The sequence below is a fragment of the Lichenostomus cassidix genome, chromosome Z, assembly GCF_008360975.1.
Source record: "Lichenostomus cassidix isolate B80296 chromosome Z, HeHo_3.0, whole genome shotgun sequence".
NCBI classification, from domain to species: Eukaryota; Metazoa; Chordata; class Aves; order Passeriformes; family Meliphagidae; genus Lichenostomus; species Lichenostomus cassidix.
This window is the reverse complement of record NC_139511.1, coordinates 70,289,328-70,361,416: the sequence shown is the minus strand read 5'-3', so window position 1 is coordinate 70,361,416 and position 72,089 is coordinate 70,289,328. Positions and strand designations below refer to the sequence as shown.

Sequence of the window (72,089 nt, the reverse complement as noted above, 5' to 3'; positions counted from 1 at the left end):
GAACTGTGTGGTCTGCTTTGATTTTCTCACTCAACAGGAAGGGACATCTGGATCTACAATGGGGGAAAAAAGCCAAGCAACCACTTTTTGGAACATCAAGGACAGATGTGATTTTAGCAGTTGGCATTTCATTCCCAAACTAGCTATTTTTGCCCCAGGTATGACCTTCAGTGACTCTATCAAGCTTGTGTTGTTGTACACCCAAACCACAATGCATTTGGAGAGGGAGGTATTTATTTTCCATCCCCAAAATGAGCAGTGGAAGTGCAGCTTGCTGGATGCCAGAAGGAACTTGGGAGCATTTGAGCCCAAGATTCAGGAGTGTATCTGTCTCTCTGTAGTGGGTAGGATATAATTTGATCTGTACGGTCAATTCACTGTAACAGAGCATGGATTGCAATTTTTTCCACCTACAAAAGCAAGATTTAATACTGCTAGGTCCTGGCACGCCTGAGCATTTCAAAACACGTGTTAAAGGTCCATAGGAGTCAAGCAGATGCCCACCTAACAGTATGGGTATTTTCCACAAAGCTCAAGGTCTTTCATTTGTGGAATAGTACAGGTATGCTGATAGCAAACTTTGATTATCCCTAATCCTCTTTTGTCTGCAGGGGAATAAATCAGAAGGAACGTGAAGCACACAGTAAAGGATTTTTTTTCCTGAGGAACATTATGCTATATATTCCTTACCCAGCAAAGTCAGGGATAAGCAGATTTTACCTTGGTTTGCATCTTCACCTGGAAAGCTGTGGATAAACTGCCAGGTCTCACTGCCCCTGATGAGAAGAAGGAAAAATGTCTCTTCCTGGTATTAGATTTTCTAATATTGCTTGTCTAACAAAAGTTATTTTGTCCTGGCTTTGTGCCAGTGAAATGAAGCTTGTGTTCATTATGGACTCTTTCCCTATGTCCCTTATTCTTTGGCAGTGATATTAACAGATACAAAATACTGTGGTTTGGATTTAAAAATAACCTTCTGTTTTCATCCACCTTTCATGCTTGAAAGGAAATTTGTAAATTGTCAAGTTGACTTAATTTTTCCTGTGGACTTGCACCTATTTGCTGTAATAAGAATTTCCCCCTTGGGTTTCACTCATCTCCAGTGTGTGGCAGGAAAAAGGGATTAGGATTGTATTTGTCTTCTTTCTGAAGCCAATACCCTTTCAGCAAGCCTGCTATTAGTTCTGGCTGCCAAAACAGGATCTTAATGCCTTACCTGAGAGTCAAGTATTTTATATTAAGTTAACTTTTGCCTCTGCTGACTTTCAGTATTCTATTTACTTTGGAATCCTCATTCCTTATGGAGCTTACTATTGTTTTATGTGCACTCAAACCTGTATTATGCTCTTTGGTTCCTCCTGCTAACCTGGCAAAGAAATGGGGAAGGAGTCTTGGGGCTTCTTCTTTCTCCAGTAATGGCCCATTTTAATGAGTTTATCCTCTGATTTGGAGAGACTCTTAACCCTTTGGCACCAAGAGATGGGCTTTCTTGACACTAAGTGCTCTGCAAATGCATTTTTCTCAGAGCTGTGGGCCACTGGTACCTGGGGGGATTTAGACAGCACTTAGCAGACCCATTTATTTGCAATACAAAATAATGTTTTGTTTATAGCATCCTCCTCACAGGACATTAATCATAAACCACCTCATTCCAGCTGCAAATTCTCAGCCATCCATGGGGGCATTTTTAGCACTTTTTTGTCATGATATAAAAGATCTCTTATGTCTTGTGTTAGGAAGAGAGGTGTACCTGTGTGAAGTTCTGTGTGCAGATTTTTCTGAGGTGCCTTGTAGTTTTGGGAGGCTTTTGTAAGTTCAAGCTTACAGACAGCAACATCCATTGCATAAACTGGATGGGCACTCTTACCCAGCTCTGACCATCACAGATTGTCAATGAAATGTCTGTCACAGCAATTTAGAACTTGACCATCAAAAGGGAAAGAATTTCTATCTTCAAACGACTGACATCTATTGTTTTACATGAAAAAATCATCTATAAGCTATTACCTACTTAGCCATTATCTGTTTTGGTAAAGGACATAAGTCAAAGTTGAACAGTCATGATTTCTTCCAGGGGAACGATTAGTTTTACATTCCTTCTGGCCAGTTGGTTGAAATACTTTTCTGGTATATAGCATCACTGCATCCACTGATCGAAAATGTATCAATACATTAGATAGATAGGTCCATGTATTTTAATATGTTATGTCTATAATTTTGTCAGTGGATTAAATAGAATTTTTGAAGTGGTCACAAGACATATTAGTTTCCTTTTATTGAAGGTGAAGGAACTGACAAAAGGAAAATTGATATAATTTAACCTAAGGGGATACACTTTGAGTAGTATAAATGTAGGTATCATTTTATACTGTCTATGGCACTGAAACATCCACATGTGAGTGTTGTGGATGTGTCTGGATGTGACACAAATGGACACAATGGGGCCCTGAACAACTCACTGGATGAACCAAACCCATCCATCTTTCTTTTCTTTTATGACAAAAAAATAAATGAATTTGTTACTGGCTATAGGATTTTTCCAGTAAATCCACTTAAGTAAGAATTTGTTTTTTAATTTGTCTTTCCAAAACAGATTAATATTTTCTTCTCTGAGGTTTTTTTTTTTGTGAAAATTTTGTTTAAAGTGTTAATCTGTAACTCTGTTTTCCTAATTTTTTCTCTTCTTTCATTATGGAAAAAATGGGATAGTAAGAGGTTGGAAACAGAAAGAAAGGGATATAAAGGAAGAATGGTGAAGGGAGGAAATGTCCACTTAAAAATGGGAGACTTTTCAGACTTAACAAATCATTGGGGGGCAAAATAGTTTTCATAGAATCACGCAATAGTTTGGGTTGGAATGAATGTTAAAGCTCATCTTGTTCCACCCCCTGCCATGGGCAGGGACACCTTCCTCTATCCCAGGTTGCTCCAAGTCCTGTCCAACCTGTCCTTGGACACTTCTAGGGATCCAGGCGCAGCCACAGCTTCTCTGGGCACCCTGTGCCAGTGCATCACCATCCTCACAGCCAAGAATTTCTTCTAGTCTAAACCTACTTTCTCTCACTCCCTAATTTTGAAATTTAGTCAGTTTTGTTTAAAGCTTCTTTTTCTTTTTTCTGGTTTCTTTTTTCTTTTTTCTGGTTTCTTTTTTCTTTTTTCTGGTTTCTTTTTTCTTTTTTTTTCTTTTTTCTCTTTTCTTTTTTCTTTTTTCTTTTTTCTTTTTTCTTTTTTCTTTTTTCTTTTTCTCTTTTCTTTGTTTTTCTTTCCTTTTTTTTTTTCTTTTGTTTCCTTTTTTCTTTTCTTTTTTTTTTTTTTAAGGTTTCTGTTTTATTTTACTTTCTTTCTACTTTCTTTTGCTGTTGATTTCAGCTATATTTCCAAACCTCCCCCTTGTGCTACCCCCTGATGCAGTCATGCTGCACTGTTGAAGGCAGCTGGGCTTAGGTAAACACTGACTGGTCTTGCTCATTGCATCTTGTCTGCAGTGTTTTGGTGGAGTTGGTCCTTGCACAGCCTGGAGTCTTGCAGGCAGCTCTTTGCTGCAGGAGGATCTAAATGGCAGCTTTCTGTACTGGACAATAACAAAACCAGTGATAATCCTTGTCCAAACCAGTAGTGTTTCTAAGAGACAGCCTGAGATATACGACTTTGGAGAACTTTTGTGCCTGGGTTTAGCAGCTACTTCTTGTGTGTTTGGAAAGGCCAACAGCCCCCAGTTCTGGGGCTTCCTGCTTTGTGCACCATCTTCAAGCAGGATCAGTCCTTGTGTGTCAGCATTTCTGCAACCTGACAGTAATCAATGTACACTTTAATTGGATCAGATGCTCTCCCTTTTGTTTTTTTTTGCTCCCACCCCCCCAATTTATGAGTGACAATGCCTCTTTCTACAAGATTGAGTTTTACATTCACCTGCTCGGGAAGCACGATATCTGCTCCCCGGCATGTCATACAGCATCAGGACTGTCTACTGTCTTGCAGGAGGTTATTATGACAGGCTCCTGTGTTTTTGTGGCCTGGCTCCATGAAGCATGTCACATTTGATGAATGTCTGACAAACGTGAGTTGCTATTTGTAGACTTGATTTAGATGAGAAGGAAGTTTTGCTTGGAGAGCTGTTCCCCCTGGATGTGATCTGATTCCAAGCTTTTCAGTTCAGGACAGTCAGTCTGCAGCCCTGACTGAATGATGGGTCGATATCCAATAACTCATGATCAAAAGCTGAAGTCTTCTTAATCAGCAGAGCTTGGGTTTCCTTCAGGGGATGAGAACACTGTGCAACCACTCTGACAGAGATGCTATTTCCAATTTCTTTAATCTGAGGACATTACAGGTGAAGTTAACTTGGCATGAAACATTTCTTACATTAATTACCACAGCAAGATAAAAACTAATAGAATATACACTTTGGTGCTCAGTCAGTTAAGACCAAAACTGATTCATTTTAGGTCAAAGCTCTGCAATTAAGGTTGGCTTTCTTTAGGATGTGTGGTTTCCACTTTATTGAGCTATACTATCTGCAAGTTAACTTTTTTCCTCCAAGTACGAGCAAGAATCTTAATAATGACAAATGGATCTAATCCATTGCCTTTCATCATGGTATCCAGGTACAGAGCATGAAAATTTATGACAGTCAAAAGATTTTGCCATAAAAAACCCTGCTGTCTCCTGCCTAGTTGAGCCAGCATTGGAGATTTCTCTGTCTCCCCTGTTGGCAAGAGTCAGGTGTCAGACTTGGCTTCAGCTTTTCTTTGGGGACAGCATCTGTCAAAAGTGCATGACACACAGAGTGTCTTCACATTTGGCCAAGATCTTCCTGAGCAGTTCAGACCTTATGAATATTAAATTTTGCAAGTTTGCCTTCTCTTTTCATGGTTTATTTATTTTACAGAAGGCATCTTCTCTTGCTTAATGATCAAGTGATTTTTCAGGCATATCATTTGCAGTATTCAGCATTATTTATAGAAATTTGTCATTTCTCTGATACTGCTTTGTTAAGTTTGTCTTGGAGAATTAGCCCATGTGTCTGCCAGTTGAGGAGAGGAGAAAAAGATTTGGCAGAACTTTTATTCTTCTAAGTCCTGAGCCCTAAAAGGAGAGACAGCACCATGTAGATATTACATGTTGCAACAGGGTGACAAGGCAAAAATCCTTAAGGGACGAAAAGTGAAAGACAGGCAGCTCCAGTCAGAGCTAGGCATGATGTGGGGAAATATTTAATGACCAGTGTTCCTGCTAAGTCTGAGAGAAGTGCCTAATCTCATCCTTAGTTAGCCAAATATTGAACCTACCCTTTAAACATCCCTGTTGACCAAAGCCATTGCCTCTTTTTAACAGATGGAAAGGGACCCTGCTAATAGTCAAGTTTTTGATCACCAAGTTCCCAGGGTACGTTTGGGATAAAGGCAGCTCTCCCATGAGAAGGAGAGCTCATTTTGTTTGTACCTGTAAACAGACCATGGCCTGACACTGTTGAACAGCTCATGCCAAAAGCCATCTAGCTTTGCACCTTGTCCTTTACATTTCTTCCTGGTTTTAACTGTTACTCATTTTTACAGCACCTCAGGTGTGTAAGGTTTTCTGAGCTATCATAAAAGCCAAGCGGTCCCAGTCCATTAGTGACGCGTAAAAGCTGTTTGCAGTTTTATGTCTGCTAGTTTAATCGACTTTTCTGCAGACTACCACATGGTGTTCCTTCCATTATATCACACTGAGGTATAGCAAGAGAGCATTCAGCGTCAATAGGATCAGAGCACAATGAGCAAGAACCATTTGAAAACTGAAGAGCTGCTGTGTGAAAAGCATTTCCCTTTTAAGCTGGTTTTAAGGGGCTTAAGACACTTTCCTGCCTCTTGTTGTTAAAGGTGGGTCCAAGTGGGACAGTATCTCACAAAAATCAGAAAAACTCACATAGAACAACATGTATCATGTTAGAAAGAAACCTACGGCTTGCTTGATAGCAAAAAATGGCACTGGATAGCTAAAAGAGATGTGCTATATCTGAAGTCCACGGTAGAAAATTGGGCCACTGATGTTATTGTCTTGAATCAGAGCACCTCTCTGGCTGAGAAAAGAGGAGACAACAAAAAGCTTTTAAGAGGGGAGGGGAGGATGACACAACATAATGACTGCAGCACAAGACTGTAGGTGCTCCAGTTGTCTTTTACTGAGAGGAAGCTGAAGTAAATCTTTTCAATAACAAGCATTAATTCCTCTGACTTGGAGGCCTAATGTGTCTGAGAAGTCTCAGAGCTCATATATGGATTCCTAGTGGTGTGTGGTCCACTTAGAGGGATCTAAATATACCTGTTAAACACAGGGAAAACCACCCTATCCTATAAAAAACTTTAAGGAAATATTTAACAATCAGGAAGACAGTCTTCAAATAGTTTTTCCTCTGCAAACATCAGCTCGATTCTTAGCAGAGGCTGAAATGGTTAATAGCATGTTACCAATGAACAGGAAAGGAAATGGTCACTGAATGGAAAAATCCTGAGCTTGCAGGATAATAGATCTCCCTGACATGGGCAGGAGGGGAAATTGTAGGCTACAAGTCTAAAATACTGCATGCTGTTATGCTGTTTTGCTTAATGCACTTAACGGAGAGTACACTCTACCTTTCTAGTTCAGCAGCACAGTCTTGGGAGTAAAGATTTACCTGATCAAACTCAGTTCACCGACAGCCTTGGACATAAAGACTGCCCACCAATATCAGCAAAGTAATAAAAAACCCAAAAAAAAAAACAAGCCAAGAGAGAGGAATCATTTGGGTCAAGTCTTGCATAACTGAATTAGCAAAATGGGAGTCAACTGTGGAAAATGTAAGATGAATATTTTGCATTTCAGCGCCACTAAAAGAGCCTAGTAGGCGTTCAAAAGAGAAATATCAAGAAATATGCCTTGAAATAGAGATGATGAAGATTTTTCCTATCATGTAGGTAGATAGTAGGAACTCTGAGTCTGGTTCTCAATCTGTTATGACAGTTTGCATCACTGTTGCTCCATTTACTCCAGATTTACGCTTCAGTTACCCTAGACAAGCATGAGGATTCCCAAAGTCCTATCTGTGTTACTAAATGTTCTCAGCATTTCAGCATTCACCCATGTGTGTCTGGTGCACATCCTGTGGTTCTGTAGGCTGAGATGCTTTAGTGTTATTTCCCATTCAGTCGTTTCATTATTTATCTGTCCCTGGAGGAGGATTTGTGGAAATGGCATTGGAGAACTGTCAGCACTTATATGTTCTTGTTTGCATCCTCTTGGCAAAGTGAGTTCCAGATCAAGCAAAGCACATGCCCAAACTTGAATTCATATTCCAGGTAAACATATTTACAAAGAGCAAAGACTACACACTTTTGAGTTTTATATGCATTTGGAGGGTGGGAGGGAGAGAAAGATTTTTGCTTAAGAGCACAGTGCAGAGCTATAGTGTAGCCTTCCACAGAAAATCATCCGATGACACATGTTTCCTGCGCATATCATGGCAGAAATGATAAAGCAAATGGGTTTTCCTTCTCATGATTAATTTTATTTTGCATCTTATTCTGACTTCCGAGAGTCCAGATGAAACCTCAAGAATTTTAAAACTGTATAATAAGTCTGGAAAACAGGTAGGAGAGTCTCATGTGGTGATGGGTACTGAAATAGAAAGGCTAAATTAACAAGTGCTTTTCACCTTGTGAGGAGAACCCTCAGCAGAAGACGAGAGCTTTGTGATCCATGCTTCATTCTCCCCTTGACCTGTCCTATAACTTTGGCCAGATGCCTCTGTGGACATTTCCTTACTCATCCTTTGTCTCACTTGCCTGTTCAGTGCTTCAGGGATGCTCTGACTCATGCCATGTTCAGCTCTTACCACAGTGGCTGTGCTGGAGTTGGGGGAACTGATGTCTCACATCCCTAAAACTCAAACTCCCTAAATATCCTCACTACATCTCTCAAACTAAAAGCTGCTGAAAAAAGTAAAGACATGGTGCATAAGCTGCAATTTTGGCATTTATTATGAAGTCTACTTGGTAACAAGGGTGAACAAAGACTGACTTTTGTAATGGTTATGAAGCAAAGCAAAAATTGGAAATTTCCTCCTGAGTACTGTCTGAAAAGAAATACTTCTTAATTGTTCAGGTGTCTAAGAAATGACTTCTTAGTTTATGTATTTCTGGGTGAATATATAATATCTGTAATCTCCTAAAAATCTACATGTTGTATTAAAAAGAGAAAAGGCAGCAAAGTTGAAAGATAAGCAATACAGCTATTCAGCAATGCAGCAATTCAGCGATATAGCAAGGCTTCCCTGTGCCAGTGGCTGTGTCAAAGTAGAGCTGTGTGATTTTCGAATGGAGACAACCAGACTCTGGAGACAGCCACAGAGACATTTCACAGAAGACTTTATCTGGAAAATAAGCTAACTCTTGGTGGAAAACACGTCTTCCACATGTGGAGGCGATGGCTGGTGATCTGGGGGCAGAAGATACAGATTATTTGGATTCAGTTTCTGTGCTGATGACCCCAGGTAAGTAGTTGGGCCTCTCTAGGTCTGTTGTCCAGGAAACTTTGTAAAAAATACTGTTAATAAAACAAAAGCAGGAGTCAAATTGTCACACAGACTACAGACACTCAGGGAAAGACTGAGAGCCAGTTCTGGCATCTCAGTATCTGAAAAAATGGATGCCTGACAGCAGCAGTGTAAAACAGGGTGGAATTCAGCTCTACATTCAGATTGCAGTACTCACTTTTGGGTGGGTTGAATAGTGCTCCATATGCTGCTGACTGAATCACTGCTGAATATAACAAAAGCTCAGGCTGCCAAGCTCAGCTCTAGGCTTCTCCAGATAGACAAGAGTGAAAGCCTGAATCTGTCCCAGGTAATATTCACTCTTCAGTGACTGGAGGGAGGCTAGCTCTGATCTGTGATCCAGAGCTCAGCTAAATGGTCATCACCAAGAGCTCTCCAGGAGGAAAACAGATGCAGCATCCTGCCAGCCCTGGCTTTGCTGCTCAGCCCTTTTCACTCAGGATGTCCCCCTTTCTGAGGAGTTGAGGGCGGCTCCCCACTTCCAATCTGTGGCAAGCTCTTCTAAGAGACAATCATACTCCTTTGCAGGCAATGGGAGATCCCAGACTCCATCAGTTCATCCCTGGCTTGAGAGAAGGTGGTGATGTGCACTTTTGATTTCTGTAGTACAGCTTCTCCTCCCAATGAATTAACTTATTGTCAATACTAACAACAGTCAGTCAGTTGGTGTTAGGAGCCTGATCTATCCAGCATTGTTGTCAGCATGTTATATATCATGTAATCTGTCTTGGCTCAGAACAATCAATATATTGCTCCTGAATTTGCTTAAAACTGATGGAGTTGAACCAGTCATAGCAAGAGTGGAAAACATTTGTAAATCTTACCCTTAAGGTACACAAACATTAGGATATCCTCCCTACTCTTCCTCTTCATGGAAAGTGGTGAAGATAATGGCTAAATTCCTCTATCACAGGTGTTTAATGAGGTTAATGACTCCTTTATAACCGTTTGAGATCTTAGCGAGGAAAACCTTACTGCAGAGCTAGGCATTGCATTATTATTCTTCCTTATCCTTTTTGAAAGGGGAACATACCCTTCAGAGTGTTCTGTTTTGAAACTGCATTGTTATGGTTGTTGGTGTATAAAATTGGTGCTCGGTGTGTATAATTTATAGCCTCTAAAAATGATAAATAGCCTGAGAAAGAGGAGGGATCTCTGTGTTCAAGTACTAGAAGTTTCAAGATGAAAGGATATTTTTGGGAAATGGTTTATAACTTCCCACAAACTATATTTTTGCCTGCTTTTTAGCACTGCTGTTTCTGCATGCACTGATGGAATTTTTGGAGGTATCCTAGCCCTGATCTTGCTGGTGGACTCTTTTCAGGCCTGCTGCAGTCAGTAGGAATGGAGGGTCCTGAACATCTTCCAGAAAAATACTTAAAATCCCTATAGGTTCAGATTACATAGGCATTAATGGTATCATCAAGATATTTTTATAGGGATAAACTAGACATTAATGTATGTAGCATGGAAAAGATGATAAAAATTGTATCTGTTAGAGGAATATGGCTGTGGATCTTGCTGCCTGTAAGAGTCAACTGGAATCAACAAGGTTTGCAACAGTGTTCAGTGTATTTATATGTGTAATTAAATTATAAACTTGCCTGAAAAAACCCAGGGAACTAGACTTGATTATTTTTAGGCTAGATTTCTGGTCTAATTCATCTACACTGGCTACTGGCCTTTACATTTACACTTAATGTGCTGACTGTGGTTTGTTGTACTCATTAAAAGCTAAAACTGCCCAGGTAATTATTAACAAATTAATATAGTTGGTGATTGGTTGAAGAACAGTGTCCAAAAATATATTAAGTCATGAATTAGATTAGCTTTACTATGCATTCTAGGAGGTGTTCCTGATTAAAGAGGAAGGAAGGTACGGCATGGCAAGGCAAAAGAAAGCAAAGATTTAACTAGAAACTGTCATCAGTAATGAGTAAACATGCCATGAGTTTTGTTTCTTTTATTTTGGAAATGCCTTCAAATTCCTATGCACTTCCACTGCTATTAGAGTAACTAAAACATTATCTTAAGATTTTAGATTTCATTGATATTGATCTCATAAAATGCTGAGCATGTCTGTGACGTTAATGGAAGCTGAGACTATTCAGCTGCTCACAGGTTCAGGCCCAAAATGGTTGCATTTGGTTATATAAAATGCATCAACCTCCTAACCTCATTTTACAAAAGTTTCACATTGTTACAGAATCAGCTTAAATGATTCCATCCTAATGGAGCTCTTGAGTAGTGGTTACCAGAAGCTCTTTCACAGGTCAGCAAAACACTGTTATGTTGATGGTTCCTGCTGACAGAGACTAGCAAGAAACAAGTCTGCATGGAAGATAAAATGCATATTTCATTGGAGGAAGTAGAAGTGTTGCTTTGTATTTCAACTTGCTTAGACCTGTACTGCAACATTTAACCTCATGGTAATTCTGTTCTTTTCCCTATAAAAACGTGAATTATTCACACAAAAAACCCTCTTTTTCTGTCATAAAAATGGGATGAATATATGAATCCAAAAGAAATTCAGTTAAGAAAACTTCTAAACTTGCCAACATCATTATTTGCAGAACTCAGACCATGCCGATTACAAGAAAAAATGTGTAAGAGCAGTTTCATCTGCCTGTCAGTTGCAACTGGTATAAACAGATTTCTGAATTATCTTGTTAGACCTTCTACATCAAAATTATGTATAAAATGAACTGTTGATGTCAAAACCTGTTAGGAATTTTTGGTGAAAAGTTACGCTTTATGTAGATTAAGACTTTTGCAGGATCCTGACAGGTTTATACATCCAGGTAATAAAGGGAGGAGAATGAGCAGATGCACCTGGCCTGTGAGGTCTGTGGGTGGAAGGGGATTGCATGATGTTCCTTGTCCAGGAGACATTCAAGTGCTGATGGAGGTGGGGGAAAGTTTCTCCATGAGACTTTACAGGTCCACAAGGTAACTCCTTTCCATCTCACAGACACCTCAGGGCATTAACAGCTCCCATCACCCTTCCAAAATGACAAACTGTGTCCAAGGGCTATGAAAACTAATCTGCTACCTCAGCCTTTGACTGTGTCCAAAGGAGTCTGGGCTCCATTTACAGTGGCATAGAGGAATTCAGTCTTGCAGGCAGCGATTTAAATACAGCAAACTCATACAATGCCAAATGAAAGCTAAGGTGGGTAATGGATCACCAAGATTTACTCAACTGGTCAGGAGCAAAACCCAACCCCCAGGTTGCAGAGCAATGTTATGAACTCCAGACAGAGGTACCCCAGGGAAAAAATCCTGTAGTCAGCTGAGCAGGAGCATTTAGGGGCCAAATGTCATTTGAAGCCCCCAGAAGTCAATAGTCAATGAGATGCCTGACCCAGAGGCAGATGTCTGCTTGTCTCAGAAGGTTTAGCTCTCCAAGTTAATTCCAGTTTCTTTCCCCCAGGTATTTTGAATCATCTGAGACAATCTTGGATGTTTAAGAGATCCACATCACCATGTCAGAAATGGTCTGGGATTTATGGGGACCTGCAGTTTTTTGGAATGACAGTGAGGGGCCATGGGCATGTCCTGGAGCATTTTGAATGAACTCAGGTTTCCACATGAACAAGTGAGCAATTAAAATAAAGAGTGCTTGCTTTGCTCTCTGCTCTGTCATTAATAAAGCATAATGAATATGTTCTGTTGCTTTAGCAAGGACAGTATTTTAAATATCACTCTCCATCACTCTCTTATTTTCTCTTTTTCTTTGTTTGTTTGTTTTATTGTTTTTTTGTTTGGTTGGTTTGGTTTCATTTTGTTTTTGTTTTTTTAAAAACTCCTGGAGATCTAAAAGGTAAAACAAAGCTTTCCTATTCAATGGTTTGGTTCAATATTTGCTTGCCAGCACAGGGTATGATTCTTTTCTTTCTGGCTACGGGCTTACTCATGCCAGTGTACAAGCTACAGCTTAGCTGCTCATACTGTTGTTTATGTGTATATATGTATGTATTTAAAGGGGGGAAAGAAACACAGTCTCCTGTTTCTGGATTTGTTTGCATTCATTACTTGGTCTCTTCTTCCTTTGTAGAAAACATTAAAAAGCAGTAACTCATCTGTTCTTAAATTTTAGGTGACCATGAGCAGAGTAACAAAAGGAAACTTTCATAAAATTACTGTATTTAGGAATCTGCAAGGAGAGGGAATTAATGCTCTTATGCCACTGACCCATTTATATTAATGGTTGGATATACCAAACAACAAAAAGTCAACAAAATCTCAGGAAACAAAAAGGGATAAAAAACCAATTTGTTCCTCATTAAGGTGCTGGAAAAGTCCAAGATAAACCTGTTTAAAATTGATCTGATAAGCTGGGGAGCTCTGATTCACTGATGTGTTTTTCCCTGCTAATGGTCCTTTACTAATATTTATCCATTGCTTTCGGTAACTATTAATCTGCTAAGTTAAGAAACTCTACAAATGCAATCTCTAGAGCATTTAACCTTTCATGTTTGCTGGCTCCAGAGTTTGGGTTGAGTTGGATACCAAGCACTACATTTTACTTAGTTTCTATGAGCTCTAAATTACGGAAATATTGGCACAAAGACTATTTAAAACTGGATTTTCTTTTTTTTAAATCCCACAGATAAATATGATATTTTTCCCATAGTGTAATGAAGTTGAATTCACTTTTGCTTTTCCACTTGCTTGCTTCTGCCTGTTACTGAAACTCCTTCAAATTGCCATGTGCTTGCAAGTGTCATTTTTTTCTTCTGTAATTTGACATCAGAAATGACCAGAGAGGTAACAGCTCAGCAGCATGAATGTCTTTCTAATGATCTCTTGGAGAAAAAAGGAAAAAAAAAAGAAGAAGTATCTCACTACCAGCCTAATAATTCTAATATCTGGCAATAAATCTTGATTTTTAAAAAATGAAAAATTTCCATAAATTTCCTCATCTATGCAGCCACTCAAGTTTATCTTTTCACATCAGAGCTTTTGATCCTTTTCTTTTTCTCTTTCTCATTCTTTCTTTTTTTCTTTTTTCCATTTTTCTCTTTTCTTTTTTTTTTTTTCCCCTATCCTATTCTGGCCATGACAACTAAAGGCTTTTGAAAAAATGGCCAGGGCTCTGAACAAAGCCTGTTGTTGCAGGTAATTGTTGAAATATCAAGGGTATTCCGTCCTCCATTACTTAAGCTTTCATTTGTGGCTTTCATGGTTTTGAGGAATGTTTATGGCTGACAATCCTTTCTTTACGGCTCTATCCTTCAAGCTCTGGCTGATACCGCTGAGAATGACCGCATGAGTGACTGATAAAATGTCAAGATGCCATTGTTTCCAGGAGAGTGTTTGGGAGCAATAAGATCCGTTTCAATTTATCTCACCCACCTGACTTTAAGGCTCCAGGTTTTACTTCTTGAACTGCTACGAGGGATAACAAAACAAAACTCCCCCCCCATCCCCTGCAGCAAACGCAAAACTTGGGGCCTTTAAGCACTCTGAGATAATGTTATGCAGATGGGTCATAACAGCAGCAGTGCTCTGACGTTGGAGGCATATTTCACAAAGCACGTCGGCACAATATTTGGGACTTAATTAATAATCTCTGTGAAAGCTGGTTTATGGTTCATAATAACCATATTTTTAAACCTGTGAAATACAGCAACAAAAAATCTAATTCGCGAGGCAGATGGTGTAGCAGGGTCTGTGGAGCAACAGAACTGGAGAGCTTTGCAGTGAGTTTCAGAGAGTCTTCTGCTAGGATTTAGCTCTTGCCAGGGCTGTACCACTTCTCACATGGTCTTTAAGGGTCGCCAGACTACTGATGAATCCGGGTGAGGAGAAGGCAGCAAAACCAACTGCCAAATGAAATAAATAAAAATATGAATTAATATTTTGCATAGATGGTTTTGCAGTGCAATTACTCTAAAGCCATTACACTCAAATTAAATAGCAATCACTTGATGTAATTCAACTGTAAAGTTTAAATGGCAGTTTTCTAGGGTGTGGATTTGAGCTTAAGCAAGGACTAGGACAACTTGGGGTTTCTTCCTGTCTGGTACTTGTGAGAAGAACTGACATCATCATATCAGTGTTAATAAAGCAGCAAAAACCCCCACCTCCTAAATGTGATCATTCTATTTTAACAGGCTTTTAGGCTCCAATCCACTAGAATCATAGAACAGTTTGAGTTAGAATTGAACACCTCTGTAATGACTAGTGACACCTTCAACTAGACCAGGTTGCTCAGAGCCCCATCCAACCTGATCTTGAGTGTTTCCAGGGATGTGGCCTCCACCACCTCCTTTGGGATCCTGTTCCAGTGTTTCTCCATTCTTTTTTTTCCCATGTGAGCCATGAGACTGTTCTCAGTCTTTTCCCTGAGGAGGCAATGACCAGCCCAGCTGAGCCACCTCCTGTGCCTGAGGATGGCCCTGGAGAGCTGATGGGTGCTCAGGTGTGCCCTTGATGGGGCAGAAAGATGGTTTCACACTGAAGGGAAAACTGCTGCTCTGACTCAGCTCTTCTGGAGACATTTCAGATACATCCTGTCCAATGTGTAAGCTAGTCATATGCTAAAGCGATTAATCTGAGCTAAAAGGATGTAATTAACTGTCATTTAACTAACAACTCGCAGTTAAACTAGCATTTAAATTTGCTGAGGCATAGATTTGATAAAAGGTCCTGAGGTGTGGCAGAACTGCTGAGGATGGCAAAAGGCTGGTCCCAGTCAGGTTTAAATTAACCAATTTGTTTTTAAAATCTCAGTCTGGTTTAGAAAAATCTTATTGTAGGTAGACTCCTGGAAGACTGTTCTTCAGATCAGCTTCTAACTCAGAACATTTTATTGAGAACTTTAAAAACTGGGCTGAAGTCTGACAGCTGGGCATATTTTCCAGGAAATTTAAAACAAGGCATGTTTCCCTGAAATTGTGGAAGAGTCATGAAGTATCTCTAACTTTTCTCTTTTTCCAGAGAGATTATCGTCCTTGCCAGATTTTAAGTTCATCTGCTGTGATTGTTGATACTTCTTCGTGTCTCTGAAGACCCTCTCAGTCTTCCTGAACTTGACTTTGTACTGTGTTAAGTAAAACTTCTGTGAGAATGAGTAACAATCCAGGCAAGTTCAACCTTGCTGTAATTCTCAAAAATATTTTTCTTCCTGTGAGAACCTCAAGTGCTCTAAAACAGTTTTTATTTCATCCTCTTTAGAGCACTAAACATGCATTCTGGGGCTCAGAAGGACATACAAGGGGATCAAGTTCACTTACTACATACCGTTTTTACCTTCCAGTGACATTATGGACAGCAAGTTGAAAACCTATCAATATTCTTAGAGAATCTGCTCATAGATTTCTTGTCTGATTTTACAAACTGAAGCAAGTGGATACTTTCAGCCAGGAGACTCCCCTGAACCTAAGACAGAGTCCTCATATTATTTCTCCTAATTGCATCAATTAGTAAGTCAGGGGCTCTCCTGCTTTAACAGACAGATCAGATGAAAGCTGGAAGGGGAAGTGAAGCTGGCGACAAAGCAGATTAATGGCAGAAGCAACATTCCTGACTTCCACTCCTATAATATGGCCACTGGAGCATTTCTTACCTTGCAAGACCTAAAGCCTGTGCTTATGATAGCTTCTACGTTGGTGATACAAAATTTTCACTTAGGCTTGACCTATACTGGGGTTAATAATGAAAACAAAGGTATAGATTAATCAGGAAAAAGGAGCTTCAAACTGTCTAAAGATCATCTGTGGCTGCTGCTGGGTTTGATTCTGCCCTGTATGCCCATTCAAGTCTTCCTGGTTAGTTAGGGTGGCAGAATCAGATGCAGGAATGTTTAGCCTTTTGCCAGACTATAACTTACTTCCTGGGCATGTGTCATCTCTCTAACCAGATGCACTTAAAAATAGAGCAGTCCCTTATCCTACAAAAAGGTTTTTTTTTCCTTTTCTTATGTGAATAAAAAAAATAATTGAAAACCACTTACCTGGTCAACATTATTTCATAGGGTGCTGAAGTATAAATCAGACACAGTGCGACCTTCATAGAAATTTCAGATTTATTTACAGTGGTTTGCACTGATCGCTTTATCTACAAGGAGCTCAGTTTCCCCTTGGTGACTCATAAGTAATGTGGTCCACGCAAACCCGTGTAAATAGATCCAATATTTCAAGGAAGGTCATGCTATATACTCTCTTTGTTTCTCAAGAATAGATGATGGCTTACTGCAGGGCTGATACGACATTTATCTTCATGAGTGAGGAGGTTGATTGTGTGGCCCAAAGGGCAGTAGTCATGGCTGGTGGGCACCCAACGGGAATGAAACACACCCCATAAAACTCTCTCTATTTTTGTGTCTATGTGATGAAAGCTCCTTACTCACCAGATAGTCTGCAGAATACTCTAAACAGTAAAGAACAGTTTTCTTTCCACAGAGAAAGGAAATAAATCCTTATACATCCAGAATTGAGAAGACCTTAACCATCTGTGGGAAAGCAGGAAAGTTCCCTCATGAGAGAAATGTCTTAAACCTTCTTCTGATGCCTCCTTGGTCCCTTCCAGGTGGCATACTGAATCAGATTCACCACTGGCTCCATGCAGTCCAGCACTGCCTGTGTCCCTTCTCCTCTCCAGAAAAATTCTGACCTGCAGGTTGAGTTTATCACTTGGAAAGGTCCAAATCCACCAAATGGAGAGAGTACTACACTCTTGAGCTTTTGTTTTCAGTTTTATGCATGTTGTTGTGATTTGTTTCAAAGCCTTACCTTCTCAAACAGCAACCATCATATTTCATCATCTGTATGATACCACATTTATGCAAGTATTTCCATTGGCAGTACAAATGTTCTGTCTTATCTCTTAATTTTGTTTTACATTAAAAAAAACTGATTCTTTTTTCTTGAGGTAGCAATCTAGGACTCTGGAAAACAAGGTTAAATTCACTTCTTTGCAACAGATTTTCCAGGTGAATTTTGTGGAATTCTTTAAATTAACTGTAGAGATCACTTTCAATTAGATGGTACCCACAGCTTATTTCTCTGTACCTCAGTTTCTCACTTTAAAAATGTGATAATGTTATTTTCTTTGCCTGTTTCCATTCCTATTTATATCTTAGCGTTGCCTGTTAGACCTCATCTGTGTTGATCCTACTGTAAGTGAAGCTAGTAATAAAAATATCTTCTGCCCAGAAGAGAGATTTTGGAAATGAGCAGTGGCACGCAGAAAGAAGAATATAAATTTTCATCACATTAACAATTTAATCACTATAAATAAAAGATTATCACCATGTTCTGAAGCCTGTCCTAGAATACTTTTAGGACTACATCTGTGAAAGAAATAAGATTCATAATGCCATTGGCCCACCATATTTTACTCAATCCTTGCTCCATGTGTTTTCCAATCTCTGTAACTGCATAACTGCCTGCAGCACAGACTGGTGGTGTATGAATTTTTGTCATTTGGTCCATGTTTATTTTTCAGATAGATGGAGAAGACAAAAGGAAAAGCCCCACAAGGCAATAATTCCATTGTTCAGGAGCCCCAGCCAGGTCTGACAGCTGGTGAGGAGAAAGGTCAGCTCCTGCTGACTTTTGCACTGTGTGGGAGAGAGACATGGAGAGCATGAAGATCAGAAGGTGAGCACAATGCCCTCAGAGACAAAATAGGTGACTTTAGGGTAAGGGAACAAAGAAAGATGATTTAATGAAAAAATACCCCCAAAAAACCCAGGACTGCTGTTCAGGAACAAGCTGAGTGACCTCAGAAATGTCAACAAGTAGAAGAGAAGTGGCCAAAACAGGCTGGTTGCTGCTAGCGGATTTTCAAAGATGCAGAGTGTGGTATGTGGGACTATGATGGGTCTGCTGCAGGTGATGCAGTTGTATCTGACTTGCACACACGGTGTCTCCTGGGACCTCCTCTTTAACATCAGCAGGGAATTTGCATTTCATTTGGATACCCTTGCAATGTAAAACTGTTTAAACTTCCTTGAAAAGTAAATGGAGCTCTATGAATCCTGCAAAAAGTTTGGTGAATACTCTTCAGCACCACTTGGCATCACATGCAGGTTGTTGTCTTAAAAAAAAAAAAAAAAAGAAAAATTGAGTTTCATGGACATGAGCATTTGCAGTACTTTTATTAGAGTGGGTATGTGACTTTTCTAGTTGACAGATGCATGGAAAAAACCTCATCTATGGTCAGGATTTTGTAAATGGCCTGTTACAGAATTTCTGAAGTGTCTGGTCCTGACTCCTATTAAAGAAGTGATGCTGGGGCAGGCAGATAGCACACGAGTCCAGCAGATGAGATTTTACCTGTTAGAGTAACTACACAAATAATGATGCTTTGCAAGTCAGTATCCATTGGCAAGACTAGTGGTCACCATGACAACGTGTTAAAATAAATGTGGGTTGTTTTCAGGGACAATGGGTCACACACTCATAATGAGTGTGGAAGGTCCTGGGGACAGAAACCCTGACCACAGCCCAAGGGCCAGTGCTGGCTGGCATCCTCCTCATCCTCCCACGCCTTGGCCCCAGCACAAACCTCCTGCTGACGCAGTTTCACAGCAGCTGTGCCATGCTGTGACCCTGTGCTGGACCCACCAGACTGTGCAGGGCTCTGGGGTCACAGGGGTGGACAGAGGCTGTGACAGTTTACCTCACTTAGGTACGAGGGGATGATTGACAGGGATGCTCTGGAAACTCACATCAATTGCCATCCTGCCTGTCCATTCCCCAGCACATCCAGCTCACCTTTCACCTGGTTGTTGCAATGGGATGTGGTTGCCTTTGCTGGAAAAAGAACAAAATTGGAATTGAAAGAGTGTGGCTCGGGACAAGCATTGCCCTGCTATGGCTGCCTCCAGTCTGTCTGCTGGGGTGTGTCCAGTCCCTGCAGTTGCACAGCAGTAGATTGTGCACAGAAAATGCATCCCAGGAGATTTGGGGGGACAATCTGGTGGCAAAGTGGGTGCACTGGGGCTCCAGCTGCCTTCTGCTGCACTACCCAGCCAGCAGAGCTTTGAAAACCTTCAAAGAAGCATTATGGCACTAGACAGTTTTGTCTGCTGTGGAGTGGATGTCAGGGTAATGTGGGGTAAGCAAGAGACTGATTTGGCTCAGTCCATTGTGGGTGCTGTGACTGAGACAAACCTCTCCAGCACACTAGAGCAGATGGAAAAGAGAGCTGATGAGGAAGCTGGGGCTGTTCAGCCTGGAGAAGACTACAGGGAGACCTTAGAGCCTTCCAAAGCCTAAGGGGGCTCCAGGAGAGCTGGTGAGGGAGTTTTTACAAGGGTGCTCAGTGTCAGGACACAGTGAAACAACTTCAAACTGAAAGAGGGAAGGTTTGGATCAGATATTGGGAAGAAATTCTTCCCTGTGAGGGTGGGGATGCCCTGTCACAGGGTGCCCAGGGAAGCTGTGGCTGCCCCTGGATCCCTGGCAGTGTCCAAGGCCAGGCTGGACAGGGCTTGGAGCAACCTGGGATAGTGGAAAGTGTCCCTGCCCATGGCAGAGGGGTTTGGGACTGGATGATCATTAAGGTCCCTTCCAACCCAAAGAATTTTATGAAAAAAACCCCTCCAAATAAAACACAGCAAAGGAAAAAAAAAAAACAAAAAAACATAAAACCCACCAAGAAAAACTCTCAGCAGAAGAGAAGAAAATGGGATGCACAAGCAGAGCCCAGGAAATGCTGAGCAGCACAGACATCGTGGGTGTGCTGAGCAGCAGAGAGCTGCTTGCAGGAAAGGAGTGTCTGGTGGCACACAGATGCTTCCCTGCCTGCAGAGTGTTCAGCAGCAGGCGGGTTAATTTCATGATGCTGCACTCAGAGCATATCCAAATATTCCACTGGTCGCTCTTGAGTTACTCTGTGTCTCAGGTGTACTCTTCAAGTATTTTAAAAGGGGCAATGATTTTTTTTTTTCCTGGTAGCGAGTACATCCAGGCAGATATAATTTTAATATAAAGGGGAAGTTTACTAGAATAGAATTTAAGAATATTAAAAAAGGATTTGGTTCCGAGAGAAATATTAGCAGTAAAGGCAAGGATAAGGATTTTGGAGAAATTTAATTAAAATTTAATCTTCTTTCTAATTAAATTTCCTTTTAATTAAACTTAAAATTAAATTCGCTTTGTTTAATTGGAAGAATTTAAAAGGTATTACCTCAGAATGTCAATCATTTTTTTTTCACAGTATAAAAAATAGTTTACCCTGGTTTGTCTAGTTTAAAGGATGAGATTTCACATGGAGTGGGAAAAGAAATATTAATAAAAACATAACATTTAAATGTAAATCAATTTACTTTGCAGTTATCTTCCACCTCGTCTCCTTCTCCCCCTCTCCCATTCCAGCATGCTGTAAATGAGGACAAAATGTTTTTCCCTCTCAGGAGTCTGTCTGTGTCAGCAGGGAATGCCCTAACCCTTTTGACATCTGGGCCACTCACTTATTACAGGACAGAGCTCTGGGCCGTGACAGTGCTTTGCTCTGCTTGATGCCATTAATTTTCCTGCTTTGCCAGTCATAATTTCTCTTTTTTCTGTTTGTTTGACTTTTTTTTTTTTTCCCCCTTTCCAGTGAGAGAAAGTCTTGGGGATGTTAAAAGAAACAAAGGAACAGAAGGCTCTTCCGAGGTAGTGATGCCTCAGGATGGCTCTGTACCAGCACCACTCAGTGCTGCCCTGATGCCCTGCACCTCCCATTTGCCTCTTAACCCACTTTTCTTGCCTTCTTACCCCTCCCTCCCCGTTCTCCAAAATGCCAGTGCATGCCTCATTTTGCCTTAAGTTCTGCTCCTCCTGCTCTCCCCTTTGATCCCCTCTCTGCTGCCTCACAACTCCTCCCCTCTGCTGAAAGCCATCTGGCCAAAGCCATTAGTGACCTCCTGGCCTGAGCTAAACCAAAAAGTCATTTTTCTGGTCTCAATTTTCTCGATCCATCTTGCTCTCTTCATCTACTTCATCCTCCTCTGCCTCCACTTTCCTGATGTGGATGACTCTCACTGTAGATCAATGGGTACCTTTTCATGGCTCTCACACCTAATTCCTCTGCTTATAGACTGACATGTTGCAGTCTCTTTTCACATCCTTATCTTTCCTCTTGGCCTCGTTCAAGTGGCAACTCCCACTCTCTCTGCCTTTTGCTGTTCCCCTCTACCTCCCAGGCCATTCTCTCTCTGTATTTCTTCTGCTCCCATTTTTTCCCCTCATTTTTTCATATACTATTTTCCAGGGGGTTTTGTTGTCCTTATTGCTTTTGGGGTTTATTTCTAAACTCTTCTCTCTTCTCTATCCTTGTCCCACACATCTATGCCATCAGTGCAGGCAAAGGCAGCAGCATTCAGCCAAGGTTCAGGTCATGAATCCAGTGAACCAGGGGTGATCAAACAGAGAGGTCATTCCCAGCCTACTCCTCTCTAAACATGCAAAAATGCAGCCTTCAATTTCTCTGCAAAGAAGCCCTGCGACCCCAGTAATACCTTTCTGCCAACCTTCTTAACTTGAGGCACTTTTGTAATAATATCTGCCCTCAGAAGGAGAGTTATACTTTGTGTTTTCATTCCATTGAACCCAGCTTTTTCTCAGCATGAATGTTGTCCTGGGTACAAGCAGAAGCAGTTTTAAAGAAGCTGAAACTGAGAAAAAGTTTGAAAAGTTGTGGTAGACAAAGAATAAAAGAAGCAAGGGCTAGAAACTGAAATGTTGCTGGTAAACTAATGGTTGCTCATTTCTGTGCTTTGCTGCTTGTGCTTTGAATGGCTGATACCACAGAAATATGAATCAAAGTAAGTTGAGCGGGATGTCACGGTAATCAAGATGGGAGACCAGGGAACTGGAGAGTGTCTGAGCCTGAATTTGCCAAATCAATTGATAAAAAACAGTTTTCTCCATAATAACATAATCAGTCTCCTCTCTAAATAGTTCAGGTGCTGAAATTGCCTTCTGTGCTAGAATTCATAATAATAAGAAATAATAAAAAGCTCAAGCAAAAGGATTAGGCAAGAATGAGCTGCATGTACGTGCTCTATGCAAATTGGTGACACCTCTCTATTCATAATTCATTGCAAGTGGTTGAAGGTAAATAGATTTTTATTTTTATTCCCCGTGAATCGCTCACATAAGCAGGAGCTATCTCGTTCGAACATTTTCCCCCTCTTGTTTTATTTAAGTTGAGAAAGAAAGTAAACAGATGACTGTAGCAGCTCCTGATCTCAGATTGTATGAGATGCTGATGCTGAGGCTGTTCAGATAAATCCTTTCTGCTATGTCTCAAAACAGAGCTGGGGCTGGGGACCTGAGGGCAGGGCATAGAAGAGGGCAGTATCCCCCCAAATTACTTTGGTTTGAAAGACTGTGAAGGGGAAGTTAAGAGAGAATGGTGTTTAAAATCCCTGTCATACTCAATGTATTTCTCATTTGAAGACCTAACATTATTTCTTTGTGTAATTAAGCAAAACCATAAAAGCAGAGCAGCCCATGCAGCCATGCAGAAGCATGTTTAGGGAACCACAGTACGACCTTAGTAGGAACATTATATATAACAGGGCTTGGGAGCAAGAAAGAGAAAAAAAGAATTCAAACAAACACTTTTATCTTGATGACCCTTAAATGAAAGGACAAGGAAACAGTATGATCAGCTAGCAAAACATTGTGAAGATAAGAGCCCTTTGTCAGCACAGAGGGCCTGATTCTCCCTTCCTTTGTCATTTGCATCTGTGCAAGGGGAATGACAAATTGCAGGAAAGATGCCACAAATCAGATCAGTTTAAACCAGTTCCTGGCTTTGTATGTTCTTTAATGACAGTGCAAGGTGAACAGACTTGACTCAATCCCAAAAAGCGATCAGTTGATCTGGAACGTGAGCTGTGGTTGTATTAAAAATCAAAATATAAATTTTCAAGTTGCCAGAATAGAAACAAAACCACCATATTGCAACAAAATGATAAAGGAAATATTGACATCGTGGGGTACTTCAGTAAATATTCCCTTAAAAGTACCTAATTAATTTTCAGACTTCTGTTTCTTTTTTGGCATCTTAGGATACTAAGGTATTTCTACCATGAATTGCTTTATTTTTTACACAAGTTCAGTTTTATCCCAATTAACCACCAAATAAAACCAGAAAAAAACCAAAAAGCCCCCCCAAAGCCCTTTATAGCATTTCCACAAGACTAATATAAAGCAGATATATCCTGCTGAGTTTACAGTATATTTTAAACAAAATGACCTCAATGTTGTGCTGGATCTTACAAATGCTGATATATATAAATATGAGTACCTTTCCATGGGGGAGCATTCTCAGGGGTACCCAATGGGTCAGTCTTTCCCTGTTTGAAATGGTAATCATATGCATGGGGCTGTTTTTCAAATTCATTTAGTTTTTTTTTAAGTGTTTATTTTTGCAACACCTTGTCCTATATTTTAGTATTATTTCCTGTGGATTTCTCAAGGCAACTAAAAATAATACACAGCAATGTTTAACTCTTGTATAGCTTTGACTGGTAAAATCCCCAGAAATATGGGTTCACATTGGCTGCTGCCTTGTTGAAGATTTTTAGATATAAACCATGACATATCTATAAGGCATGAGGGAGCACCTGCCCAGTTTTTATAAAGTAATGTAGGTTCTGATTCTAAAAAGTGCAGACATGTATTTGACGAAAATTTAAGTGCCATGAAAGCAAAATCCACCACTCCTTCCTTCCTTCCTTCCTTCCTTCCTTCCTTCCTTCCTTCCTTCCTTCCTTCCTTCCTTCCTTCCTTCCTTCCTTCCTTCCTTCCTTCCTTCCTTCCTTCCTTCCTTCCTCCTCTGCAATCTCTCCTTGGAAGTTCCTAAAGATGGGATTCAGCCTGAGTGAGGGTTTGGGTGTCTGTGCCTGTACCTGAATTTAGATATCTACAGTGTGTCAGTGTAATTAGATATTTAGGTGTCTACTGAGTTGTGTGCTGTATAAATCTGTGCGAGTTGTAACCAAAATTTCTAAACGTCACTCACATTCCCTGGCATTCCAAGATGGAAATCCCAACTTCCACCTGGCCTCTGCTATAATCTGGAGGCATGTGAACTCTGTGTAAGCCCTTGAAACATAGAGAGAAAGGAGAAAACATTTTCTTTTTTCTCCCAAATTTCTTTTTTTTAACTCATCCACCTGTTCCATTATGAGAAACTTCAGTGTCCCATCATAGTGGATTTGAGGACCTACATAATCCCACAATTCAAACCTATGAAACTCTGATATGAAAGAGGTAGAGTCACAGAATTGCCCTCAACTTCTGCCGTAAGTGATGTCCAGCTTTGGTATCTGACATAGGTGGGCTTTTTCCACAGACTGGCTCACTCTGCAAGCCAAATATTCCAGTTGATTTGGTCAATGATCCTTGTAGAGAAAGCTGTAGGTGACCTTTCTCCAAATTTATTCATAAAGGTATGAGAGACAAATTCAGGCCTAGGAGCATGAAGCCTATTAGTTGCAGCAAATACATTTTGGATAAAAAAATGTGGAAAGTTCCCTGGTGGAAGATTCTCTAGTAGAAGGTGTCCCTGCCTATAGCAGAGGGCTTGGAGCTTTATATTCTCTAACACAAACAATTCTATGATTCTGAAAATGATCCATGAAAAAATAACTGCCTATGTTATACTGTATTATACTGACAATATCACCCTGTATGGGATTACATATTACCCATATACAGTATTACCCCTACTGTAGGCATGTATTTAGGATATTTAATCCTCTCAGATTTATTAAAAGGTAGTATTTACTCTGTGCCCCATCCAGGGAGGAGACAATTAGAGTGGGCTTACTTGTGTCCATAGCTTTCAAACTCTCAGCCACACTCAACACAATTCATACTGAGTGAATATATTGAGTTTTCGACACAGATGCTTAAACCAATTATCTCTTCTAATTTATCTCTTTTTCTTATTGAAAGAAAGTATTTGTCCCCATAATAACTCATCTATCAGTCTCTTGGTGTTAACCAGGTTGGCAATAGAAAGAAAAAAACCTCTTACTTTTCTCAATATCTCATTTCCTCTGGAAAATGGGTCTAAGTCACCAAGTTATTTTGAGCATTTTGAGGAATATTACTTTTTCTCTTGCTGATCTATATCCATACCCATATCAGCTGGGATAGGAAGAAGGATAGAAGTTTAATTTTACATATCTCAGCTTTTTGCCTTGACTGCAAACAGAAATGCCCCTCCCTTTGTGGCAGTGTACACAGAGGTGGGGTTTTGACAGCGGCCTTTAATAGAGTTTCAGGAAGCATGGATGGAAAAGACCTATGAGGTCATCTAGTCCAGTTCATAGCCACAGCGATAACTCAGGTTGCTCTCACCAGCAGAGGTGATGGTACTTGGTGGCAAGTCAGACATAAATTCTGAGTCAAAGATCCCTAAATTTTGCAGCATGAGATTCGAGAAGATGAAAAGTCTGGAGCAGCTTCAGTTATTTTTGATAGCGGTTTTTATTAAATTATTTATACAAGCATGAATAAGGCAGGGTAAAAGTGGCTGAGCATTTAACTATATTTACTTATCTATTTAAGCATAAGAAGCTTGCTTTGTTTGTTTGTTTGTTTTATTTTATTTAAATTATTGGTCCTGTGTCTGGATTATGAGGGACAAAGGTGAAAAAGTTGAGTATTTCTAAGGGATTGTGGCACTTTGAGTGGTGTGGCAGGGAGGAGAGGGTTCAGGGGTCATATCAATGTTGGTGAAGTATTCTTAAAAAGTTTAAAACTTATATTTCTGATGTTATTGGCTTTTTGAGCTGTCTGTCATCATAGATGTGCCTGGTTTTCACCTGCTGAAGCTGATGTATGATATTGTTTAAGACACAGGCAGGCACTACTACATCTGATCCCACATGTTTTTCATATCAGATTTTTGTTAGACTGTTTCTTCTTCCCCTGCGGTTATGAGCTCTGTAGCATTTGCTGTGTTTTTTTCTTTTTTTTTTCCCTTTTCTTTTTTGTAGAAACAAACTGTGGATAGCAGAGGACAACTTTGCAGTATGTGGCAGGCTCTCAGCACCCCCTGGATAGTTATTCAAAGGCCTTCTGTATCTCTAGGCATGCTGATCTACCCACCAAACCTCAGATCTTAGCTGTCCCGCAGGGGATGTCTATATTTTTATTCTTTTCCCCCATATATGCAAGAGATGAATCACCCAACCCACAGAAGAGAGAGCTCAGACCTTTCCCAAGTGAAGCAGTGGAAGGGAGGGGAAGGAGAGGGAAATATTCCCTCTTGCCCACCCCTTGGGAAGAGGACAGAAGATGGCATGATGTTTGTGCCACTCTTGGCCAGTGTCCCTGGCACAGCATCAGTGTGCCCACACCAGGCTGTTCAGGGCTGCGTGGGTGCTCTGTGCTCTTGCTTTTCCTGGAAATTTCACATTTATTGAAATGAGCATGCATACTTAAAAAAAGGTGTGTGTGGGAGCTGATGAATCACATCTTCTGTCAAAGACTCCAGACACCCAACTGAAGCATTGCTGTGTGTCTGGAGATCTTTACTCATCTTTCTTCTTGTAGGGGCTTTAATTTATCACAGAAATTTTCCTTAGTGCCATACAAAGGTTCCTTTCATCAACTGCTTTCCCAGCTCTTTCCCTTTCACTCACCCAGCCATGCTCTTCAACCCACCTCTCCAGAGTCACTTCCTGATGTTCATCACCTCCTTTTTGTTTGCCATCCCAGCTACTCATTTAGTGGTTCTTCCACAGAAATGCTACAATTAGGGCCTTATTCAGTGCTCTGCTGGGTGACACAATATTACTGATTTACAAGTGTGCATCCCTGGAGCTTGTGAGGTGAGTGGTGTCTGCTCTCCCTGGCTGCACCTGGCACGCTGGGAAGGATGCAGAGAAGGAGAGAGACAGCATGAGCCAAGCAGAGACCAATTAAGCCTAATATCCTCCCTGTCACTGAGTTACAGACAGAGGTTGTCCCAAAACTGAGGGGGCTTTAGTTGGTTTGGCCCTGACAGAAAGAGGCAACACCATGGAGGGAGGGTAAAAGTGGATCCTGTTTCCCTTGAGAATCCTGTTCTAGATTTGGGTTCATCATTGCTCTCTATAGTTTCCTGAAATTAGTCTGCAGACAGATGGGGGGTTGGTCTTTTCTCCCAGGTAACAAGGAGGAAGAGGAAATGGCCCCAAGTTGTTCTAGGGGAGCTTTAAATTGGATATTAGGAAAAATTTCTTAATGGAAAGGGTTTGCAAATGTTGGAACAGACTGCCCAGGATAATGGTGAAACCACCATTCATGGAAGTCTTCAAAAAATATGTATTTGTGGTGCTCAGGGACATGGTTTAGTCATGAATTTGGCAGTTAATGGTAGGACTCCATGTTCTTGAAGGACTTTTCCAGCCTTAAAGATTCTATGATTATGACTCATGGTCCTTGTCAACCACGAACACCACCAAAGTTTGACAGGGCAAGGAAGTCCTCTGAAGGGCCAAACACAAAATAACCAGTGAAAAGCTATCTAAAAGGAAATATAAACCCCTCACAGCCTGGGGTGAGATATGTGTGTCAGCCCCTGTCCCTGGATGGTCATGAACAAGGTCTGGCGATGTAGCCCTTTAACAAGGTGAGTAACAAGGTGAGGTCTCAGGTGGACACTGGGCAGGTCTCCCGCAGGCCATGGGCAGAGAGATGAGGCCTTGTGTCCCACAGCCCTGGAAAGGCTGGAATATTCACTCATTAAAAGGTACAAGTACTTCAGTCAGTCACACAAGCAGATTAATTTGTCATATTTGTATTACTAAATTAAAGAGTGTTGGGCACTGCAGCTCTGTGGATAAATTGCACTGATAAATTCCTGGTTAATTTTCATCTCAGACAAGCAGGCACTCCCACAAACAGTGTCTGGACTCTTTTTGGGAGTTAGTTTTGGGCCAGGGGTCCCTCCCAAGGGGCAGTCAGGATGCATCCACCCAGCACAGGGGGATGGAGGACTCAATACTGACGTGAGCTGTTGCGTGCCAGCTGGCCTCAGTGTCACGCTGTGGGCTAAGGCACATTTAATTTAATAGCATGGACAAAGTCACAAAATCCAGCTTTTCAACAGCCTAATCAGTTTGGACAGAGGGCTGCTCTGGCGTGGCCGTATTGACTCTGGTTCGGAAGATGGCTCAATTGGTCCTGTCTCAGATCTCTGCTCAGGCTCCAGTGCCGTGCAGACACAGCTTTGTAGCTCCTGCTTTCCATTTCCAGAACTAAACTCAAAAGTCAATGGTAATTTTCTTCAAAGGGTTGGCATGCGCCCTTCACCCTTTGCCTTTGAATTGTTTATTAGATTCTCAAATTTTTTCTTACCGAGTGTGGACACCACTTAAAGGCAAGACACAAATTTGGCTTGCAGTCCCAGGGACATCAAATACCAGCCCTTCTGAGGGGGAGGCAGATGTTTTTCATAGCAACCTGTAAGACAGAACCTGTTTCCCAGTACATAAAAAGTGCTGTTTTAATAGCTTTGACTTTTGGAGCGAAAGCTCAGTGAGTTGTAATTAGAACTGGTCATTTGTTTTTAATGAAATCATTTTCCAAGGTGAAAAAAAAGTATGTGCAGCTTTGCCCAAATCAAAACTTGCGAAAATATGCTGATTTCAGTGACATTTTTTATGGGAGAAAGTCCAAATGAATCATTTCAATCTTCTCCTTGCATTTTGATAATGTCAGAATGTTTCATTTCAAGAATACTGAAACATTTCATTTTAGCTATGCAGTAGGAAAGAGTTGTGGAGCGCCAAGTATTCTTGTCTTCAGGATTTGTAAGGCAGAGAGTTTAAAGTAACAAAAGATGGTGGGCCCCAAACTTGTTCCTCCAAAGCCCCTTCAGACATGATTTTCCTCGTGGTATGTGACCTCCTTTGAAATGACTTGAGAAAGCTAAAAAGAAGGAGTGCAGAAGAATTATTGGAAATCTGGAATTCACAATGAGGGTTGAATTTTTATTTAAAGAAAAATAATGAAAAGTTAAATTTAAAAAAAAACCAAAAAAAAAAAAACCCCAAACCAAAATAAAAACTGAAAAACAACAAATCAAAAATCCAGAGAATGAGCAACTAACCAAATTTTCACTTTGCAAGAGTTTCTCTTTGCGTATCTATGCTGGGGAAGGCTTTTATCTTGGTATTGTTTTTTGGCACTGGTTTGTTTTTTTAATAGGACCAAATAGACTCATTTATTCCAGAAGATAAGGAGCTACTCAGAAGTCACCACTAACTTCCAACTTCATGTTTTACCTGAATTCACTTTCCTGCACAATCAAGATTTTCTGGCCTCTGGTGGTTCTTCCAGGAGGTTTGACACTGTGTGAGCCCCTACAGGTGCTATTTTTTACTCTGCCACCAGTGAATGTTGCTCTTCAGATCAGCGTGATTTCAGTGGGTTTTGGGTAACTAAGATAATTCATAGATGAGCAAGAGTCTTATGAAAGAGTAGATAAAGTAAACCAGAAACCAATAGGAATTAATGGAAGTGAGCGAGCTGAGTGCAGTCCTAGAAAACTAAATAATTTAAAAGAGGTTCTTCAAGGAGTGTTTTGAATGAACTAATCAATGAACATTAGGAATCTTAAATCACAATTAAATTTCATTATTTTTCAGCATTAACCCAAACGAGCTTGTTTTCTTTTTAGCTGCCATACTTGAAATCATTTGGAATCTAATTGAAAACACTGAAAATAAATTAAATTTCAATATTTCCAATCACATAGAAGCATTTTCAAAAGTAAGTTTCAAATTAACTTTGCTGATGTTTCCTAATGACCATGAAGTTGGTGGCTTGGGCTATGGCTATGGTTGCACACACCGTGTGTTTTTGTATCTCCAGCTCACCTCTAAAGGAGCTTTGTCACACCTGGAGAGCCTGCAGTTTGACCTGGGCTTATTTCAGCATCTCACAGGCTTTAGTTATCCATGTTTAATTTAGTGCTGTGTCCCTGGAAGTGTCTAACTTGTGAGTTTAACCCTGGTTGTGTCACAAGGATGTGAATCACACAGAGCTGTGACTGAAGAGCAAAATTGGCCTTGGTCTTGTCCTAGAATGGACATCAGGCGAGAAAGTTTGTTCTTTCTGCTTTGTCATGGCAACTCATCTCCTTTCTCTTTTTTGTAAATGTTGACAAAACCAGAGACGAGAAACTGTTGAGCAGGAAGACATCATGACATTGGAAAGATGGGAGTAGGCTTTGTTGTTGGCTGCAATCAGGAAAGTTCACAGCCTCCCCTTTAGCCCAGTTTCACTGGTGGAGTGACACACCTGGTTTTGGGTAAGGGGAGACTTAAATACAAGCTTCTGTCACAGTTGATTGGCTTGCTAACTTGAAGGGATAGTCCTTTTTGAGCTGGCAGTTTATGAATATATAATCCTTTAAGGCACATGCAATAGGGAATTAATTACTTTTGCTCTTTGGGAGGAGGTATTTAGCATTTCTTTAGAGTTTTAATATTTTCTTCCTATCTTTTGATTTTCTTTTCTATTTAATTTAATCAGTTTTTAATATAAGTATATGAATGGAAAATCTATTTGAAATAGATCAAAATACCCTCATTTCTCTCTCTTTTTTTATCTAAATATGGATAACTGTTAGAAAATTTCAGATCTTAATAGTCACTAATGTCATTGTCCATCTTTGACAAGCTACAGAACAGGGATTTTTTATGCTCCTAAGTTTATTAAGGAAGCTATTACTTACTTATTAAACGCATCATGAATTCTGCTATGAATAACAGTATGCTAATGTTCAAATAACTGCTTATATTAGTAACTAATGATCACCTCTAATAGTCCTGCTATATTTGTATGCAAACCACCTTCCTATTTATATACCAGCTACATTATGAGTCTGCTATTTGAAGCTTGCATTTAAATACAACACAGTTCCAAATAAGCAAATATATTTATGTATCCGGGTTCAAGAAAACAGGGGCTTGTTTCACTTAGCTGGACAGATGGTGTTTCACATGGAACTCAGCTCTATCATCTGGTAGGAGCTCATGGATTGGGAAAGACTGTGTGCTGTCATGGGTGCACATCTTATCTATCAGGCCTGGTTTGCATCATGCTATTTGAAGAATGTCAATGGACACAGTTTTCATTTCATTTTCTACAAAAAAGAAAAAAAGCTGTGATGTGAATTCATGGTAGCAAAGTGGCTGGAGGTTCCCTCTGCCCTCAGCACTGTCTCAGAGTGAGAAGAGCAGGATTCACATCTCGTGGGAGGCTTTCCTACCAGGACACAACTTTTGCTGCTGGTCCCCACCTGTGGAGATGCAGCTGATTAATGAATAATGAGCAGATGATGATGAGGAGCCAGAGACACCAAACTAATGCAGTGGTGCTGGGGAGGAACAAGGCTCAGAGAGTAATGGAGAAGGAATTATCCATGTTTTCCTTAGTGTTACATTAAAGCTTTTGAATGACTTGAATCCCTTTAAATAACACTGATAGAGTTTTTCACAAAATTTACAACTGTTATCCTGTGAATTTCATGAGGATAGATACAGGTGACAGAAGGAAGCTCAGTCACTTCCTGTGGTCTTGGAAACCAGATTCTATACATTATCTGTCTATAAAGTTGTAGGAAAAATAATTTACTAACATTCCTCAAAAAAACTGTGATATTTTTCCTTTTTCTCTCTCTGTGAAGAAGCAGAAATTGCCTTTGAATTTGTGTTAAATCCCCTTATTCTAGATCTGGCTGGGATAGAGTTAATTTTCTCCTTAGTTCCTGGTACAGTGCTGTGTTTTGGATCTAGTCTGAGAATAATGTTGATAATGCAGTGATGTTGTAGCTGCTCAGCAGTACTCATGCCAGTCAAGGACTTTTTAATGTCCAATGCTCTGCCCATGAACAGATACTCATTAATCCAAGGGTCAGCATGGCCAGGAGAGCTGGACGAAGGGATATTCCATATCACAGAACTTGTGCCCAGTAAATAAACTGGGGGAAGTTGGCCAGGAGGGGTTGATCACTTCTTGGGGGCTGATCTGGGCATTGGTCAGTGACTGGTGAGCAATTTTCTTGTTCATCACTTGTTTCTTTTGGCTTTTATTCATCTCTTGCTCTCTCTCCCCTCTATTATTGTTATTGTTATTATTATTATTATTATATTTTATTTTATGTCAAGCAATAGAATGTACTTATCTCAATGCATGAGTTTTACCTTTTTCTGATTCTCCTCCATGTCCCACTGGGGACACAGGGAAGTAAGCAGTTGTGTGGCTTAGTTGGCTAGGGTTAAATGACAACCCCAACAACTCATTAAATCGAACATTTAATAAAATAATAGTGATTCCTTTAAGTACTGCATAGTTATAATTCCATAAGCATCACATATGTATAAATATATATGTATATACTTCTTCAAATTTAAGAAAGGGGCATGTAACTTTGTCCCAGACTACAAATAAATCATTGTAATTGTGTTAAGATGCATTGTCACATCAAGACAGAGGGTTAGGCCTCCTAACAGAGCTGCTGTTTTTTGACTTTACCATTTTGAATCATTCAGTTTTGACTTTCAGGTTACACTAAAATACATCTTTGGTATGCTAGACAGAATGAGCTGCTTAAATCTCTCACTGCAAGGCATTTCTCTAAACTCTCTAATATTTTTTACTGGCTCTTCACTGCATCCTTGACAATTTTTCAGTATCTTTTCAAATGTGTTCTGATATCAATCTCACCAGTACTATAAACAGAGGTAAAAATCATCTCCCTGTCGTGTCGATTTTGCATGCTGCCAAATTCCCTGCACCCACCTGTTGTTTCCTATTTTTGTTACCAGTATTAAAGAATGGCTTCATGGGTACCTCAATAAACCTAAAGGACAGTGATTTGCCACCCAGAAATGGGAAATAGTGCAAAGCCGGAATTCACACTTGAGTTTTCCACCAGACCCAGAGAAACTAGAGCACAAAGTGATTAGTTTCAAAGTGCAGTGCTTTGGGCCCAATTCCAGCCCCACTGGAAATGCTCCAGGATCTTCCTCCACCCTCCACTGCCACTTCAGAGAGGCACTGCTCTTCTATAGCTCTTGTGTGGATGGTTCCATATGGATGTCTCAGTGCTTCTCAAATGTTTTCACCCTTCTTTAGTAGCTGCACTCAGACTTTGGGTTGCCTTTTTGCTCAGGGAACAGACAGAACTATCTCCAGGGCTGGTTTACCCTCCCCTGCTATTATTTACTTTGTGCCTGCCATCTGGTAGGCTCACCTGCTACTTCTCAATTCTAGCCTTAGAAAGAAAAACAAAATCTTTCTCTGCTTACCTTTGCCATGTCATCATCCCTGGTTTTAAAACCAGTAGCATATATATCCCCTCTTTTTCCTTTTTCCTCAGGCTGAATCCCAGTCTTCTTTGTTGTCCTTTGAGTTTTTTCATAAATTTGATCATCTTGTCATCCTTGAGCATTCCTTGCCATCAAACTAATATTTCCCCTGAAATCTAAACATAACAGGAAATTTCAGAGGCCTCTCAGGTTAAAAAAAAAAAAAAAAAAAAAATCAGCAGTGCTCTCACTTTTTGAACAGAAGACTCCTCTTACTGCCTTAAAATGTACACCAGTCCTTCTCTTGGCTTCAATCTATGAGCTCAGTACGTAGACACATACAGTTGGGTCCTGGAATGAAAAGCTGCACTTGAAAAGTGTAAAGAAAGCAAAAATTTGAGAACTTCCCATTATGAGTTTAATCCGGATCCTTAGACATTAATGATAGCGTTTCTTTTTACATCAGGGTTTGTTGGATGAGGCCCAGACTGTCTGTAAAAATGCTGAGCATATCTTTTATTGAACATTTTCTTATTTAATGTGCCATTTTCTGATGTATATTTGATAAACAAATTTGTTACCAGAAGCGTTCTTGTTACCAGTGACATTTAAACACAAATGCAGATTTATATATGAGTAATTGTGTTTCAAGTGTAACTGGGTGCATAAGTCAGCATTCTGCAAATGTTACAAAAATGAACAAGCCCAAGCAGAAAAAACTACTTGCCCATCTTCTGCTACATTTGATGTAATGAAAGGTAATTACCTTCTATTCACACATTAAAAGAAAGCACTCGTATTGGATAAGACCATGATTGAAAGTCTGTTGAACTTAATGGAAGCCTTTCAATGTTTTTGGGTGAAAGGTGTCTCAGGCTTTCAAGGGGAAAGGAATATTTTGCAGCACTGCTAAGAGATCTTTTGGGATTAGAAATGAGGGATTGTCACCACAGTGTTCAGGTGCTGTAGAAATGTCTCCTCCTCTGAAAGACTTGCCTCTGGCACTCTTCTTCTTGTTGCACCAAGGTAAAGAAAATGCTGTTGATTCATATCTACCAGAGGTGAAAATCCAATCTCACATATGTCCTTGCCATATAAGAACATTTAGAAAAGAAATACATGTCCTTAAAATTATATCAATTCACCTTACATGACTAAGAAAGAGACCATTTCTAAAGGATATTGATTAAAATGGAAATACATTCAAATAAATGGATTCTTAGCTTGAAATAACCTTTGCAGTAAGTGAATGGTCTATTTTGAAAGTATGATGGGTGTTCTGAGGGGCACTACTGTATCTTAATTTTATTTCATTGCTATCGAGAGTTTTCTCTGTTTATGAAAATGCTATGCAAAGTGAGATCTATGGATTTCAGAATGAGGAAGAGCAGGAAATTTTGTCTTAAAAAGACATCTGCCTTTGTATTTCTTATTATTCTTTAGTAGCATGAAAGGCCAGAGCCAGAGGCTCTAGCAAAGATGAGTTTTCCTAGGCACCATATCAAACACAAAATAAAAACTAGTCTCTTTCCATGAAAGCTCCTATTTTAAATGAGTTAGACAAAGAATAGGACCAAAGATGTAGTAATTTTTTTTTTTTTTTTGTAGTGAGGGATGACAAGAGATCTTAATCTGAACAAACCCAGAATAGGAATTAAAGGCATTTATTAGGCAAATCTCTGTTCTACTCTCAATGCACTGATTTTACAGTAAACACCTTGATAAACAGAAAAAAAATTGAAAGAAGATGTGACTGAAGATTTGGGTCCTCTAAGACTTGGAGAAAAACACTTTGAAAGGCTGATCGTTACACCATGGTCCCATGGTCATCTGTGCCAATCCCTTTTGCATCCCAAACCTGGGATTTGCTGTTGAGACTGAGCTGCTATGTGGCTGCAACACAAAGATCACAGGTCAGGGAGGGCAAAGCCTTAGGCTGTTGGGTGGTGAGTCTCAAGTGTCTTCTTTCAAGGTTGTGTGGTTCTTTGCTGAGGAAAACAGAAGTGCCTGCACGTTCTTGGACACTGAGCTGCTGGAAAAATACCCTTGCATCAGTGACAGACACAGGAACCTAGATTTTTCAGAAACTGCCTGGTAATTTTTCATCCTTTTCCTGGATCAGGCCTCACTTTGCCACAGAAATCTATACAAGGGCCATGAAATAAACTCACACCTGCCAACAGCTCTTTGTTGAAAATAAAACATACAGAAGAGTGAAGTAGAACTTGAAACCAAGTTTGAAAAAATTCACATAAATCCACTGCTTCCTCCTCAATTTTAGAAAATGTCTGCACTTAAGAGGGGCTAAGAAGCGAAATGTGAGTATTTTGCAACCCCCAAAATGCCAAAATTGTTACGAATTTTAGGGATAGTCCAGGAAGTGTGGAATTTAAAACACTTTCTAATAGATTCCAGATACGTAGCATGTGTGAAAGCATTGTGCATTTCTGCTTCTGATTAAATCAGGAGAATCCCCAAAGACTTTACAAACTATCTGTTAAAATGCAGATATTGCAGTGGCAGAGAAGACAAGTGTTTTTTTGCCACAGCATTGTGAACTCCAGAATTTAGAAAAATTGAGGTTTTCACCAGTGAGTTTGCCAAGGAAAGTGTTTGCTGCTGACAGTACAAGAGGCTGCACTGAAATTCTGTTTCTAAATGGCTAAACACTCCTGGTCTATCCTGTTGTGCTGCTGCTCTGTTAAACTTCCCAAGCAAAGATACACAATACTATATTTTAACTAGTCGTCATCCCTTTAGCACATGGTTTGGAATTACATGATTTTGAAACGTAATTGAAATGTAATTGTAATTACATGATTTTGAAAGTCCCTTCCATCCCAAACTATTCTGTTATTCCATGATTCTCTGTCAGGGCTGTCTTCAGGTGTGTAGCTCTAACTGGTCACTTTGCAGATCAAACCCCATCACATCTCTGTGCTGCCTGTTGTGGGACAGAAGGTCAGAGTCTCCCAGCCAGGGAGGGACAATGTCCAGTAAAATATGGAGATTTTTCTTGGCCCTCTTTTTGTTGCTGATGTATTTATAAAATCATTTTTGCTGTCTTTTACAGCAGTAGACAGATTAAATTCTAGCTGGACTTTGGCCATTCTAATTTTCTCTCTTCAAAACCTCACAACATCCTGTCCACCTGAGTTGCTTGCTCCTCCTTCTAATGGTTCTAAACCCTCCTGCTTTTTCCTGAGTTCCAGCCTAAACTTTGTCCAGCCAGTCTCCTTCCCTGCCTGTTTATCTTTTGGCACATTGGAGTGGGGTCCTTCTCTTTAGGATTTTCTCTTTGAAGATTATCCAGGCTTCCTAGACTCCTTTGCCCATCAGGACTGCCTCCCAAAGCACTCTCTCAACCAGGTGCCTAAACCAGCCAAACTCAGTCCTCCAGAAATCCAAGGGGCAGCTCTGATGACCTTTCTCCTTCTCTGAGAATGGAAAACTCTTTCATCTATATCTCCATCATGGTTGGATGGTTTATTACAAACTCCCACCAGGGGATCTGTTTTTTTAACCTTCCCCCTGAATTTTCCCCACAAACTCTCAATCCTATCATCACCATCATTAGGCTCTAGACAATCAAAACCCTCCATAATATATAGGGCTATTCTACCACCTTTCCTTCACATCTAGTTTAAAGCTCTTCCAAAAAACCCTTATCACCCCTGGGCAAAGATCCTTTTTCCCCTTTGAGAGAGGCATACCCTACCTATTGCCAGCAGGCCTGGATCCATGTTAACTGACACCAAATTCTGCTGGTGACACCATGCTTGGAGCCAGGTATTGATCTTCAGAATGCCACTTGTGCTCTTGATCCCTTAGCTTGTCATCCCAAGGTCCCTCAGGTCTCTCCTGATGGCTGTGGGTATTTTTGCTGTAACTTCATTGCTGCCCAGTGGGAAAACTGATAGTAAATAATGGCTTGAGTACCTTACCAAAGCAGGCCTTTCTCTTTAAATCATTAACCAGGCCCAGGGGAGGCAGCAGCTCCCTAAGGCATGGAACTGATCTGTACATTGGCACTTCTGTTCCCTTCAGAAGTACTCTCCTATCACAATGGCCCATCTCTTTTTCTTTAAGGCGTGTTTTTGGTGCAGGACATGTGCCTGTTTAACCTCATTGACATCTCCATGCTGGATGAACCATCATTTTTGTTGTTTGGTTGCACTGCCCTCGCCTCACAGCCTCTGGGCCAGGGTGCCTGGGGAGGTGGGATGATCTCTGATGAGACACTCTTGCTGGCACTGGAGCTTGGGAGCTGCTAAGGCGTACATGTATACACAAAAAAACACATATATAAGGAGTATATGCATCCATCAGGAGTAAATCTTCACATTTCCAATTGTGTGCTTCAAAATCTTGCTAGCATTTTTTCTAGGGCAGGAAAGATGGGTGCTGCAGTTTTAGCAGACGAGTTCCCTGGAAACAAAAATATTAAAATAATGTTTCATAAGAGACAGGAAGATTCTGAGAAGCACCCTTGTTAAATTTATGAAATCTCCCATATGAATCCCTTATGAATAAAGTGGCTTGTGGGCAGACAGATATTAATCATCACACAAGCTCTTGAAATAAATGCACTTTTGATTGAAGGTGCTCGAAGTTGTTCGCTGCACTTCTTTGCAGAAAGCGAGGGAAGAGAATGTACACACACAAAAAAAAGGAAAAGCAGGTGCTTGGACAGATCTCCTGGGGATATATATGTGGGATTTTTCCCTTCTAAAACCACAATTTTACAAGGTACATACTTTAATATTTTTACTTATAATTCAACTCCTCCAGCTCTCTACTTTTCTCCGAATTGCCTCTACTTTTCTAAAATCTTTTTGACAGTCCTTGCCCAAGAGTAAACCTACAGTCTCACCTGTGGCTATCCTCCTCACTTTTATATATACATACAGAAAGTACAAATATATACTTCTTCCTGACATAATTTTTGTGCAACAATTGCTGTCTTAGTCATGGCAAAGTTTTGAGTCAGGAGGTCCCACAACTAGCAACATAAACTTTTACAGCTTTTACCAAACCACAGTACCACAATGTTCAGCTCTGCAGCATCTGGAAAAGGTGCTGAGGGAAGTCCACAGCATTGCAGCAATAGAGGCACCTTGATTGCACAGCTTAGAAGTTAACATATTTGGTCCTCTTGGAAGCAATGTCCAGGTGCCCCAAGGAGGAAAGTGTTCTGTTGGAGTAGCCTTGGTTTGGTCTTTCCAAGTCTGGAGGGAAGAAGGAGAGTTTTGGAGAATAGGACAGGGGAATGTTGAAAGGAAGATGTCCAAGCTGGCTGAGGGTGGTTTGATTTCTGATAAGGCAATGTTCAGAATTTGATGAATTTTGTGCAAAAAGCAAAAGAAGTGAAGTATAAAACTTCACTTCCAGACCATTTGTCTGTAGAAGGTAAAGTTCTTTTCTCAGAGTTGGGGGTTCAAGCTAATCAGGTAAAGAAAAAAATCACTGAATGTTGTCCCTCTCTTCTCCAGTGAGTGTTGTAGTCATCACACTGGGAGATACACATGCAGTGGTGTTTTGTTCATGATCCCACCAGTCATGCCTGTACCTCCAGCTCTTTCCCCATGGGCCCAGTGGAAACTGAGGTGTGTAGAATTGGAGAAATATGAGCCTTTTGAGAACAGCTTGTTTGATTGAGGGCCAAGGGCTATACTCTTAGAGGTCTGGTGACCTGCCAGTGTCTCAAAGATCGTGAAAGAAGTCACAAGGATCCAAAATCACAGGCTTCAGCTCCTAAAGAGGCACTTCAAATCCCAAACTGTGTGGCTCAGAGCTGTAAAATGTTCACATGTGCTTTGGCTTGGGAAAGGAATAGAATCATAGAATCATTAAGGATGGAAAGGACCTCCTGGATCATTAAGTCCAACCTTTGGCCAAACACCACCATGCCCACTAAACCACACCATGAATTTCCCTGTCTGCTTGTTTTTTGAACACTTCCAAAGATGGTGACTCCACCAGTTCCCTGGGGATAGATAAGGTAAACTGAACTGGGGGCTAGATTTCTACATATGCCATTGTTTTCACAGCCACATCACATTGCAAACAATGTTTATTTTCACATCCATTATTCCCTCTAGACTTATTTCAATGTTACAGCTTTTCGTTCCAGCTGCCTTTGTGTTTCAAATTGTCTTTCTCAAGATTGATCTAATTTTGTTATTTTCTTCTCTTATTTCTAATTTCTCCAAATCTGCCAATATTATTGCTCTGCCCTGACGTGGCTCACTAGTCCTCCCAACTGAACATCGTCTGTAAGCTTCATTAGTGTGCTGTTTGCTATCTCGAGCAAAGGGATGCTTATTTTCTTATTTTCCTTTTTACCAAGTGCTCCGTATTCCCTCATCATTCCTCGCTGAGCCATAACCCATCCTTTGCGTCTGCAGAAGTTGGAACCAAGGAGCAAACTGCCTTCCTGCCACTCCTGTAGCAGGACATCTGTACCTTGTCAAAACCCTTGATGTTACCATGCGTCAAGGGAAAGTGATGCAAGTCAAGAGTGAAACTTGTCAAGTTTGGACGTGTAACTTGGGGCTGTACCAGGATTAATTATGCCTTCTGCTGCTTTTACACACTCATGTCATCAATAAATTCTAATAAACAGGAGTAGGATGTTCTTATTCATGTCATTCCAGAGGAATTAGAACACAGCAGTGTTATTTAGCAATGCAGATGTTTTATTATTGTGTTGTTTATGTGAAAGTGGATATGACATGAAGAGGTATATCAAATGAGCAATAGAGAGAAGCGAGCTGTGCTCCCTTTTTGATTATGCATATTTATTCATACTGCAGAAGTTACTGCACATAGCAGAGTCTTCTAAAATGGATTGCTCGGTTTGGAAACCTAGCCTAGTCTCTTCCCACCATCCCCCTTTTCTTCTTTTTTTTTTTTTTTTTAATAAAGTTTTTTTTTTATAAAGTTATGTCAATACTACCTTTGTACAGTATTTATGAGTTCCTTCTTTAAATTGCACCTTAATTGGTTTAGTCACTACAATTGCAAAACAGGAACCTAATCACCAGAAGCTAAGTAAGCAGAAAAAAAATAATGATTTGGAGCTGTCTGTCTACTGCTGCCGAACAGACACACTGGGCACGGTTTAAAGCTATAATTGCATTGTGGCACTGGCTTGCTGTTCCCAGCACATGCATAATGTAGCTCCCAGTTGTAGACTGCCACATATCCTGCTGTATTTACCCTCAGATGCCAGTGGAGCACATGCCACCCACAACTGCTGCTTCCCAACAGTGTAAAACTGTCACACTTTCAATTAGATGCCCCAAAGCACTTTATTGCCCACTGGAGGGTATAGTCATATCTTGATGGGGGAAGATTATGGGCTAAATGCATCCAGAGTAGTTCTCCGCAGGCTGCAGCAGAACTACTTTGGGAATGAATTTGGATGAATTACGCCGCTCATTCTAGTGGTCATAAAACAGGGCTATGCACTGCTTCTTTTTGAGGGCACAAATTCTTGACCACAAACATTTGGGGCTGTATATGGCCTTATTACTACCCTGAAGGCTTCCACAGCTAGAGAAGACAAAAAACACTGCTGGAGACTTTGCTGCTCTGCCTGTGCCTCTCTGCAGCTGTGTGTTGCTGTGCAAATAGTCACTGCAGACAAGCTCTGCCTCTGCAGACCCTGAGAAAACCTGCCCCTGGACTTCATTTTCCTTCACCTCTCAGGTTTGTGTCTTTGTGCATCTGCTGTCCATGCACAGAGGCAGCTCATACAAATCTTCCATGGCCATCATCTTGGATAAGAAAAAAATTGTATTTGGGGGAGCTAAAGATGTACTGGACTCCAGTAACCCCTCCTAAGGCAATGTTGTGCACTGTTGAGCCAACTCACATAATCTCCTGTCTAGAGAAAGCTGTGAGCATGTGTTAACAGCTGTTAACATGTGAACAGCCACTCTGGCAGGTGAGTAGAATTTTGTTAAGCCAATGCAACTTGATTGTATGTCTAAGCCTAAAACTTCAATGGCGAAAGTAAGTAGTCTATAATTCAATGTTGAAAGTTTTGGAAGAATCTGGACAAAGAGGGGGAAGGTATTTTGGAGAAAGGATAAAAGAAGGATGTATAAATTCTAATCATATAGAAATGTTAGTCCCACTAAAATGAAACCTGCTGAGGCCAGATTTAATTGAACCCATAAACACATGTATGATTTCAGAAATGTGCAGTTTCTTCACCAGTAAAGTGGACATTTAGGATTTTCACAAGTGGAAACATTTGAGTTTCTCAGAGGAAATTTCCATTGACTCCTCCTCTAGTGACAGGCATGGCTCAGCTCCTAGTTTGGATACCAAAAAGAGTCTATGCACATCTGTGTCTACATCTAAGAGTTTGCATGTGAGCTTCATGTCCGAGCTCTCACTGGAGCTGGTGGGGGTTTGAGCTGTGAAAACCAGAGCTGCTCATCTGATCCACTGGTAAATGTCCACTTCACAAAGAACTGAATCACTTTTAGTGTGCCTCTTCCTACTAGATCTCAGAGAAAACACCCAAAGGTATTGATGGATATGTACATATTGTTTTCTGAATCTGAAGCTACCAAGGATTTTTTGAAAGTTTTAACTTTTTCCATTCCTTATTTTTTAAAATTTTATTTTAACCTGAGACAGCATTTATTCATATAGTTGCTCTGTTGTGCCGCAAGTTGGCTTCAGTAATTAACTTGTCCAGCTGAGCTATGTTTTACAGGGTTTATATTGCTGGTGTACTTAGGAACTTTGCTAAGCCAGAGTTCAAAATACATGTTTAAGTTGTTTACAAGATCAGAGCCTTGCTTAAATAAATGTGTGTGCTAATTTGAGCCTAATTGGCTTAATATTAACACCACATGACTATTAAGAATCGATTTAGTTTTAACACAGAGCATCACGTACGTATCTAATTTAGAAAGCCCAAAGAAATTGAATGCAAACAAGTCTGAGAGTGTAGCAGTGAAGTTACAAATTTAAACACACAAGAGCCAGGGTACAGAAACAGTGTGGATCTTCCAGCGTAGCAATAATAATTCAAACATATTGTATCTATATAATATTTTTATTACCAGTCAGACTATTAAATGCATACTTAAATCTATGCACGATATGCAATGTGGGCAAGCCTATTGTTCCTCTGAAAACTATAGCTTTTTCATTTCCTAATTGCAGTTTCATGGCACTGCCAAGGTTTTGTGTTTAATTTATATAGGGATTTCTGTGGTCCTTAGAGCTGTTAATAGAATGGATTCACAAAGACCCCTACTATAAGGAAGGCAAGGCTGGTAAGAATGCTATTCATCATACCACCTTTCATCAGCAGGATTAAAAGAGTTTTTATCTACATTTTGCAAAAGGGAATGGAGTCACAAAGTGATGACCTCATTTACCTACCGCTGAGCAGCAGGCCAGTGTAAGCACTAATAATAAAATCGAGGCCACCCAGGTCCTAAACCAATGCCTTCAGTGAGGCAAGGGATGGGTTATGAATCAGATATCTATATATACAGATATCTGACTCTGCAAGGACAAAATAAATGTACAGGGCCAGAATCAAGGAAGGTCTGCTTCTAGGACCTGCTGGTTTCAGTAAATATAGATATAACCTCTCAGTCAGACCAGTTCCCTAGGTGCAGACCCTGTGCTTATACAGGGCATCAAAAGTGTCAAACATGTGCTTGCATGGATCCCCATGTAATCCATAATTGACAGAATTTCAGCTTTCTTTTGAAGCTCCCCCCTTTTATTTTTTTTTTCTTTTCTCTGTTGCAAAACAACAAGCAAGCAAGCAAACAAAATCCTTTCCAAGCATGACATAAATGAAACTTATACAGTGCTGTAATCTCAGGTTTCAGGCTGTCTGAACGTCAAAAAATTCGGTTTCTTAGAGTTGTAGTTTCATGACCTGGCACCAATTAGCAAAACACCTAAAACATATCTTACCCGATTTGTGCAGTAACATCAAGGGCTTTCTGGAAAGCCAGGGAGCTGAGCATGAGTCTACTAAGCCCCAAAAAAGAACAGCAATTATAAAATATCTGTGCCTGACTATTACAAAGCACTTGCTCAGGGCTTCTCAGAAATAGATGGAAAAAAGGATTTGTCATCCCAAGGCTGAGGGCCTGGGCCAATCCACAAGTAACCCAGAAAGCTCTGACACCTTCAAATGTTGCAAAGCAAATATTGCACAATCCCAGAAGTCCCACAATTCAAATACCCCACAGCATGTTTGCTTTGAACTGTGAAACCCATGGCAATCTTGTTTCCCTCTCCTTACCAGTTAAAAGTCCTGGTTGACCATCCTGAGTGTCTTGAGTGGGGACCTTCAAGGGTCTTACACTCAGAAATCAGAGAGCTAGAGGTACTGGTATTGATGTTGTTATCCATCTACCTTGAGTTTGTGAATCTGGATGTTTAGTTTGTTACTTTTATTTGTTGTCCTTGTCTTTCATTGTGGATGCCATTAAACAGATACCTGCACATGCTTCATTCATTCCACGTGTTCATGCCACGTGTACCCTGATTTGAGGGATGTCAGACAGGGCTAATGTACTAAATGACTTCAGGGCTGAGGCTCCATGCTGTTCTAACACTGTGATGGGCTTTCCAGACTGGTGTTCAGAAGCACTGTTTAGATTAAACACCATAAAATTGCATTTACCCCTTCCAGATGCAGACAGGAAGCTGTGTGTCTCCCTGGGGTGAACTGCACCACTGGGGAAAGGAGTTATCCTGCTCCTCCAGTTTCCTGCTGTGCCTCTCAAGCGTGAGCAGAGGGATGGACTAAGAGCTCATCAGAAGAGCTCCATCTGGCCACTGCACTGGCATGGGCTGAGACTCAAGGGAAGATCACAGCATCTCCAAAGCCAAATAGTCTATCTATTATCTCGCCTGAGCTTTCTGAGAGTGTGACTTGGTGCTGCTCCAGCAGAGAGCAGCTGAGTGCCACAGAACACCCCAGGCTCTGTTCTTCACAGAGCTGCAGTGCCAGTGGGCAGTGCAAGGCTCAGAGTAGATCAGCTCAGCTGGCAGTGGTGCCAGCTCCTGGGCTTGCAGCAACCCAAAAATAAGCCTGTGTGATTGATGGCACTGAGACTTGACTATCTGAGGGATCAGCATCTAGTGCAGGATGGTCGTGTGAGCTTCCTCTGGAGGTTCCTTCTCCCTTCCTTAGATGCCAGAAGGGCTTTCTGAAGACTCATACCACCCAGAAGAAAAGGAATGTGAACCAGCTTATGGAAAGGACACTCTCTACCTTGCTTTTAGGCAGATCTAAAGTAGCAGTGATGCATTCCACTGTGGCTAGCACAGTGAGGTGAATCCCACCTTAAGTGAGATGAACCCCACCTTCACTGGGAATCAAATTTTACCACTGGGAGAGTCCATGGCAGCACCCAAATCTGTGTGCTTTGTCTAAACATAATGAGGAGCACATTGCTTTATTTCCCATAACCCAGAGGTTAACATTTTGATATGCATTTCCTTCTGCTTAGTAGCCTAAAAAGAGTAGATAAATATCACAGCCACCCTTACACCATGCCCCTATTTTGGTCAGATTTTCAGACATTTCCTAGCAAACAGGTTACAGCTTTAAGACATGAATGTAGTCCATAAGTTCAGGCTCAAAAATGGGGAGAAAGAAAAAAAATAATAGGTTGTCAGCTGTCTTTAAAAAGGTGCATGCATCAGGAGAGAAAATAAAGACACTATTGCTGTGCATAGGAGACTTCAGAAGCATTCAGATAATACTTACATCTGCTTTAATGATTCCATTTAAGCTGTCATTTTCAGCATTTACCTTGCAGCATTCAAAAGCAACTACACTTACATGTTCTCAACAGACTCAGTGCCAGTCTCAGATAGAAGGGAAAAAAAATAGAAAAAAGAGGAAAATGAAAAGTGCCATACAGTATGTTTCAAAGAACAAATTTCTTGCAGGAAATTAGCAGTAATTTTGGGGCCACCACTGTTGAAGAGAAATAAGTTTCAAGAGAAAAGTGAGCAGTAACAAAAGGCAGAAGTAAAGACAGGTTCATTGCAAGGCTTAAAGTGGAAAAGGGAAATATTTTGAAGCAGGAGCTTTGGAACCAGTGTGTTCTCTGTAAAACCCTGCACAAATCACGTCACCACCTTTGCCTTACATGGTTTGTGCCACCAGGAGCAGTAAGGCTGTGGTCACACTGGCATTCCAGAGCTCAGATTTGCCCCCACAGGTGCAGCTTTGTGGGTACAGCTCTGGGCTGGGGTCTTGTTTGGGTTCATTGTTGACACAGCTTTTCTCAGTGGCCTTGGACAAGCTACTTTAACTGCTTGCTTGCTTTGACAGAGGCACTCTTGACACATGCTGTGCTGTGATTTAAGCCATTCTACCCTCCTGTCAGCCACAGATTGTCTCTCCCTGATGCCCAGAACCACAAGAGGGTGTGAAGCCTCACTTCAGCCTCTCCAGCTCACATCCCAGCATCTCAGATTAATCCCTCACAAGGATGGTTTGCTCTGCAGTGCCTGGGTTCACACATGCAAACTCTGCTGCAAGAGGAATAAGGCCTGGAGAAAAGGCCAGCTGGGAGCCAAAGGCTACGTGAGTTGGATAATAATGTTTTAGGATCACAGATCTGTTAAGGTTGGAAAAGACCTCTAAGATTGTCGAATCCAAACATAGATCATGGAATCATAAACTCATGAAAAGATCTGGGTTGGAAGGAACATTAACAATCTTCTAGTCCTAATCCCCTGCTGTGGGCAGGAACACCTTCCTCTAGACCAGGTTGCTCCAAGTCCCATCCAGCTGGACCCTGAAGACCAGAAGATTTCTGGAAAACTCTGTTCAATCAGTGTAAAACTTAAGGGAATCCTAGAGTTTGTGTCCCTTAAATTTGCCTTGTACCATTCATGAAACAACCTAGAATTGAAGCTCTTAAAATTTCTGCCATCTTGACAGAATTTGTTTGTCCTTCTATTGCACTCTGGTAAGATCCCACCTGGAGTGCTGTATCCAGCCCTGGGGTCCTCAGCACAGGAAGGACATGGAGCTGTTGGAGTGAGTCCAGAAAAGGCCATGAAGATGCACCAAGGGATGAGGATGCTCCAAGGGATGCTCCAATGTTGTGAGGAAAGGTTGAGAGAGCAGAGGTTGCTCAGTCTGGAGAAAAGAAGGCTCCAGGGTGATTAGGGGTTTAAAGGGTTTACAAGAGATTTGGGCAGAAATTTTGCACAAGGGCATGGAGTGTCAGGACAAGGAGAAATGGCTTCAAACTGATATCAAATAGATATCAGCTAGAAATTCGTTACTGTGAGGGTGCTGAGGCACAGGATGCCCAGAGAATCTGTGGTTGCCCCATCCCTGGAAGTGCTCAAGGACAGGTTGGACGGGGCTCTGGGAAACCTGGTCTAGTGGAAGGTGCTCCAGCCAATAGCAAGGAGTTGAAAATATTTTAGGCACCTTCCAATCCAAACCATTCTGGGATTCTGTGGTGGTTGATTCATGGAAATGTTTGCTCTGCTGCTGGGGAGTATCTCTTCAATTGCAGGTTTCTAAGGAAAGAAGACAGGAGATGAGAGGTTCATTCTTGTTTTTGTACCATGGAAACAGGGGGTTTCAAATACTATAACATGTTTCTCCATCTGTATCTGTATCTAAATAGTAAAACAGATGAAGAAGTTGGAAGTTACATATTTACTGAAAGATTTCCTTTTGCTGTAGGTCTTTGAAGAATTCATTTATAACCAGATATTTTGGAAATTTAAGTCCTGTGTTTATGGAGTAAGTAGAATAGCTGAGGTTAAATGCCAAGGGACCTCCTTAGGCCGTGGAGACATTAATGGCATCCTGCTGCCTGCAAGACACACTCCAGCTACAGAAATGTGTGAAATTAGGAACACCACTTTCTTTTCTTTTCGTTCTTTGGATCCCTTCCAAATTCACCTCTGTCTTCTCTCTCTGGATGAAAACCAAAGACAGTAGATGCTGCAGTGTGTATCCTCAGGAGCACCTCTGCAGATTAAATGTCCTCAGCTATTGTGAATCCAAAGTCTCTGATGAAAAATCCTTTCTGTGACAGAGGAAAATTCAAAATCTAAATATGAAATGGAGCCAAATTACCTAGTTTTGCTACAGGAAATCCAACATATCATTACACACTGGTTTACTTGTGCGTGTCCAATTTAATGTGCCTGGCTTTTTTTTCTCATCAAAAAGAAAAAAAAAAAGAGCTGGAAAAAAAAGGGAAGAAAAGGAGAGAAAAGGAAAAAAGAAAGAGGAGAGGAGAGGAGAGGAGAGGAGAGGAGAGGAGAGGAGAGGAGAGGAGAGGAGAGGAGAGGAGAGGAGAGGAGAGAAGAGAAGAAGAGAAGAGAAGAGAGAAGAGAAAAGAAAACAAGAGAAAGAAAGAAAAGAAAAGAAAAGAAAAAAAAAAGAAAGAAAAGAAGAAAATAAAAGCAATTGATGATTTTTTATCTCTGAAGAAGGTGGGAAGTGGACATTGCAATGCACATTTTTGGGGTCTCCAGACTCTGGTGAGGACTGCGGGATCCAGAACTTCATATTAAGACTTGATAAAGGGTCTGAGCCACTGCCTGGAGTTTCCCCTGGAGCGGCCCTGGTAGTTGCTTCAGAGTCAAGCACAAGAAACCCTGCAGAAGGCAGATATGGAATAACTGGCCTACAGGGAAGTTTCTTCCTCAGCTTCGTTAATTAGAGGCTAGCTAAAGTCTCCAAGCATAAGTATTTATATCCTGGGACCAAGAAGTGCTGAGAAAGGGCTCCTGGTCTGTGTCTGGGTTGTGAATTGGCTTCCCAGGCAAGAAATATCCTGGGAAATCTCTTTGCTGTCAAAAAGCAAGGTGTGGTGAGGTCAGCTCTCCAAAGGAGCTCAGCACTTCCAAAGGGTCGGGGTGGGTCTTGTTTTTGAGTCTCCATCCCTGTGGCTCTGCAGAAGGGGCTCTGATAGCTGTTGTCTGTGGCTGGGTGCTCTGAGATACAGAAAAAGGGAATCTTGAATCCATTAACACTGAAATACCCTGTACAACCAGTCACTGGCCATGGCAATGGGGTTGAGGCAGCTGCCTGCAAGGAAGGACAACTTGTCCCTGTCCAGCTTTCACCACACCTTAAAGGTGAGATATGCATTGCAGGTCCTGCATTCCCCATGGTGTTCTGAGTCAGAAAACTCTATAATGAAGGTACTTCACCCTTAAATGTTGTATGTAGAGCTGATCAGATCAAAATGCTGGATTTTTGTCAGGAAACTTGAAGTCAGTAGAATGACATGTTGATGGAGCAGTTAAAAATGAAATCCTTCTTTTCAAAAAGGTGCAGGCAATCTAGTTTCAAATTTTCAGAACAGGAGGCATTTTCTATTACTTCAAAGTAACTTCTCACAAGGATACTCACTGTTATTGTATAACAGTGTTATTAACACTGTTATTGTATAACAGCATTCTAACCATGTAAATGTTTTTAAAATAAATTTTAACAAATTCTACTGATTGGCAGAAACATTTTTATTGACCAAAACTTTTGTTTTGCCTTATTTTTAAGTTATGTTTCTCTGGAAAAAATATATTTTTGTTCAGGGTGGGAGACGGGCTAGACTCAATTCAAAGCAGAAAAAGGACTGCTGCAGACTTGCAATGTGTTTAATGAAGAAGGACATCTGTTTTCCATGTAATGCTAATTTAAAGTTTTCAGCACTTTGACAGGTGGAGCTTGGAAAAGAAGTGGATGATGAGAGTGGGAAGCATGGAGACAGAAGGGGGAGGAGATATGACAGTGTTAAGGATGGACAGCTAGTGACAAGAGGGTTATTTTTTCTTTTGTGAAAGAAAATAGTAAACCAATAATGCTTTTATATTTCATCAAAAAAAAAGATTTACGAAAACTAGTTGTAATTGGATTTTTGGGGAAATTAGTGTTTAGCTAAATAAGTATGTTCAAACCAATTGCAAATTTCATCTGCTTAAAATAAGTGGAGACCTCCTTAAGAAACTATTTTCTTCCATCCTTCATAAAATAAAACAGAAAAAACAAACCAAAAAAAACCACCCCTAAATTAAAAACACAAAACAAGCAAACAACCTCCTTTCTCCCCTGAAATTATCCTCAGAACACAATCTTTCAGTATTAAAAAAAGTCCTGCAAATGCTTTCTTAACTAAAAAACCCATCTTTTTCTTAGGAAAACATGTATAGACAAAATTACCAAGACAAACCGATAAATAAAATTGACCTGCTGTGATGTTAGCTTACAGCTGATTGATTTCAGTTCTGATGTGCCACAGGAACACTTGTGTGCCATGAGTGCTGGCTAAGACTTCCCATAACTTGCTGCAGTTCCTGAATTGCAGCTCTGGGCTGGTCAGCTGGGCAGTGCAGGTGGACACTCTGGGCTGGTCTGGGCTCCTCTGCTCTGGCTTCTCTCTGCCCAGTGGTGAAATCCCCAGCTAAGGGTGACAGCTGTGCCCTGGGAAGTCAGGATGTGTTGTTCCTGGCACAAAGCTGGAATTACCATGTGGCTTCTGAACCCAAGGTCCATGTTGAGATGGGGTATTGGGAAAAAAAAAAAAAAGAAAAAGATAATTTACTTGAAGCAGGCACTTATGGGACCATTTCCAAGACTGCATCCGAGCATCTTCCAGTAATTAATTATGAATTTGAATAAATGGTTCACTCTCTCTTTCATGATTACTAATTTGGGATCTGGGTCAGAAAACTGAGCGCAACCCACTGAGAGGCACTGACTCTGACAAACTCAGCCCCACTGGGACATTTCTTCATTTAAAAGCCAGCAGATGAATGGGTTGAGGCAGAAAATGAGCAATTCATCCCACCCAGATGTCATGGAGATGATGAGTCCATACCTACATCTCAGTGCTGGAAGGCAGTTGGATACAAGAATGGATTCTGGGTTGGTTGGTTTTTTTTTTTTTAACATAAAATTGTCTACTTGCAAAATGGCTCATCTGCATTTAGGTTGGGCTTTAAAGTTTCCTGGGGTGGGGTAGCTGTATTCTTGCTCCCCATCCTCTCTCTAATTTTTTTAATCAGGAGCCTGCCTCCACCACACCATTCGTAACTGCCTGGGAGAGCTGTGACAAGTAAATTTCAATCTCTCAGTGGAGCTGATATTCTTAGAGCTGCAGGAGCAGTCATCATGAAGGGGAAAGCTGTGAATGCCAATAAATTATTGAAGAAAGCAGGAGAAGTATTTCCTTCTGTTGACACATTGGCATTCACCTTTGGGAATGTAATCATGGGAAAGGTAGGCAATCTTTTGTCATAAGAACCTTTTGCTCGGAGAATTCAGCATTTTTAAAACCATAGTAAGGAGACTGCAAGCTCTTGACATGGAAGGGATATTCAAGCTACAGGACATCTGAATCAATTGTGCACATTAAAATGTGCTTCATGATACAACATGAGGTTTTAGGACGCAAAACCCTCCAGCTCCCTGACCCCATGGGCCAGGATCTGCCCAGGAGTGGAATTGTTTTCCATGAATAAAGCAAGGCAGCCTTGAAGAAGTCACAGTATAATCATGGCAGAATGTAAAACTCAGATGAGGGCAGGAGGCTGAAGCCAACAGAGACCTGTTGCTCTAAGACAGAGAACTAGCAAGGTCATGTCTACAGGGAAGGACAATTCCTTCCCTCTTGGACTGTACCTCAGGGAATTCCCAGGGAATGGCTGAGAACAGGACTGGAGAGCTGGGATTGTGCATGGTTTTTTCTTCTCGCCTGAAACTGTGTCTCTCTCACCTTCTGCCAGTGACAAAAACAAAGCTTTCCAGACCCAGTAACAAGGAGGATTTGTTCCTCTGAATTTTGAATTCTGCTTGGAAAGCCATCAAATTAGCACTGATGTTTTATTCCAACATCAGAAACGGCAGGGAAAAACACCCAGGAGCTCCCTGGATTTAAATCCACAAAATCAGCTCCAGTTTTGTTTAGACAAGATGAGTGAATAACCCCCCCCTCCCCAGCATCATACTTGGCTCAAATCACCAATTTACTGGTTTACAAAAATCTAAAACTGCCCCTCCGGCAAATTAAGGGATTACGTCAATCATTCAAGTCCAGTCTACCTGACAACAGCACGCAGCAACAGGGCAAAAGGTTTGATGCTCTGCTGGAATGTGATAAGGAGAAAATGCCAAATGACACATAGGCAAAGTTATTACCAGTGAGATGAAGACAAACTGGAGGGAGTTCAGAGAAGTGCAGCAAAAATGATTAGAGAGCTGGAGGGGTTGATTTACAAGGAAAGTTTTACAAGAACAGCCGTCAATATGCACAGCAGGGCTGAGCAACATCTGAGGGGGAGAGGGAGCCCATTGCAAACATCTGAACAGCACAAACACCCAGGGAGGAACAAAATTACCCCAGGGGGAAATAACTAGGATAATGGGTTGAAATTAAGAGAAAGAAGATAAACATCAAAATAACTTCTCAGTGGAAAGACTGTAGAATAATCTAATACTGGAAGACGTGGAAGTCCAAACCAAACAAGCTATAAATTCCTTCCCAGAGACTCTGAAGATATAAGCATCAGAAACAATCAGCTTTAGAAACCCAATATTTCTAAGCAATAAGTATCAAAGCTTTCAGGGGAAGCCAGGTGTGAGAAGCCATTTAAAAGGGATGGTTTCTGGATAATTCAGTGACAACATTTTTGCTGCTCAAAACTGTGTCAGGGAGGAGATGGAACAGGCTCCAGCTTTTAGTTTAGTGCATGAAGTGAGCAGGCTGGAAACCCCCAAAAGTGCAGTTTTGGCAATGTGGTCACTCTCATAGTCCCTGATGAATAGTTTTCCGGTAGAGATAGTTGGTCTAAATCTGCCTCCAGTCTGGAGTGACTGGAAATCAACACCAGATAATGGCTGCTTGGTAGAAGGTGTGACATGAGTTAATGCACTCAGTTGAATTTCTACTGGCTATTGGACATGTGCTCACATTAGAAATGCTTGGAACAGCAGGATCAGCATTAAATTGACATGTACACTGACAATCTTGCCAAAGAAATCCAGAAGGGGGTGGACATTAGTAATGAACTGCACATTCACCTTTGGAGTGAAGTCATTAGCAAGGTAAACTTTACCTCATTGGCTCTGAACCTCATCTTCACCACCACTTCACCCAGCTCCTGTGTGGGATGTCAGATTGCAAAGAAAATTGTTTAGCATATTTCCTCAGCATGCTAGAAAAACCTGTGATTAAAGAAAAGTTGCATTACAGAAAATTTGTTTGCTAGACACTACTATTTTTTAAATAACTCTTTTCAGGCTGTTTCATGAGTGGGGAAGGCACGAGCAGTTTGTTGCATATGATCTAATTCATGTGGTTATACAGAAGGTAGTAATAGCTGCAATGAGTAAGGAAGCAGCATGGGAATCTCTTACAGAGTAGTATTTGAAGGTCTGGCTGAGTAAAGCCACTTAGGCCATTTCTAGTTTATTGTTGTTACACTTTGGTGTGGCTTTCCAGTAATTTATAGGGGTGTTTGTTGAGTTCATGAGCTCTTGAGACCTGCATCCAATAAAATAGTGATGTACTTTCTCTTGACTGAAGGCAGAGGCATATATCATTGCATGCAGTGGGTCTGATATCATTTTATGCCAGTTGGGGAAAAAGGCTGTAAGGCTCTAACTTAGTCAAAAGCAGTGGAAAAGTTTAAAAAAAAAAAAAAAGTCAATAAAAGACAATGCAGTGTGAAGGACACTGTTTTGTTTCCAGCTTCTTCAGCCTGACACATTAAGTTAGAAGGCAAAGAATTTGGTAGGTTAATCTTATCCTTTTCTAGGAGATCCCATATTGGTTTATGATCTCTTTCTGAGCTTGATATAAAGCCACAGAAGTTAATGAGCAGCTATTAGATTTACCATTATTTATATACACATATATATTCCCATAAATTTTCATCTGTATTTTAACATTTCCAAGATGAAAAGTACTAATCTTTTATGTCCTTGCAGTGTTAATGTTAACAACAATATCCTTTTAAATTTAATTAACATTTTAAAAAGTTGCCTCTACCTCTGCCATTAGCCTCTTCCCCTCTATCAAACAATAATTGATGAATAAGACTTGTTTGATTAGCTGTATAGAAGAGAAAGAAAAAAACCACACCAGGAGTGAGGTTTATTCCTAAAATAACTTCTTTCTTTCCACCTACAGACTAGTCTAGACATTCGACAGTCAGTCAGCATGCAGAACAATCCCATCATGTAGAAAACAACCCAAAAAAGAATATCAGTTTCTAGAGTGACTGTGTGACTCTGTATAAAATAAATATAAAAGTTTCCTCCTTGCAAAAGACAGAGCCAGCAGCCTTTGTTGACTTTCTCAGAAGACTCGGCTCACTCCCATATCAAGAAAAGGACCCAGAGGTCTCTCTGATGTCACATCACCTGGCAGCACAGCCCACAACAGGGACAGGGATCTTCAGATGCAGCACAGTGGGATCCCAGCTCAGGACAGCCCAGCTCGTGACCTCCCAGCTGCCAAGGCTGGGGCTGAGTGAAGGGGCTTTGCACATCCCTGTGAAATGCCAGGTGATTTCAGGTAATCAAATACTTCTGCCGACCAAATATTCCCATTAGTTTCCCTTGCCCTGGGACACAGAGAGTGTGTCTTGTCACTTGCACACCAGCTTGGTCTCCTCCATGGCATGGGCAGAAGGTGCTGCTGGTGGAACAGCCAAATCCCAGCACGCCTGGTGTTGCCAGTGAGCTGCTCTGGCCACATGCCATTCCAAGGGAGGAGGGGTGAGTGGAAACTTTTGTTTTGTTTGTTAAATTCAGCTTGGGATTTCCCCGTGACTGCTACCAGCGGAAAGTGTTAGCATATGAATTATTTAACATAAACTCAGGGACTGTAGTAAGTCTTCTGACTGTCTGACTTCTGCGGAGATTTCTTTAGCTGACAGAGGTTGCAGATGCATTTTCCAGTCCTAGATTGTACCTCGTGGTGGCCCCAAAAATGCTTGAGTGTAAAAGCGGGGAGACCTTAGGAGAAAAGGACTCTTGTGTAGAGAAATCACTTAGGATTTCAAGCTTATAATTTCTGTTGTTAAATCAGGTTTAAGAAAGAAAGAGATCATAATTCAAAAGAAAGGTCATCTTTGATCTGTCTCTATCTCCTTGCTTTCTTTTTACTCCCTTTGTTCGGGAAAGGAATAAAAACCCACATTATTACTCAGAGGTAAAGCCTTAAAGGGAGCACAGGCTATTATGGATGCCCCAGCTGTACTTTCCCTCTCTATCTGAAATCAGGAAACCTTTCTATTACCAACAGCAAACACACCTAAGTACAAATAAATGTTGCCTTGAAGAACTTACAAGACAAATGTGGAGGTGGAAGAAAGGAAGCTGCTGCTGGGATGGGGAGCTGAGGCGCAACAAGGTTAAGTGGCTTTCTGGAGGTCGCTCTGGAAGCCTAAGATCGAGCTGGGAAGAGAACCAAACTCTTCTGAGTCATCATCCCCTGACAAGCCCATCCTTCTTCTTTCCCTACTAAATGGAACAATCCTGCATTGGTTGTGGTATAATGGTCTACATGACCGGGTAGGTCTTTTCCATTTCCAATGTCTATGATGAGAGTAATTCTGCTTAATGGGGATGCAGTCAGCTGGTGCCAATGGTTAAGTGTTGCTTAACCAGGTGTTAAATAGGTATGAAATTCCAAGCTCTGGGCTTTGAATGCAGAAGTTGCCAAATGAAAATGAAAATAAAATAAAATAAATAGCAAAAGGGAAGGAAAAAAGAGAGAGAGAGAGGGAGAGAGGAGGAAATGCCTTGGAGTATCAGATCCATGTGCTTACATACATTCAGTCTGTTGTTTTCTTTCTATTCCTGTATTTCCAAGGGGGTTTAAATAGCATGTTTACTTAATAAGGTTAACAGACTATATAATACCCAGCTCTATTTAAGTACACTCCTCCTCCTTTCTCTTTTCATTTTTTTTAACATATGCAATAGCTGGTTTTTTATCATCTGTCACTTTCTTTTACAATGTCACCTTTAACTCGCTGCTGAAACCCACTGTTCTAGTGAACTCTGCTTTCCCTGTGATGTGTTTATTTAATGTGTATTCAGAGGACTAGCAATTGCATGCAGGCATCAGGCAGGTAACATTCCACCGCTTTGTCTTATTTCCTTACACCTTTTTTTACTGTCTTAGAATTTTTGATAGAAAGTATATCTTGTGTTTTTATACATGTTACTTTTATGTACTTTTTCATGTGATATATAATATTAGTGACTCCTCATCCTCACCATTTTTTCTTTTGTTAGTGAGGGAATCTCATAATCTTCTTTCCTTTCTGCTGGGGAATCTCACACTGGTCCATTTCTCACATTTCTTCCTTTCAGTGCTTTAAAGTTTGACACATCTGAAATCCATAAATTATTTCACAGCCATCAGTGTTTCTTCCCAGGTTAAATTATTTAATGGCGTTGTTTTATTGAAAGGTTCAGATTAGCTGCTGACACTTATTGACAGGAAGAAACACATCCTTCCACAGAGATAAAACATATTTTTTATTAAAGAAGGGAACGATGCAGGATTGGGTTCTTCTTCTCACATGAGGAGGAGCAAATGAAGACATTTGGCCCTTGAAATGACAGTGTGCCATGGAGACATGTAGCACTGTCTTTTATTCTCTCCCTTTCTCTCTGAGTCTGAGAACCTTATTTTAACACACTCATTTCGCTTCTTCTGTCCTTCAGGTTCTAGTCTTAATCCCAAACGCCAATTGCCCCACGGAGAGTGAAACATTAAGGGACTGCAGCTGAAGAATGAAGCTCTAGGCTTTGATTTCAGTGGGTTTCATTATGTGTCTGGAGCTACCTTCCCCAGGGTTTGCAAAGCCCATCAGCCCTGGTGCTCTCCTGTCCTCAGCCAAATCCACACTGAGGGGTTTCCTTCTGCTGGCTGGGTCAGGGCAAGAGCAATGCCACGCATCTGACTAGTGTTCTGCTTTTCCTTGACAAGTTTGGCCCCAGGTTGTTCCAGGAATTTTCTGGTGTGAAATGCTCAAGAGAAAAAAAAAAACCAACAAAACCTAACAAAACACAAAACTCTTATTAGCAGCACTGAGCCCACAGGCTCAATCAAAAGGAAAATACAGCACACACATGCAAACACACACTCATATATATGTATGCACCTCTGTAGATACAGAGCAAGAACTCATCTACATAAACAGAGGAATGTTATTGTGGCAAACAGCACTCTTCTCCCTTGATTTCAGCAGACCCTTTCTACCTTCACTGTGCAAAATTTGACAGTTCACTGCAATGCTACAGAGAACAGCACAAGCCTTCCTCATGAGGGTGTTATGAATTCAGTGTTCTTGTTGCTTCTTTCAGAATTTACCTTGAAAGAATTGACTGAGTCTGGGGACTCACCCCAAATTTCTTGCAGAAGCACCAGAGCAGATCCCCAGGACATATAACAGGAGGTGGCAAGGCTGTGCTCTGTCCCAGCATGAGGGGACAGGGGTGTGCCAGGGTGGGAAAAGCCTTTTGGGGTCATTTGGGTCCCTGCAAAAGAGAGGACAGCTGGTGTTCTCTGCAGGACAGGATGGTGGGGGTGGAAAAGGCACCACTGGCTGGCCCAGGCATCACTTTGGGATCCCAGCCTCAATTCATGGGACCTGCTTTGGTTTACACCATTATTAGATACACAGGAGGAGGATCAGCACAGTCCCCTACCCTTGTTTTCAGCAGTATCTGCTGCACCTGGGACACTTTAAAGTGCTGCCTTCTGCCTGCATGGTTTATCTCTGCCCAAATAATTCAAATCTGTACAAAGCTGGCAGTACAAACAGTAATAAAGTTCATGGTGGTTTTGCAGCAAGTATGTTGCTGCAAACCACCTCTTGCATAGACCTTCGGTGCTGCAATCCTCTGATCACCAAAACACAGAGAAGAAAATACATAAATGAATTAGGGACAGCCCTTTCGACTCAAGAAGAAATGAAAAAAAAAAAATCCCAGACTGGAACTATTCTACACAATTTTTGTCCTTTCTGTTGATCCAGGAGACATTTTGGTTAGTGAAAGAATCTTTCAGGCAGACACTTCAATGATATTTTTACTACAGAGATTTTTATTCCTTTACAAAAAATTGTGTGAGAGTCTGAGAAATAGTTTTATTTGAGCACCTATAAGATTTTTTTGCCCCTAGTTTTTGGAGTATTTGAGGGGGTATTTTTATTGTTTTTTTTTTTTAATTAAGAAATAAAAAAAGAAGAAAAAAATAAGATAGTTTGTTCTTGTGGCTTCTTGTAGATGGGTTGAAGTTTCCTCTCTGTCTGAAAAATACAGGGGCTTGAAGCTGTGTGTCCTGTTTGTGTCACAGAGCTATATGCTGGTGGAGCCAATGCCAGACCCATTTCCTATCCCTATGAGTCTTGTGAGAAATTCTACCCTTAACCAAAATAAGCCCTCTTCCCCCATCATATTTTCATGAAAGAAAAAAAAAACAAAAGGACCAACCACAAAAGAAAAATAAACGAACAAAGAAACAAACAAACCCCCCCAAAAAACCAAGCAAAAAATCAAAACAAAACCACAACAAAACATGTTTATCATGTTTATCTGAAGTAGTCCCAGTGTTGGCATATGAAGAAAAGGGTTCCCCAGGCAATGTCCCAGCCCTGCAAGGAGCCAAACTCCCTGTTCTCCTTCTGGGAGCAGAGGATGTAACTACAGCTGAGCTGAGTGTCTGGGGTACATGATGGCCTGCAGCATGTGTCCCCAAGAAGAAAATGAGGGAAATGAAAGAAGTGGAAAAAGGATGCTAAACCTGCTGTCTCATTCTCCACTGATTATGTCTGTTCTCTCTCCAATCTGAAAGGAAAACATCTATATTTCTGTAGGACAGCTTAATGCGTCCGTGATCGGATAATGTGCATTACAGCCTCCTTTGCTATTCTCAGAAGAGTGCTCTAATGCCCTGCTTAAACGTAGGACACACACATCTGTGAGGAAAAATACTGTGTCCTTCGGCTTCATCTTGGATTTGTTCGAAAAGTAACTCTGCTTTCAGCCTGCCTCGCAGGAGTGTGAGAGGGAAACAGGCAGCAGAGCCCACGTCTCCCTGACTTTTAGGTTAAAAATGACATTAATATGGCAAAGCTTCTTTCAGGACTTCATCATTTCCACCAGCAGAAAGGAGACGAAGGCCCCAATCACATATGTGCTCAGACATGCAGAAGCAAATGCCAAAATGAATTAACTGGAATAGCTCTATTAATTTATGCCTCGGCAGTAATGACCTTAAGACACAGAAGAATTATATATTAATTTGTTTCTAGTGTATAACACTGCTAAGTTAACACATTTAGGAGAACTCACTTCCCTCACCTCCTGCTGTGGAGGTAAATGAGGCAGTGTCTGATGGTGACAAACCAGACCAGATTTCCACTAGATGGCAGCTGGTGCCTGCACAACCTCCAGGCATATTTTGGTGCAGCAAATACTTTTTTTTTTTTTTTTTTTTTCAGTGCTAATCATCTCACAAGCTGGAAAATGGGCCATTTCTCTCCTCCCTCTCCCCCTCTTTGTTGCTCACTTATTGGGGAGGAATGGGAGAGAATAAGGGGAGGGGGGGGATCGCTTGACCGGCACGGTTTTGTATCAGTCCTCCATCTGCTGCAGAGCTGGGCTGTTTTTTTTTTTTAAGCCAACATTGGCTCTGTGAGTGCAATGGGAGAGACAAGACCGTGTGTGTGTGTTTGTGGGTGGATGTGGTCAGGGGGAGAGAGAGGCTGGTGCTGAGAAGTTTTCCCAGAGGGTTTTGCAGCAGGGACGGGTTGGCAGGCTGAGCTCCTCGGGGAGGAAGGAACACTTTCTCCTGTGCCCAGGTGAGGGGATGGGGCTGGGGAGGGAAGGCTGTGTGGTGAGATGGGGAGGATCCCCTGCACAGTGGAGTGACATCTGCAGCAGCCTGAGGGAGGGCAGTGCCACAGCTGGGGTGTGGAGTGTCCTGAAGTTTGAGATCACACCATGGGGAGCAGAGAAACTGACGGAAACAGAGTCAGAGAATGGTTTGAGTTGGAAGGGACCTTAAAGATCATCTCATCATCTTGTTCCAACACCCCTGCCACGAGCAGGGACACTTTCCACTATACCTGGTTGCTCAAAGTTCCATGCAGGCTGTCATAAATAAACCTGATGTGTGCAAAGGTGTTGACCCCAAGCTTTGTCCATCTTCTGGCCAGGGAATGATGGGGAAGAAAAACATCAAAATTGATACCTAGTTTGCTTCTTTTCAACAGGCCAGTCTAAAACATTCTAAACACTTTTAATCTTCCTGCTCAGGCTGCTTTCCCAGTCCAAAATAACAGCTGTTTCTGCAAAACTTTCCACTTGAGACTCTGGAGCTTTCAGTAGTACCTAAGCAGCTTTGTGAATGCTTTCCACCTTGTCCAGAGGGAAACTGAGGCACAGGCCAATACCTTGCCCAGTGATGATACACATTTTCTTGTTTGTCTCCCTTCTGTATGATGGACATTGCAGCAGACCGAGGTGGTGAGGTCCCTACTACTGCAGCCTGCAGGAGATGACAACAGGAGAAGGCTGAGGGGCTGCCTTGAGGCAAAATCTCATGTTTGTAGAAGGTAGACAAACATGCCATTGGTTCTGAGTATTTAGCTTTTCTCTGTTACAAGACATATGGAAAGTTAATTTTCCCTTCTCTGAGAAGAAGGGTGCAATCCGCAGGTTTTTTTCTGAGCTGATGTTATCTCCAGCCTCTTCTCCCCACCTCAGCCCCCCCTGGGTGTGCTGAAGTTTTTCCCCTCTCCCCAGACCTGCTGCTGCTTTGGCCCTTTATGCTCCTTTCTGTGCATCACCCTTTCTGTGCAGCAGCTTTTCAGCTAACAGATTGTTACACTTCCACTCCTTACCTCCTTCTCCTCCTCTTCCTCCAAAACCATGCCCAGACCCCAACAACAGCATCTCTGCAGCTTCAGGGTGCCTCCAGCTCTTTGGCTGCTTCCAAAAAGTTCTATGCATCAGGCAGGAGATGCTGCAAAATGCCAAATCTCCTCTGACTAATTTTGCCTTGACTTTCCCAATTCTTCCCTCGTCTCCTGTTGTTTGTAGTTGAGTGCCTTCCACTAGGTCCCAAGACGGCTGATTTCCTCCCTCGGGGCATTGCCAGCTGCCATATATGAGTTTCTCCTATAGAGATTGAATGAAAACATATACTGTGCTGGAGTGTTAACTTGTAATGCAGCTATCAGCAGAAGTACATATCACTCTGGGTGGCATTAGTCAATTATGACAGAAAGCCCATTGGCGACACAAGTCAATTGATAATAAAGCATAATCTCTCTTCCCCCCGTCACATATTTACCAGCTATGAACTACTGTAGCATATTTCCTATTCACAGATGAATGCTCCAGCCGTTCAGATGGGTTTTTTTCAGAGCTGAATGCAATCTAGAGGGTTAATGGCTCCAGTGCAGTGGTCTGAGGATAAAGCCACTGCAGGTGCACAGCTAAACGGGGAGTTAATTGGGTAGCAGGTGAACATAAACAGAGAGCACAGAGAGTGTGGAAAAGGCTTCAGTGAGGAGGAAGGACCAGTGGGAATGCGGAGCTGTAGAGCCCCAAAATAAAGACGTATTGAACTTTCCTTCCCTGTGCCGCAGTCTTTGTTGCACAGAGCCTCTGCTCTTTGTGTGTCATTTGACTCTCCAAAATGCTGCTGCTGTGGCTGTCGTGCTCCCAGCCTGGGATACAGGCAGGAAGCATCCCAGCAGCTGCTGCTGGAGGCTTGCGGGGGTTGTTGGTGGATGATTCATCTCGTGCCATGGGGACGATGCGCAGAGGGGAGGAAGGCTCCCCGAGATGGTGGAGATGGGCTGCAGAGCCTCAGACTGCTCCACTCATTTCAGGGCATAAAACGGGAGCCTGGGAGGTGGAGGGTGGGGGAAAAAGAAGCAGAATCAGGCAGACAGAAAAAGCTGACCCTGTCTGTCTTTGCTGGACAGTGCAGTGAGCCACGAGCCAGGCAGGGATGGGGGCAGTGAGGCACAGAGAGGAGAGCAGGCAGTGAGAAGTGCAGGGAAGGATAGCTGGCAGAAACCACATCCAGCAGGCAAAGGGACCCTGAAAGTGCTGAAATAAAGCAAAACCCATAGACAGGAGTACAAGTTCTACTGCCTTAGGGGGTCTACCAGAGCAATGGGATCTCAATCATCCCTGGTGAGGGAGCTCAATCATCTCTGCTCTCCCACAGCAGGGTCAGACAGGGGGTGCCTCTGCCAACCAGATCTAAGTCATCCATCACAAGCCATGTCCGAAGTAAGCCACTGCAGAGGTGACTCACCTGCTTCTTGGACCCTTCAGCTCCACACTCTTGTATAAAGGTGGGTTCTCTCCCCATCAGCTGTGCTGTAGGGCAGCAGTGCCTACCTACAAGGGCTGGCTGATCCCGCAGACTGCAGTCTGAGCAAACCTCTAGGAGTGACCTCAAAGGCCATCTGACACCCCCACTCTGAGGTTTCTGTGAGTTTGGTGCTTCCCTGCTACACCCTGACTTCCCAAAGCTTGCGACAGGGAGCAGCATGAGCAGGCACTGCTAGGCAGGGCTGTGCTGGTGGGGTGGCTGCTGCACTGTTATTTAAAGCTAGCTGAAATAAAGTAATCCTGCTTCCAATTTTGTTTCCTGTGTCCTTAAATCAACTGCTCCAGACAGGTCAGTGGTTTTTAATCAGACAAAAGGACCAAGCAGGATTTTAAATTTTTTCTTTTCTTTGAAAGTCAGACCTGGATTCTTTTAATTGGCACAGCTCTTGGCTGTTGTGAGAGCACGCTGGGCTGTGTTTTTTCACACTGTGCTCCCTCAGAGTCACCTGGCTCACAGTGGGGCACAGGGGAAGCTGTGTCCTCATCCTGCCCCACTCTGCTCCACTGACAGCCTGTCCTGCTCCCCCCACCCTGCCAGCCCCTTCCTTCCAAAGGACCTCACTAGCACAGAGACCTTCATGCTGGTGAGGGATGGAGCAGAGCAAGGGGTGCTTCCAGAGAGAGCCTTCTGAGCCAGGTCCTCCCAGCTCCGGAGGCAGCAGCAGGCCACCTTCATGGTTGAGTTCCCCCTCACAGCCTGTGCTTTATCTGGATATTGATAACCCGAATAGCTCTCCTAATCAGCCGGTAATGGATTCCACCGGGAGTACCTTATTTATCTAACACCTCTTCCGACTTCTTTCCCCTGTCTCCTTGCCGTCTCCCAGCCAGCCCCCTGTGCTGGGCAGGCTCCTCTCATTTTTCAGAGGAGGGCAGTGCTCTTCTGCCACCAGCTCCTCTGTGGCACTGCATCCTCTCCCAAATACTTCAAGGCAGATGAGGTGTTTTAAGCCAGATGAGATGGGGGATTTGATTCTGTTCTCACCTAATGGGGCTGCATTAAGGAGAACAAACACATCTGTTCTTCACTCTCCCTTCTGGCCACACAGTCCAGGCACACCGTGCTGTGGCCACCTCCCTGAGCAACAGGAGGGCACAAAGCTCCTTGTCTTCATGCCTGCATGTACCTGCAGACATGTGCACGTGTGTGCTACTATCAGTGTGTTTTTCTAAAATTTGGCAACATATTTCTTTTTCATCCGCCAGCCCATCAGACAACTGAGACACTCCGCATCCGTTGGTGAATCTCCAAGTGAGACACAGTCCTGTCCACCCCAAGATCTGTGTAGTGACCACATTAGGTCTGGCAATAGTATCTTTACATGGCTTTTTAGACCTGAAATACTCGGTCAGCCTATGTACTGACTTTCATGTCTGTCATAGAAATGCTCAATTTGATTTTCTTTCTCAGGTTTCTAGCTACTTTTGTAGCAAAAGGGAGCTTGGCCACTGGCTTCAGTAGGACCAGATTTTGCCCTACAGGCAGTAGACAGTGTCTGGTGCTTCCCTGACCAAAGGCCAGGTGCAAAAGCAATTCCTGGTCTGGGATGTGTCTGCTCTCTTGAAATACACAGTCTGGTCTGCAGACACCTGAGTTAAGCCAATGGCTTCTGACACTCAAATGCCAGCATGAAGAAGGGAGATAAAGGGTATTTAACAACTCTTCTTTTGTTTTTTTTTCTTTTATTTTATTATTTTTTTCCTCCAGTTGAATCCTGGGCAAAAGATTCAGTGCAGCACAAGAACAGCTCATTACATTACTGCCTCCAAAAGTTCTTTTGTGTTGGGAAGTAATTTCTCTAGGAGTGCTGAAGTATGCATATGGAAATCACCTTGTCACACCCAGCAGCACTTGACCTCCTAATCCTCTTTTACAACCTAGGAAACTGAGGCATAGACAAGCAAAAAACTTCAGCCACCACCACACACCTGGACCCAGCAGGACTCGTTTTTTTCTCTACCTTGGAAACACAGACTGGTTTACCTGGAACGGATGGAGTTATGCAACTGTAAAATTGGTGTGAATGAGGACGAGTTTGGGCTCCAGGAGTCCTGCCTCCCAAATCCCTGCTCTAAATACCACATTGTCATAAAAAGCTGACTTTAAAAATAGCATGCACAACTTTGTGCATGGAGAAGCCAGCAATTTACACAGCTGAGCAAATCATAGAAAACTCTAAACAGGGAGTAGAAAAATATTTACACTTCCAAGGCCTGAGTGTAAATTGAAGAAGTACATCCCATTAATGGGAGTTTATGCACATTGATACATTTCATTTTTCCCTGAAATGCTGAAAATGAAACACTGAGACTCAGATGCACCAGGAGTTGATCAGTGATGCTGCTTCTGCACCTGCCAGACAGATGACATATCAGGTGAAGGAGTGAAATATATTTCTTGCATTGCCTTGACACAGGGGAGGACAGAAGGTGGTTGGAGTGGCTCTTAGCCCTCTTTTGTCATTTTGCCCAGCTCTCTGTAGTGGAGCTGCCCCTGATTCCTACCAATGTAAAGGAAGTCATATCTGGGCTTCCCAGATCCTCCACTCACGCAAATCCACTGGTTTAATTTATATCAGAGGAGAATCTCCTCTAATACCTTTAAAAGTCAAGTGTGAGGCATAGGGAGAAGAGGACTTGTTACCAGTCAGCTGAACATTACTTCTGGTTATTCCTACAGCCCCAAAGATTAGTCATGTCTCCCTGCTCACCACAGGCATCACAGTCCACCCTCCCTGAGCAGCAGCCACCAGTGACCTCAACAGAAGTTAAATATGTGCTGTGAAAAATCAGCAGTGATGACAAATACACCACGAAAAACTAGCACTGCTTATCAGAAGATGAGCAGGTGTCACCACAGCTGACGTTTACATTGGATTTAGAGCATCTCTGCTTTGGAATTCTTCACAAGGAAGAAATAGATTTCCAGTCCCTGGTTTCTTTTTCCTACCTTGTTTGTACCTTCTTTATATACAAATATAAGCTGTAGCTGCTGTAGCTTCCTTACATATCCCTGTGTATGTACAGTAGCTTGCTGCAGCTGCAGAAGGAATGCCTGGAGAGCTGCCCAAATTTATACCAGTCCCATGTCCTGTTTGATATGGATCCAGCCCATTCTTGTAGCAGTATTTTGGTTGCTGTTTACAGAGCACTGTTGTTTTCAGAGACATTTCTGTTAGCATAGCTTTTGTCGAGATCATCTTCTTGGTAACTTTTTACCTTGGGAAATCACTTTTTCAGTCACTGGTCATCCAAGGTAATAGTTAATGCTGAACTGAGGCATTAGAAAGCTATCTGAGTGTCCTTCTTTCTCCATGCTAATTTTAGCCAAAAAAAAAAAAAAATTAATAATTACCCCTTTGCAGGGATACTCCAACAAAAATCTGGGAACTTCACAGAGAAAAGCAGCCTATGTATAGAGAAATTGCCTCAGGGGGAGCCCATGCTGCATCAAGATGTTGGGGTTACCTCCTCATTTATCAGCATGGGGTTGGAGATTTAAGAAATGGGATGTCTCAGGAGGAGACTGGAAAGTGGGGAAGGCTGTGGCTTATATTGGGATTGAAACAGGGGAATGAGAAGGCAAGAAAAGCCACAAAAGAAGGGGACCAGAGTGGCAGTGAGCTGGCAGTGAGCTGGAAGTGACAGGTGACAACAGGAGCAGAGCCAGTTCATTAAGACAGTCTTTAAAATGTTTGCTGGCTGAAAACTGCATGTGACAGGTTGGAAAATGATTGACACCAATCAAATCCTCACCTTTCGTAACAGAAGGTGTCTAGTATGGCCAAAGTGTAAAATCCCCAGCAATATCCCTGACCATAGTGTCACAGCAGACAGAGGCAGGGCCAAGCAGAAGGGTGCAGACAGATCCCATAAATATGATTTAAAACATCAAGAATTCATCACAGTTGGCTCACCAGTCCAGTTCTGTAGGTGAAGCAGGATTTAAGGTATGATCAATACTTCTGCAGAAGACCTTACTGCTGAGGGTGGGGAGAGGTAATGGGGTTGGAGCAACAACAAGATCTAGCAATAAGAAGCTGCCTTCAGCCTTAGAGGGGAGAGAGGGGCTTTCTAGGCCTTGCCCTTCACTCTAATCTTGTCCCCTGTCCCTTCAGGACCTTTAATTGATCATTTAGGGACAGAGGTCAAAGTGTCAATACAATTAGGTAGCTACTGTTGGTTATATGTACATGACATCTAGAAAATGGTATGTGACAGGAGTCAGGAGAAGGAGGACAAAAAGAATGAAATGAATAAAAAATATTGGTTTTGCATTTAGAGGATGTATTTTGGGGGAACCAGGAAATTGCTAGGTCTCCTGTAATTGAACTGCAAGGCTAAACTGTGAGGGTGCCTCTTTCTTTCAGGGCATTGTGTTGAAATGCACCATCCCCTGAAAATTTCTGTTCAGCCTGGTTGTTGTTATTGGTGTTGGCAGCCTGGGAGAGACAAACAGTTCTTTTTTCTTCTTCCTCCTGACAATTTTTAACCTAGCCATTGTTAAAAATTCATCATACTTTAAAACACCCAATGCTGACTTCTCATTACTCCTTACCTAAAAACACTACAGAATTCTCTTAACAGTTATTTATTATGCTCATCTTGTAGATTGCTTCCCGGGACATATTGAGGTTGTGGCAAAGATTTCAGTTCAGGCTTTCTGCAGGAGAGCCAGGACTGCTTTCCTCTTCAATTCCAGCCCTGTGGATTGAGGATGTGGAGGCAGAGGAGTGAAGAGGGGTGCATGTCCACATGCATGAGTGAAGGAGAGAAGGGGAGAGGTGAGGAGATCCCTGAGTCAGCAAGGTCCTGTGAGCTCTGTGGGAACACAGAATAAACCCTGACTCGCTTCATGGGTGTGGGTGAAGCTTAGTTTCAGCAAAAGATAACAAAGGGGAGGGGAATTTAAGTTAAATCCCTGCTAGACCCAGCGCAAATTTGGTGAAGGGTTAATATTCAGGAAGGGTTAAACAATGCCTTAGCCAGATGCTGCTGCCCAGCTCTGTTGCACTGATCATTTTTCCCTTCCCATCTCTCTGTTTTCTAAGTGAATCACAATGCTTGCTCCTAACATGCTTCAAGACCTCACTATGAAACAAACTAAATAACCACTGAGTATAATTAACCAAGGACGAATTTTGTGCTTGCACAGTGTCCAGAATATATTTTCCTCCACAGAGGTGATATCTGTGTGTCGTGCTGAGAAACATGGATGGTCCAGTGCAGGCTGGAAGCTTTTCCAGACATTCTGCAGAGAGGCAGAGACTGTCTGTCAGCACCTTTCACGGACACTAAATGAAACAAAAAAAAATATTTAGATGAAAAGCCCTTTAACACGCTAAACAGAATGCCTGGAGGAGAATGTTCCTCTTCATCATTTAATCACACACAGACCTAAGCCAGAAGTTTGCTGGAATTTGACATACGAGGCTGAAGGCTAGTGCAGCTCTGAGGCACTCACAAGCTCTTACCGTGGTCTCTGGGAAGGATCACCGACATACTCAGCTGTCAAAAAGCATCTCTGTTGTTTCAGACCTGTTGCCCACAAACTCCACTTAGGCTTTTCATTACCTGGTGGAAGACAATAAAAACCTCTTACAAAGACAGCCAAAATTGCTAGAGAATCTTCTTTTCAAAAACAAAACCTGGAAGTTTAGCCTTTGGGAAATTCATTTTCTATTGAGATGTAATTTGTGAAGTTTTTAAAGAGCAACTTTGGATTTTCAGGTTTAAGAGGACTTGAAGGGAGGCAACAAAGTATAAATCATAAAGACTAAACTTTTTTCCCCCTAAATGTTTTTCTTGACATGTTTTGAATGCCATAAGGAATCTGTTTCTGCCTGAAAAGTAGTCTTGGTCAATATATAGTATTCCTTTGCTCCTTGGAAATACAAGCAGGAGATTAAAATTCAGATCTGTAGAAAGCATCAGAGTACATCTCTGAGACCAGCAACAGCTCCTTTTATCTGATGTCAACACAGTGCATAGGATAGATGATTGAGGGCCTCTTATCCTGTCCTGAAAAGGCAGCAATGGAGATTTTCCCCACCCATTTAAGGATGTGATACTCAGAGCACCATTTTGATAAAACCAGCTGCTGGGAAGTTTTGAATCTGTGAAACAGGTTTGGGCTTCTTACAGGAAGGCACCTGATTGTTCAGAGGCCTTCTTCAGGATAAGGTCCTTTTTCTCCCACGTGTGTGTAGCTCTCATTTTCCAAGTTATGATGCGAGGGAATGGACAGTCCTTCACTTCCAGATGATCCACCCAGCTTCAGAGAGTTGGAAAAGGTCTGTAATATTTGCTGCTGCTATAGATCAGACACAACAGAACACCAGAATTGTGTAGGAGCTTGGAAGGGAAAATCAAGCAGTTGCACTGGAGAAAGGGGCCTTTGAGGAGAAACAGTCCCTCCCAGGGCTGCTGTCTATAAATACTTGGATTTTTCTCCCTTGATTTCCACTTTCTTGTAGGGAGAGATGTCAGCAGGGATTAGGACACTCCAGAGTTAGTGTGGATAATACATGATGTGGCTCTAGACCCGAGCAGGGGTTTGTGGCAGAGGGTAAAGTGTTCCTCCTCCCACAGCCATCTTTCAGAGGAGGGTTCTGCAGATGTTGTGGTGTTTCATGTGCTCAGCCAAGCTCCTGCTCTTGTTTCCACCTTCAGGAGCTCTGGTGTAGCTTGAGCTGGCATCAGAATCTGTCCCTGGTTTAATTCCCTTCCCATATTGATAGAGAGGCATGTCTATGTGCACACCACAGTGCATGAATGCCTTTCTGTCCCTTGAGGAAAGAGACTCATTCAATAATCCTTTTTGTTTAGTATTATTAAGTGGACCATGGCCCCGATTTTTGCTTGTTTTGCTGCTATTCCTTCGGGACGAGAGAGGTGGCCTTGCTCACACCACTGACTTTCAACATGGTGAGCAAGATTTAAAGAAATATAAGCCCCTTCGAGAGAGGAAGGGTTACACTGCAGAGCTGAATAATGGGCTTTAATAGGCAAACCAAACAGTTAAATAAAAGATGCACACGGCATGCTAAAACTTAAGGAATGCATATTCAATGCAATGCATTATTAAATACAACGGTGAACATATGGGTGCCTACAATTAATGTATATAAATAGCTGATAAAATTGCTCAGTATTAGAAAGCTAGCGGCAAAAATGACCTCATATGTCAAGCAGACAAGCAGGCAGTTACCATTTTCTTTGTACACCTTACAGATGATAAATTAGTTTTATGGTCTGCATGGGGCCCTTATCACATTACAGCACCAAGTGTTTGATAAAGAAAAAAAATGCCTCAGCTAAAAATCGAACTGAAATTTGGAGTCCCCGTGGACCTCATTTTTTTAACGTAAAGAATTTTAACCAACTTCCTTTTGGAAAGATTTATTGCTCTAAAGAGAAATGTGTATCTCTATCCTATGTGCTTTTATTACAACTTCTTCTCTTCCCTTCTTCTTATTTTTTTTTTCTCCCCCTGACATTAGGTATAATATGAGACTGCTGTAACAGATTCATTATTGATTGGGGGATTTAGTGGTTACAGCAGAGGGAAGGGGCAAGCAGGACTCCTGGGTTCTGCTTCTGTCTTTTTTACTGACCTTGGGTGAGCTGCTTCAGCTCCTTGAGACTCAGTTTCTCCGTCTCAAAAAACAGAGAGGAGCAGCAAAGTCACTGTTAGGCAGAACTATTCATTGTGCCCATAAATCCCAGAGAAAATCCAGGTACTGAGTTTATCCTGCAGCCTCCTGGGGAGGAGGGATTCTGCAGTGGAGGCTCTAGCCTGGGACACGTGGTGCTGTAGCTCAGAAATTAGTTTCCTCTTTCACAAAGGGAGAGGGATGAAGAGATGAATTTGCCAAGAAATCCAGTAGTCTTGCCTCTGCTAACCCTCTACTTTTGACTGACCTTTTCCTGCTTTCATCAATCTCTGCTGTGTTGGCACATGTGGTACCTTATGGGCATATCTTCCAAACCTGATATCCCTTTTGCAGAGCTGAGGAGGTTTTGTGGAGCTGTGGCTGTGGGAGGGAGCTGGGAGGCTCCTGAGCCTGTTGCTGGACGCAAAGGCTGGTGTGTGGGGTGAGGATCCAGCCACAGTGCCTCGATGCACACAGCATGAGGTGCAGCAGATATTATAGGCACCAAAGCAATGTCAGAGCCATGGCTCCTTCTCCTCCTGGTTTGGAAAGGCTCTTTGCACGGGTGGTCTTCAGTCAGTACCACTTTCCCAGCTTTAACCAGTTATTTTGGGGGTCTGATTCTACAATGCAATTCACTCCAACTGTAATCCCATAAACAATAACTTTTTTTTTTTATTCACTTTTTTTCTTCTTTTATCTCTTAAGGAGATATGAGGCAGAAATATTTTCATTGTGAAGATGGTGAGGCCTTGGCACAGGCTGCCCTGAGAAGCTATGGCTGTTCCATCCCTGGAAGTGTCCAAGGCCGGGATGGACAGGGCTTGGAGCAACCTGGGACAGTGGAAGGTGTCCCTGCCCATGGCAGGGAGCTGGAACTGGGTAATCCTTAAGGTCCCCTTCAATCCAAACTGTTCTGGGATTCTCTGTCTGGCAATTGGTTCCTAGAGGTAACACTGAGGAGACATTTGGTTAAATTTTCTGTGGCTGAGCTTAGTTATTGATGTATGTCTCTCTTTATCTATATCTCCCCCCACAAAGGTAAATAATTAACTACATGTGACATAGGCTTTTAAGACATTTTTGGATGGGAAAACACTTCTCACATTTAATCACTTGCTGAAATCACTAAGACATCAAGATTTAAGCTTGTGCTTAAAATTAAGCACAGAGTTAAACACCTTTATGAATTAAATTAACACATTCTTGCCATGCAATGAAGTTGAAAATACCTTTGGAAGTCCCTCCATAAAAATGAGTAATGTTGTATTTTCCCACTGACAAATCTCTACTAAAATGCCATACAATGAAAGAAGAATTTATAGCTGTAAACACGGCTTGCAAAGAGGGAGGCAACCTCCAGAATTTAGCAATCACATTTGTTAAGGTTTCTCTAAAGCCTAAACTCCCAATTAACAAGCAAATCATCATCAGGCAGTCAGTGAATGGCAAATTCATTCTATTCAACATCTTTTCAGAAGTGGATTTTGTGCACTTATCTCTATGAAAACCCAGCAGGAAAGTTTTCCATGAGAATGATCCTACATCTGCCTGTTTTTAATGACTGTAATGGCAAGCAATATTCTACAATTACTTTGGTGATCTCATTTCAAGCATGCAAATCATATTATTTAAGAGCCCAGCAAAAGTCATTTATTTCTTGGAACTGCCAGCTAACTTTGGTGGGGTGAGGAAATGCTGCACATGGAATTAAAAGCCCTGATGTCTTGTAACCTTCCACGGTGGAGTTATAAAATTTGTCCAACAAGGTCAGACAAGAAATCCTGAAAATGAGTCAGAGAGAAAGAGAGAGAAGGGGGGGAGAGCCACCACCCTGTATTGTTCATTACCAAGTCATCTGGCTGTTCTCTTAGCTGAATGAAGAGTTCATAACTGGCTCATCATATTGAGCTCCAGCTAATGGCAAAAAAAGAAAAAGTGAACAAAAGTCATCCCAGAAAGACATCTGGGAAATGAAATCCTTTCATTGTCACTGTGACCATTCTCTAAAAGTGATGTATATCTTTTCTGGGTTTCTTGTAGACAAAACTTTTTTTTTTAACTCATCCTGGATTGTTTGGGTATATATATACTGTTGTGGTTTTGTTAACACATGCATCAAGATGCAAATAATATCTTACTGTCTATTTCCTGTTGGTA

The 72,089-nt window shown here is 41.6% G+C and overlaps 1 long non-coding RNA gene across 2 annotated transcripts; it reads right to left on the bottom strand.

The window, feature by feature from the left end:
• Window positions 1–30,175: 30,175 nt before the first annotated feature.
• LOC146425190 (uncharacterized) lies at window positions 30,176–61,117 on the bottom strand. Of its 2 annotated transcripts, none has more exons than XR_014846845.1 (3): window positions 60,765–61,117; window positions 33,843–34,018; window positions 30,176–31,675 (listed from the first exon to the last, which is right to left on the bottom strand). It is a non-coding gene; the product is annotated as an uncharacterized LOC146425190 (long non-coding RNA). The 2 variants fall into 2 exon arrangements; XR_014846846.1 differs by lacking the exon at window positions 60,765–61,117 and adding an exon at window positions 34,094–34,304.
• Between the last annotated feature and the right edge of the window lie 10,972 nt (window positions 61,118–72,089).